We start from the raw sequence: 70,862 nt of genomic DNA, 5'->3' as shown, positions 1-70,862 counted from the left end.
GTATCAATGATATATTTAAATGTTTGACATATAGATTAAATTTTTTTTTCAATAAACAACCCGGGCATCACACGGGGCACAAAACTAGTAACTAATATATAAAGCTAAACTTTTAGCCAGGTCACGATGTTGCGACACTTGGCATTCCAACTTTTCACCAAGTGTCGCGTATAGATTTAAATAGACTTCATAAGATAAAAAAAAAGGTTAATTTAGAATTCTATTTGGATAGAATTTTAGGATAAAATTTTAAGTTTATAATTTTATTTTCAATAAATTACCGAGATATGAATTATAATTTTATTCAAAAAATTTATTAGATTATAATTCTAAAAAATTATCATATAAATTTATTTTTTATGTCATAATATTTTTTTTGGAGTGAAGGAATTAGTTTAAAGCGTAAAACATCTATTTATAATATATACTAATCGATTAAAATAATATACTTCACAACTAATTGAATTTTATTACTACATAGACCTGTCAATTAGGGTCGGATCATGAGTCATATCGGATTGGGTCACTTTAGGTTACGAGTCAAGAAATGTTCAACCCTTGCCCAAAGTTTTGGATTCGGGTCAACCCAACGGGCTTTAAACATTTATCTTATTTAATATATAATTTGTTTTTTTTAATGTATTAAATCGAACATTTCCGCCAACATTAGTATTAATCATTACATGCCTACTAGATAGCAAATCGTCACAAAAGCACATTAATAAACGTATCAATAATATATTTTAAATTTGACATATAAATTAAAAATTTATCTTTAAATTCAATAAACAACCCGGGCATCGCACAGACACAAAACTAGTAGAATACAATTTCTAAGATATTTACTTATGAAAAATTAAAGTTATTGGTTGATAAAATTTTACATTGGCACAGAGGAAGTATACTCTTGGAGTTGTGAGGATACCAAACCTTGATAGTATGAGCGGCATAGTAAGTGTTGACCGTCTTTGACATGATATGACAACACAAAACAAATTCAACTCAAGTTACTTAGAGAAATCTGAACCAGGTATGAGCATGAATGTAAATCAAACTAACCTGATCAAATTATATAATTGTCACTTAATACATTTTTATGTACCTTTTGATGTATGATTAAACTATTCGAAATTGATATAGAACAGTACTCGAACCGAACTTGTTTACCGGATTTGCTAGCTCGAGTTGTAAGTTCTCGTAACTATGCATGTCACATAATTGCAGAAATCTCGACATCTATAGGAGATTGAAATTTACTACATATCGTAATGAGAGCTCAAATAATATATGTATGGTTAGTTAGAATCAACTAGGTCACTACCATTATGAAAAATTTTAAACCCATAAAGGAGAAACAACTTGTGTTTTGGAAGTGCTTTCTTCACTCAATTATACATAGATTAACTAATTAATAGACAAAAAATAACACTCACGTTTCTAGTATCAACCAACAATATACTAGCAATCAACCATTGGCCTTTTATTTCTTGACATAATTCCGCTTTGATTTCAATAATAACCATTTAGTGCTTGAGAGTATTGTTCCCCCCCACCCCCCGGCGGGTGTACAGATTTACACGAGTTAGGTCAGAAAGGCTTGTTGCCACGTGCTGACAGTTTTCCCAATATCTTGGCACAACAAGTCCCATATGAGGCAATCTTCCTATGACTGTGTGCCAAACTGATGCATGTGTTTGTGGTGCAAGTTAGTGTTATTGTGTGTTGTTTCCTCTATATTTTAGCTTGTTGCCCTACGCTAATGGGGAAGGCTGGCCTGGATCATACCACGGGAATCAGACATCGCACAGGCAATCTATGCTCGTCAGTGACATTGTGCTCCAATAGGCATGCCTAAAAACATGTATCGTGTTGATCTTCCATCAAAGGGGGTCAATGTACTATATGATTCACGTGTCAATACTCAATAAGGTTGAATGTTGTGCTATCAGATCACTTAGGAAAAAAAATAAAATTGACCTTACGTGGTTATAATTCTTATAAATACTTTTTTTTTGTAGATCTTACATCTTGATAATTAGAGCTTGTTCTCTTCATCTTAATTTCATTTCAATATGTTCCGTTTAATTCCTAATTTTTTCTCTAATAAATAATTCAGTAAATTTACTATTCCTCCCTCTAATCCTAAATTTTTGCAAATCACTTGTTTCATCCTTTTGTAGGATTTCACATTCACTCAAGACACTTGTTACACTCACCTATGACAATTAAATACTAGTAGTTAAATCTACTCTCTTTCCAAAAAAAAAAAAAAAAAAAAAAAAAAATCCCTTCTACTCCGTAACTGTGTCATTTGATTTCGGAGCAAATAAATCAAGACAGAAAAGCCATCATAGATTCAAAGAGGTTTCGGTAATTTATAGGAAGCCCTCAAATTTAAATTTGCAAATTATTCACAAATCTGAGTGTCATTTGCATAGGGTATTCAATTGTTCATCCAGGTTTGTTCTCTTGTTTCTCCCTCTTTCTTCAAGCATTGGATATAAAAATTAACCTCGCTATTTGGGTTTGATTTTCGTTATTTGGATATTAGTTTGTTCAACTAGTTTACTATGATTAGTTTTACAAGATTCAACCTTTTGGGATTTGCCTTGTTGATTTTGTAGTTGATTTTTGTTTTACAACCTGATTATGATATTGGAATTGTAGAGTAATATGCTGATTTCTAAATGTGATGTTTAATACTTAAAAAATTCAGCACATCTTTCCTTTATTATTTTTATGTGGGTAATTTGCATTTTTGGACAATTCTTTTGTGAATTAAAGGGGAAAGTGATTTACCCTTTGGCTTTGTAGTTTATGTTGGTCCTTTAACAGTTGTGGGTGGAAGAAATGGTTGATCACTTGATCCCATGAAGTAACATATAGAGTATAGGTGCACTGTGGAATTTAAATTCTGTTGCAATTGTTAGATGGGCTCGTTTTCGAGCAACGTTGGACATTTCGTGTTATTACTACCTCTGTTTCATATTATTTGCAACGATTTGGCATAAAGAAGAGAGTAAAAATGTCTGATCGTTGTAAATAATATGAAACGGAGGTAGTATTTATTTGTTGATTGTTGTAGCCGAACCTTTTTGTTCTGCAGAAATTGCTGAAAAGGTATTGTTGATGAAACCCTTTGTAACTAATTGACAATGTGAATGGAGTTTCAATTGAAAGTCCCCGCTATTGTTTATAATGGGATAGTTGTGGATATGATTAGCTGAAATTTGCAGGCCAAGCTTTATATAAGTGGATGTGTGGTTTGATGTTGATGATAGAGGCATGAACTTCAAAACTATTTTTTTTTAAGGGTGACGTTATCCTAGCATCCTAGATCATTTATACTCCCTATGTCATGATAGTTGTCACATTGTCCCAATCCCTCATGATTTAAGATATGGCATAATTTCATAGAAATATCCTTTACATTAGTTGAGGCGCTTCTAACAATTCATTATCATCTAATTTATAAGTTGTGGCCTTTTGGGATATTTGTTGATAAACCAATACCATATATTAGGAATGACAAGAACCTTTTCCTAACATCCTCAAATTAGTACCATAACTACTAAATTCTCAACGGAGTGGGTAGGTTTAATTGCTTAGGTCGAAAGAAGCAAAGCAGCTTATTTCTCTACATGTATTCTTGGATGGATCTTCCAAGATGTTAAAGTCAATCACCTTCACTCTTGTGTTAAGATCTCTCCAATCCTTAATTTTCAAGGATCTTGACCTCTTTGGTAGCTTGTGTGCATTCGTGTCAAAAACAGTGAATGCGAATGGGTTGGTTTCCAGAAAGGGTGTTACATATTGCATGAGCTTTAAGTTGATTGATCTGTTTGAGCTGTTAAGAGTTCGCTTATTTGTAGGATATCACAATCTGGGTGTTTTAGGATGGATGCTATCATATATTGGTGATTTTATTTTTACGTCATATGTTTGAGCTGTAAAGAGTTTGCTTAAATTGAATGAATGGTGAAGCCAAATATGCTGCATTCTTATAGAAAATAGGGAAACCAAAGTATTTGCATATATTAAGAAATAGTAATTCCGGGTTTTAGAATTTGTATCACAATCTTAAATTCAGGATTTTGCATCATTTGAGTACTATTTGGATTGATAAAAAATGAAGTTTAGGTAATAGAAATATTGATTTTAGGAATAGCTCTCTAATTTCTTCATGCTTCATATGTGCTTTATGGCATATCTTGTTCAGTTAAGTGTTATCACATCACTGAACTGGATTTATGTGTTGCATTTAAAGTTGCGTATCTCGTTTATCTATACTTAGCTACCTTAGTCCATAGTAATACTACTGTTATAAATACTTTTGTACACGAGATAGTAATTGATTAACCACAGTAACACGCCTAAATACCCTGTTTTACCCTTCCAAAATGAGTCTTTAATGGTGTTGTGATAATCTTGTCATATTAATGCAGGCACAACTATGAAGCCTATTATATCAAACTGAGCAATGTGGCTGATCTGATCAAGTCCCTTAGCTAATGTAAATGAAAGATAGAATTGTAGACATTGTTATTACGAGCTTAGGGTAGCGTATATTTAAAAGTGTGAAATTGGAGCTCAGCGAAATTCTATATCCAGGGATTTTAAGTATAGGGATTACAATAGCTCTAATGCTATCGCATTACATAAGTTTTGTTTAATATTTCTATTTGAAGTTATCAAACTGTGTGAGTGTCTGTTGAATGCCCTTCTATTGTGTTACTTGCCTAATAAAGGCATCATGATTTGAAACAATTTTGCACTTATCAATGTTTTATTTGTTCTGGCATCTATGGGAGGCTGCGTACTTTCTTATCATAAGATTTCTGCCTTGTGAATTTATGTGTCTTTCCCCGTGGATATGGGTCATTCTAATTTAGATAGCAATCCGATAGTTATTCCTTCACTGTCTGGATTCCATATAGCATGTCACATTATATTGGACAGCCAGATCTATTCTGACACTTATTTCTCCTCATTGACAGATTTAAAGATGACGTTCAAGTTAGGGTTCTGTGTTCAGCAAGACATATTGTATATGTTAGCTTGCTTTATAGGAAGCAAGACATGGATATGTTACATAATACTGCTGGCAGACAGCTAACACAAATGTTTTTAGCAATTTGCTTCTTTCACACTTCTGAATATATTCTCGCCATCACTATTCATGGGAAAAGGAACGTGACCCTCAAATCTCTCTTAATAAGCAAGCATTACATACTGGCTATGCTTTTCTCACTGCTAGAATACTTGGTCGAATATTTATTCTTTCCTGGGTTAAAGGAGTTTTGGTGGTTAAGGGTCTTGTGTTGGTTTTAATAGGTGAAATCATACGTAAAATGGCAATACTGACAGCTGGAAGGTCCTTCAAACACCTCATCAAAATACAGCATGAAGACCATCATAAACTGATAACTCATGGTATCTATCGTATTGTACGCCATCCAGGATATACTGGCTTTCTTATTTGGTCAGTTGGTACTCAAATTATCCTCATTAACCCCATATCTACCATAGCATTTGCCTTAGTAGTTTGGCATTTCTTTTCTGGACGGATACCGTATGAAGAGAATTATTTGAGGCGCTTTTTTGGAAATAATTATGGACAATATGCACAGAGGGTACCTTCAGGCATACCGTTTGTGAAATAGTCTACAGTGGTTGTTGGCATAACAATCATTCCCGAGCTGATGTGCAGCATGCTGACATTTGAGCGGGCTTGACATGCTTCAAGGATGGTAATTTGAGCTTTAGACTTGATTCATTTTGGCACCTCCTGTTTGAACGGTTTAAAAGCATGGTCTTACTACTCAAGCCAAGGGTACATTCAGAATGTCACATACGAGCATGCTGTAAAAACTGATGAAGGTGGCGACGGTAGGATAGATAGTGTAGTTGCATTTGTAATCTGACTGTAGTCATTATTTTTACTCTAGCTGTGTTGATTTAGTACTGTCTTGAAGCTGAAGTTGCATTTGCTGCTGTAAGAATCTTCATATCCAGCTTTATGTTAACAATTAATACAGTGTGTTAGTGATAACTGAAGCAGAAAGCAGTCTCTGCATCTGTTTGTGTTGGTCTGCTGTTCATCTGTTGTGGTACTAAGATAGATTAATTACATTTATTTGATTCTTATTTCACTGATTTTGGGTGGTTAACTGCTTTTTCATAATTGCTAATTCGAGTGAAACAAACTAAAGAACCCATGGCAATTAACACATTCTAATCTACCCCTTATGCGATCCTTGTTTTCTCTGCAGGCGTTCTCATCTGTTTGCTCTCCATTTCCAGGGAGAAAAAATGGCGTGAAAAAAATAAAAATGCTGTTCCAAAAGTACGACACCTGCTGAAAGCCTGAAATTGTAAGAATATCAATTTTGAATGTACGGAACAACTACTAACTGTGAGGTGAGCTAGATACATTTGAATCAACAAAAATGCTAATAAAGCTGATGTAAGTCTATCACTGTATAGAATCGCTAATCTAAAGCTATGCATCACTATCTGCTTGGCAGCAGAGGTAAGTTCTATATCGCCTAGAATTACTAAATTGAGAGTACTTTTCGACAGAATTCTACAAACATTTAGGAGTCTAGAATTGCATCATCAGAGGCTGAGGATGCCTCTGCTCCTTGTTCGCCTTCATCAGAGTTTTGCAATAAAGGTGCTGCCTTTCCGGTGACCCGCCCTCTTCTACTTTCTGAAACATTCATTTACACATGTTATCAGAAACATACAGTATATGACTTAAAAGTAGAAAAAGAAAGAACAACCAACTTTAAGGCCCAAATCATATTGAAGATTGTTACTTTTGTTACTTATAGCACTGCGTGTCATTGCCAAAAATTCGGACCACTTTAGCTTTCTAAGTTGTTGCTTCTCTTCTTCTGCGAGCTCGAAATTGGGCTCTCTCCCACACATAAATGCAGCTCTGCACAGAGACAAAGATGCCTTGGTCTTTAAAATTGACACTATAAAAGAAATTTCGTTGACACCCCAATTCATAAAGATGTTAGCACCAGTAGTATTTACATGGTAGTTAAGGCAACATGAAAGATAATGTAGGAAATAAGTAGCCGTTAATCACCCAACAATTCAAGTGGCAATTAATATATTGCAAGTCCAATGAAGGTATACTTGTAAAAATAAATCATCAAAAATGGAATAAAATGATGCTCAGTCTACACATCACAAAATCCATATCTAAAAGACATGCATACTAGTGCTTCTTTTGTACACCAACCATTCCAATCATCCCATTATATACATTGCTTAAGATATCAATACACTTATTACTTGAAAATTAATAAGATTGCACAACCTTTTGAGGTGAAGAAATCGATTAATGAACTATTCGTCATCATCATTGATACGACAAGTTCGACCTAAATTGAGTGAGCATGTATTTTCATTCATTTCTATTCCAATATAGATATCAAAATGGAAGTTTGTGGAAGCTTGTAGACAATATTGTACCATTTAGAGATCTAAAAAGCCACTTGTTTATATGATTATACTCCCTCCGTTTTTAAATATTTGCTCTACTTTTCTTGGACACGCATGCCGATGTTAATCTTTGATCACAAATATCTTTAATTATCAATAAGTATAAATTCTAACAATTGAAAATTAATAATCAATTCATTAAGATAATTCCAACAATTACCCACAAGACTATATTGCTGCTTAAAAACGGAGGAAGTATATAAATATGCACAAACCTGTCATATAAATGGGCAGCTTCTTCTTGTGAGCTAACAGTTCCTAGATGAATTTGTATCTTGTCAACCTTTATTGCTGCTTGCCACTTCTTATTCTTAAAGTAAACCCCTGTCATAGCACATTGTTCTTCACTATGTATTCGCCTTCTGCGATGCTGCTTTCGTCGTTTCACTTCTATCTCTAGAAAACAGAATGAATTACATACTCATTAGTCACTGCAGCTTGTAGAAAATCACTCTAACTAATCTGTCTTCTTCTCAAGTACATGTATCGAATGTTATACTAATGCAAACAAACCTACAGTACGTTGAGTATCCAGCTCTTTTGACAAAGTAGAACTGACAATACTTGGTTGAATATGCTTATCTTTGGAAGAGCCGGAATCATTAATTGTTACCGGCTCCATTATTTCTTCCAATGGATCACTCCCCTGATAAAAAATTTGCAACATACATATATTACACACAGTTTAGGTTGATTGTATTTTACAAGTTCTTTTCCTACTTGTTAGACTAAGTTCTTTTTCCTATTTGTTAGATTATGATCAAATAAACGAGTTTGTTGGATGTCATTGTATAACTTACCTCCTCTGCGCGTAAATTCAGATCATTGAAAGTAATGGGATACACACTGGCAGAGTTTGAGCTGTATGTAGCATTTTCAGAGGCATTTTCGTCTGTGCTGCTGCCTGCACCAATGTCACACAATTTAGAATTGGTGTTAGTTGAAAGGCAACACAAATCAACTTATCAACACTTGAAATGTACATGTTGAAAATCTGAAACCACATAAGTTCTACACAATCATACCATTACAAAGTCCCAAAAGCCTGCGCCTTCGTAAGCTCACCATAGTTTCTCTGTGTAAAGTATGGTAGCAATATAAGTGAGAGAATTACCTTCAACAATATAACAGGAATACACTATTAATTCATTTAGAACATTATCAGAATTCAAGGCACAAAACAACACAAATAGATACCAAATTCAAAGCCATATTACGGTTTGGAACCTTTACACAAAGAATGACAGTCAAACGTATAGAGTATATAGTAGTGCCTTTTCTTTTTATCACTTTTTTGTTTTTTCAAACAAAATCAGTTAGTTAATCAGCATGATATGTAAACCATAAGAACAATTTTCTAGCGAATTCGAATTAAAGAATGATTTAACATATGAACCTTTAACAATACAGTATTACAGGACCTCATTCATTCTCCCACAAAATAGGCAAAGCTAGTACATTGCTACCAAGAAAAGAACTCGAGAATCAGAATTGATGTAAAGTAAATAAACCATCAAAATCGAGTCCGAAACGACGAAAACAAGAAGCTTCCTATAGGTTTATTTTCCATGAACATAGATATTTCCACCTAAACAAGAAAAAGTGGATTTCAAAGAAAAAGACATAACCCCTTTTTTTGATTTTATTCTAAGTCTTCCCCAAGTCAAGCTAGGCTAACCTACCACCTTTGTTACAATGAAAAAACAGAGGAATTAATCAAAAAATTAATCCCCAAAAACACAATCAAATGCAGAGTAAATGATCAAATTACACATAAACTAAGCAATTCGTTGATTACCCATTAAATTAATTAATCTAGTACTACAATAATGAACCAAAAAAAAAAAAAAAAAAATTAGCAAATACTATAGTATATAATCCAAGAATTCTTAACGCAAAATTCAATCACATTAATCATCATATATAATAAGCAAAAATCACGTATACAATAAACTAATTTACTCCATACCAGTCAAAGGATTATAAAGGGTTTGAACTTTGAAGGGTTGTGAAATTTGGGTTGTGTAATATATTTTCTAAATAAGCGAATTAGGGAAAAAAAATTGTGGAAGGTGGTAAAAGGGCAATAAAGAGAGAAAAAATAAGTTGTTGAGGGGTCGATCATGCAATCTACCACCTTCCACCCTCTCTGCTAAAGAAGATTTATCCTTATCGTCGCGACATTCGGGTTTATACTCTGTTTAAGGAGAGAAGGAGGAGGGTGGTTCGGCGGTGATGGTTGATCGAGGAGGCGGGGAGAGAAAGAGGAGGCGCGCGCAAACACACGCACACAAACAATGTGAGAGAAAAGAGTGTGGTGTTGTGTTTGTGTGGTGAGGTGCGGTGGGACTCTTTATTTTTATGGAGAGGTTGATGAATGAGAGAATAATAAGGTTGAACGTATGTATGTTAGTAGTATGTATGATTCTATAATCCCACAATAAAATAATAATAATAAAAAAAAAATAGTGTATTTTAAGGTTGATTTTTATTTTAATGACCAATTTTACCCTTGAAATTGTTATGTAATTACTAATTACCTATTATGGAAGATTTGAGGGCCAAATTAAAGGGGAGTTTTTGGTATATTTGCCATGCAAATTTATTTATTGCCCATATCTTATGGTATTGTATCATCTTGCTATTGGTTATCTTGTATATTAAAGGACTTACCAAATTTAATATGGGAATATTTAATGGGAAGGATGGGATTCCTATTGCACTTTTTGTGTGGTTTCCAAATTTTGACAAGTATCCAAATTATTCAATCATGATCAAGTTCAATTTTCTTTGATGAGAGGCAATATTTTTGGTAGAACGTAGGATACAACTTTTCTATATATGGAAAGTAGGTCTTGTTGAGGGTGGATCGGTGGCCTGGTGGGTGTTATTGCTAATACCCCGAATTTGTTTATTTTCAGAGTAGTTTACGCGATAAACTTTTATTGAATAACATTTTTTAAAAAAAAAAAATTATGTGTGTATTTTAACACATTTATTAACATAACCACTTCGTATTTACTCACAAGTCGATGATAACTACAATATTGAGTATATTGGACATGAAAATCTTGGAATTATCATACAAACACTTAAAAATTCACCAATACTCCCTTAACTATCCTTCATGCTGTCACAACCTAGGATTAAAATTTGTATGGTGACTATGATATTCAAGGTTAGCTAGCTTTAGCTATCACTCATTACTCATTTGTTTGCACAATTAATATATTAAGTTGTTGGCTAATGTTGCCTGATGTTTGTCTCTTATAAACCTTTTTGTAATTACTTGTATTCAACCATTTGAACTTATTAATTGTCAGCTTAATTAGTTTATGTAAGGATAATGCAAGAAATAAACAAAGTCTTTAATCATTATTCAAAAGACTTTCAACAATTACAATTGTCAAAATAATTGTTAACTTCGAGAGAAAGGATGCATATCTTATGTATAGAGACCGAAATACGCATATATAATGACACATGACTGTTATTGACTAAGACTTCCTCCATATAATAGAAATACAATTATAAATCAACCATAACCTTATGAGTTAAATTTTATTAAGATTTAATATAACCTTAAATAAAACAAATAACATTAACCAATTAAGATAAGGCATACATTACAAAACCCCATGAAGAGATATATAGGACAATGTAGTCATTTTATTAACAAAAGATAAATACAAAGTTTGTTGGAGATAAAATACAATAATATGTATAACTAATAATGTAACCAATAACATTTATCAATATAGTACAATAACATTATCCATATAGGTGGGTAGTTACAAACATAAAAATAATACCAATATTAAAAAAAAAAAATTAAAATATGAACATAATATATGAACTTTGAAATACAATAATAGAAAGGAGAGCACGGCCACCGACGGGAATAGATGAATATGATTGGGTGTGTGTTCTGCCATACAAGCGTGTGGAGATAACGCCTCCCACCTCAAACCCAGCTCTTTGCCACCTTTGGCCTTATATATTTATTATGACTATTCCTTTAGTTTGCATTGAAATTTCTTACTTATACATATGTCACATTTATTTTGTGCATACCAATTGCATAATCTGATTATCCGTTTCATTATTATTGCAACATAAGGGTCGGTCAGAATATTCACAAATTTTTTTAACTAGTGAGAAAAAAAATTGAGTTAAAAGAGGATTTACCAATCTGTAATCTGTTTATATGATTGCAAATATAAATAAAATAAATAAATAAAAATATCAAAAATTGTTAATATGGAAAATATTGTTGTATACACCCGGGTGTATGGTGCATCTAAAGATATTGTTTGCTCATCTTAATGATTATTGCTCATTTAATCATTAATTGAGCAAAAAAATACCCTTTATTGCATGCATCATACACCCGGATGTGTATAACTATTATTGTTGTAAACTTGTAATATTTGTTAAAATTTCTAAAGAGGTAAAAGTTGTAATATTAAAGGAGCATAGAAAGTGTAAATTATAACCTAACTCACTTTGTCACCTTATTACACTATATGCCCTAACTTTATAGTGTTTTCAATTTAGTTGTTCCCATTTTATAAAAAAAGATTTTCTCATTACTTATCTAATTATTTTTTCTTCCCCAATTTTTTTAATTGCATAAAAGTGTTCGATATAAATAATTAGTGCCTAAAGAATTGTTTTGTTGCCCTTTTACTATCAGTCAACTACTCTTATTCTAAAAAAAGAGTACATATTTTCTTCCTATATTATTACGTCCTTCTGATCTCTAGTCTTATGCCTTTTCTGAGACGTACACTTTCTATGAAGAGTTGACAAGTGTTTGTGTGTATGTGCAGAAGTAAATGGTAAGGATTTGTTTAATTTCTTTGTCAATGGAAAAATGAAACTAGTGAGAATTGAAGGAGGTGTTAACAAAAGTGAGTCAATGAGGTAAAGAACTTAGATGTGGAAAATGATGAGGCGCATATAGACAATACTATGTTTAGTAATTGGCGTTTTTTTTCGCTTTTTCTATTAGGGATTCTTTTTTTTTTTTTTTTTTTCATTCGAGTTTTAATTTAACTATAACTATATGCATGAGTTTAACTCAATATATTTTAAATTACTCTGCAATCATACGAGTTTGCAATGACTCCATTTTATTTGTATATTAAACTTGGAATGCCCTCTTCACCCCACCTTCTTGCAACCTACCTTTTCTTTTGGCATTAATTAATTGTTGAACTGACCTTATCAAAACTTGTTGAATGTTAATTGAACACATTCATCTTGAAATAAAGTTCTGTTCTTTTTAGCTTAAGTTCAGTTCGGCTCCAATCAATTTAGTGCAGTTCAATTCAGTTCTTAGTTTCTTTTTTCATAAAATCAGAATAGGCCCTAAGTGATAAAAAATAAAAATAAATAAAAAAAATTAAAAAAAACATAGTTGATGAGATACTTTCCAGAAATTTTTAAAAGTTAGCTTCAAATGGAACACAATAGGTGAAATGGGCTAGTTGTTAATAAAGCCCAACTCTTGTGAATTAGGCCTAATTAAAATAACCCGACTAGCTTAACCGACTTCAAAGCTCACAATATAAAAACCACCTCGTCGTCAACTAACCGCAAAATTGTCGAATTTTCCAGAAAAAAATTCACAGGAGAGAGAAAATCGCATTTTAGGGTTTCTGAACATCATCTTTACAAATCAAACACCATGATTTACGACGTTAACTCTCATCTCTTCCGTTCCTTCCTCAGCCAGAAGGGTGGTGCTGCTGATAAGAGGTACTCTTTTCTCACTCCTTGATTTTGTTTTTCGATTTTTGGGATTTTTTTTGTCTCTTGTAATCATGTGTTAATCTTTGAGAAATGTAGGTTATAATGGTTTTTGATTGATTGTTATGTTTAAATATGTGGAAGAATTTGATTGAAATGGTGAAATTAGGGTTTTGTTTTCGTTGTAGAAGGATTTAGGTTTTGTAAGGTGTTATAAATGGTGAGGTTATTGATAGTTCATTGAAATGCTAGCTGGTAATCATTCTGTTGAGTAATCTGGGCACCAATGGTTTGTTATAAGAATCACAGGAAATTAGGAGATTGTGTCTTTTTAAGCTGGAAATGTTATTAGGACTTGATGAAAGTGTAGAATTTCGACACGGTGTAGCTGTGTAAATTGACTAATGGTAGACTTGGTGGTGGTCATGCTACTACTAGTGTGAATTCGTCTAACAATGAGATTACATTTTGCTCGTTATCGCGTTCAAATTCGCAAGAAACCAATCATTACTCATATATTGTGAGGAGGAGGCAAGCTGTAATGGTTGTTGGAAATTGTTGAACTTGCTAATAGTTAAATTAAATTTTGATTTGACTCTATTTTTCTAAGGGTTAGATTAGAAATGGATGCTGCGTAAATTTAAATTACGCCTTTTCTGTGAGAGAGTCTGGGAGACAATAGGAGAAATTTCTGACTCTATCATCTTCCCTAGAATTTGATCACATTGTTGCCCATAAAGGTATTAAGGTATCAGGACATACCATTATGCTGAGTTATTTCCACCCTTATACTCAGAATTTCCTTGCTTAAGAATCCCAAGTGCTGTTTTACACTTTAACAATTCTTTATTGACGTGGTCACCCACGCTTTGTTTAATCGTTTCCTGGCTAGGTATCCAGCTAGCTGTTTGTTAAGATTGTGTGATATGACTAATATCTGAGTTACTTCAGGCATGCATACTTTTGGGCATGATGCTTGAAGCCTGCTTTGCGCTTTATAATGTTTAATGTAATTATACAAAGCTGACCTGCTTTGAACATATTGGAGTTGTGTGCTTTTTGTATTGTTTAGTTACTCATGTTTAATCAGTATCACTATCGTTTAGAGCAGAAACTGCTTGCTTTCAACTTTAACTCTGAGAACCTTTTTGTAGTACTGTCATATTGTGTTTTGGTTTGAGGATTTATGAGACATTTGTAGGTATCGTATTGCTTGTCAGTTTCTCAGGTATCCAGTAGTCCTGAAGTTTCTTTTCATGCGTCATGCCTCTGCTTGGGAACTCTATGAGAATATGAGACATTTTTGAAGTTGTATCGTTTTATAAGGCATGAGGTCTAAGAAGGGTTCAAGTGGTTTTTGTATCATGTGGTTCCCCCTTCACAATTTTTTGCAAAACAGAAACCTGGGTTGGTCATTGGTGTTGATCAGCATGCTTTTAGTGTAATATTTGAGATCTCTTCATGCCCAATTATCCATTAGGAAAAGCCTGATATGTTGTGTGAGAGATCGAAATAGGAAGCTGTTCAGTGTAGGTTGACTAGTTTGTTCTGTCGTCTGAAAGATGACATCTTAAATATCTATCAGCCCCTCACTGTTTCTCGTGCTATTTCCTTTTAGTTGTATGCTGAATCCTGAATGCACCTATTGCACACCAATGGTCTATCCGGTCTTCGTCTGGTTGGTTGGGCTAGATTATACTATGTTAATAATGGCTTCATAGCTGATGGGATAGAATTTAAAGGATGATTTATTATTGGGGCTGGTTGCCTGGTTCACCTTTACCAGTGGAAGACATTTCAGGGGTTGGATATGATTTCATTTGCGAGTTTGTGGCTATGTCTTATATCTTCCTTATATTTGATTAATCATTTGTAACTTAGTATAGAGGGAACCAAAGAGTAGTGATTTTTAGGGATATAGAACTTTGGGTTCAGGGATCATTGCTGAATTATTTACTCTGTAGTCTTTAGTCTACTTTCGAGTTGACTGTATTGAGTAATCCGTATTCTATTTCTGGTTAACCCCTACTTTTGTACTCTAATAATACTAAATTTTAACCATGAGTTTTACTTGGACTTGCAGGAAAACAGAGGATAAGCCAAAGGAGCAGAGGCCAAAAGCTAGTGAGAACAAGCCTGTGATGAATGAGTAATTTTTGAGCTGATTGGCGGACAATTGTTTGATGTTAGCATGTAATAGCTGTAGTGACATGAATTGTTCCTTTGTGTAGCAGCTTATAATTTGAAATGGGATAAGAACTTTTAGCTTGTTATTATGTGAGAAAAAGTTCTTGTGAGTTTGTTGATTTTGAAGCTTTTGAATATCTGGTTATTTCTTTCTGTTCTAACTTCTAAGACCCTGCCTCATATAGTCTTATACAATTGAAAAGAGAAATGGTGCAATTATTTAGTAACGGAGAAGGTAAATGATATTTTTAATAGTCATTTTGTTTAACTTTTTAAGTTTAAACCAAAACACTCCAAATCCTTAGCACTGTAATTCTACAAACTTTTCTTTGAAATCAAATAAAAACTTACACCAATATCTACCTATTTATTGCTTGCAAAGTGGTACTTTGTCAGTTGGTTGACAATTAATTATCATTTAACTCTAGTTAAATTTATAAAAGTTTGATAATATATGGAGTATAGATATATATTTTTTAGTGAAGCCGAGTGGCAATCCCCAAAAGAAAGGAGAAATTACAAGGTAATAAATAATAATAATAATAATAATAATAATAATAATAATAATAATAATAAATGACTAACAAAAACAATCATCATATAACTAATATATAAAGCTAAATTTTTAGCCAGGTTACAAGGCAGCGACACTTGAAGTGTCATACCACATTGGATATATTTAAATAGACAAATTGTTAGTTTAGAGTTTTATTTTTGATAAAATACCAATGTTTCAAATATACAAATTGAATTATAATTTTATTTACAAAAATTATTAGATTATTATTTTAAGAAGTTATCATATAAATTTATATCATAATATTTTTTGGAGCGAAGGAAGTAGTTTAAAGTGTAAAACATACCTTTATAATTCATACTAATCAGTTAAAATAAAATACTTCACAATCTAATAAAATTTTATCACTGTGTAGACCTGTCAATTAGGGTCGGGTCATGAGTCTTCTCGGTTGGATCACTTTACGTTACGAGTCAAGAAATGTTCAACCCTTGCCCAAAGTTTTGGATTTGGGAACCCAACGGGTTTTGAACATTTATTTTATTTAATGTATTTTTTTTCTATTTTTTTTATTTTTTTAATGTATTAAATCGAATATTTACACCAATATTATTATTAGTCATTACATGCCTACTAGATAACAAATCGTTTTGTATCAATGATATATTTAAAATTTGATATATAGATTATAAATTTATCTTAAAATTCAATAAATAACCGAGCATCGAAATAAAAAAAGGCGCAATCTTGACCTCCTAAAAAATCCTCCAATAAAAGCTTGACAGTATGAAAGTTACGGAGTAATACAATTTTAATAAGATAATACAGTAAGTCAATTGTATGGACAGTTGTTGTGTTGAAAGGCAAACATATTTATACTTAAAAATACCGTAAAACTATTAACTTGTAATTAGTTGAAACAGGGGGTCATAGGGGTTGATCCCACAAAAAATGTGCTAGCAAGTAACTAAGAATGAGATTCAAAAATCAAAACAATAAAAGAAATGATTGGGGGTAGTTTAAGAAGCAGGAACTAACTCGAACTAGAACTAACAAGAACAAGGATTAGAAATAGTAAAGGAATTTGATATACTCGAAGATTATATATAGAAATCCATCATACATTAGTATAATCCCAAACCTATTACTTAAACCTTTAAAATAGCTTGACTCGTGGAATAATTTCTTTTGTTTCCCTTATTAATACTTAAATCAGATACAACCTTTAATAATTCTAACCAACAAGTAACCTTAATTATTTTCAATTTCTTTTGACTATGAGGGAGAATTTGAATATACATATTTGGCTTTCGAGATCCAAGGCGTTAATCCTTACCTTCTCTAAGGGAACTGGACTCTAATGTACACCTCTTGAGTTACATATTCTCAAGGTTGTCCACATATATCCCAAGGGGCAAAAGCCACATGAATTGAAATACAACGATTATTTTGGAATCCTTACACCTGACAGCAGCCTATCTTTTTGATAGGAAAATTTAGAAAATATATTATTTTAAATTACATATTAATATAATCGAAGTTTATAATATAGTTTCTTTGGATAAATTATAATTACTTTGTGCTACTGTTTCAAATTCAATTGTTTAATTTATCAACTTAACCAATACTTGTAAGTTTACATTATTATTTTAGGTGGTGAAAAATTGGAATCCTACTCCAAATATGAATCCTACTCCTGCCTCCAAACCTACACTAACTAGATTTGTCATAGGATAGGTGTTCATGTCTGTTGTTCTAGGGTAAGCAAGTCATTATTATTGTCGTCTTCAACTCTTGTGTTTGTATTACAATTGATATCTTATTCATTCTACAATTATAATAATTTATTGAATAATAATCATCATCATAATAATAATAATAATAATAATAATAATAATAATTCAGGTAATAGGTCAAGTTTAGGTCACAAGTCAGGCAATTCGAGTTGGGTAATCAGGTACAAGTCTGGATTGACAAGTGCACTTAGTGCACGAAGAACAATGAGAATTAACAAATTACCCCTTCTAGAGCTTATGATTGTGTTGTGAGGCTAATTTCTCATTTGCCCCCATTGAGTAAACCATGCATGTCAAATTGTCAATGATGTCGTATGTTTAAATACATATTACTCCATTAGAGTTAGACAATACAACAATTGATTCGGAATGAAATGACTTAATTAGAGTCGATTCTTGAACCAAGGTTGACTACTTCGAATATGTTATTGAATAAAACTAGGAGTTCATTCGGTAAGGAAAACATCAAAGTAATAGATACAATTTTTTTACGAAATACTTGCGTGACACTGTCTCCCATAATATTATTATTATCAGTTATTCACTTGTTATGTTGCATGCTCGGACATCTGCATGCTCTCTGTTGGAACAACAAGTGTGTAGTGTGTAGTGTGTGAATTTTGTGAAAAACTCAAAGTCCCACATTGGTGGGAAATGAGAGTTTTACTCTCTTTATAATATAGAGAGTGGGCTAAAGGGGTGTGGCCCTTGGGCTACCCACATTTTGTGGAGAGGGAGGACCTATATGGTAAACCATCTATCACACACACGCGCGCCGAACCGGGCCGGGCCGGGTTGGGTTGGGTCGGGTTTATTAAATAAACTTATTTTTTGGACAAGGCTAATTGCGTGATTAGTTCCTTGATTTTTGCTAAACGTTTTTGACTGATTGCATTTGACCGTTTTTATTCAAAACTGATTAATGGAGCGAACTTATGACCGTTTTAATTGCGTGATTAGTGCCTAATTAAACAGCAGCAGTTACGTTGCAATTTTTCCTATAAAAGGCGTGTTGATTTCCTGTTTTTGATACACAAAAAATACGAACAGCAATCTTCTTCTCCTCTCTATTTTTCCTCACAAAAACAAAACCCTCGAGCAGTTTCTTTTCTTTTTGGGTGTTTTGTTGCCCGGTGGTTTTGTGCAGTTCCACCGGTATAATTTCAATAGAGAAAGGCTGTTTTATCCTGGGGAACATCCGGTTTAGTACGAACTGCTTGCACCATTTCAGGGCAGTGCCGTGAATGTTCTAAAGAAAGCGACATAGTCCGCGACTCAGTCTATTTTTCGGTAACTTTGTTCTTACTGTTTTTGTTCCCGCAGTTCCGTTTATAACAATTTTAGAACATCTTTTTATTTTCTTGTTATTCACTTGTTATGTTGCATGCTCGGACATCTGCATGCTCTCTCACTGCATATTCTACTATATACATATTGAAAAAAGGGAATTTAGAAAAGCATTGAGTGCATGGATATCATGTATCCCATTGTCCCTTAAAGCTTACAAAATGAAATAGAGGGTAAATATATATCTTTAGATTTTCGAAGATAATAACTAATACAAAGTAATAAGTTGAGACTTTAGAGATAAATATACTCGTGGCAATGTATTTATTCATTTTTTTGCATTTGGATGACTCAAATTGAGTAATGCAAAACCCAAATGAACAACGAAGTATAAAAATAAACTTGAGTGTAATTTAAAACTTTAGATGTACTCGAAAACATAATGAATATTTACAATAGACATTTGTACATGGGGTAAGAACTTTAAAGAGAAAGTGAGGTAAGTGGTAGTTGGTGCTTATTCATTCATTAGTCAAAAGAGAGTATAACCAGATGAAGGTGCCAATTTTCCAGCTTCAATGACTCAATGGTGAAGTTGCTTTAGGAAGAGCATTTTTATCACTGTGGACATCCACAACAATGATGAATGCTAATGCTGTTATCCAAATTTTGCAGTGGTAACTTTGGTAAGTGAGTGGGCCATTGAGTGGGTGGTTTTCTCAAGCCATTTTGCTTTGAATCTCATGGATTTTTTTACCCTTCTAATTAATTATCATGCCCTAATTTCAACTAATTATTAGATGGCCATGAAAAGAAGTGTTTATCAGCAAAATTTTGGACTTTTAATTCTGGTTTAATTTATTTCATATATAATTATTTGACTTGTAATGATTTGAATTGTCGGATGCCAAGTAATTTGTACAAGATGATGAGATAAGAAAAAACATTTCTTCGAAATGATCTACCATCTCTTTTCTCTTACTAATGACCCGTTTGATTAAATTTATTTTGATTCTTTTCAAATGATAGAAGATTGATAAAATAAATTTAAAAGATTATTGTCCTAAAAACAAATATTGACTCATTTGTTACTATTGACAAGAATTTATACTTTATATCTAATAATCTAAGTATTCATTTGTAACGTTACAACATCAAGCAATATGATATGATAGTAAATTGGTAATCGAAGAGTGAACAAGGCTCTACTAGATTTGCATACATCTAATACATTTTTTCCTAAAGACCATATATCTCATATAACACAAGAATATTTATTAACATATACTTCGTATAACTCAACAAGTAATAAAGTGTGGATAGTTAATAGGGTGGTTACCTCTCCACGCATCTTCAATGTTAAGAAAAATTTAATTATTCGGGTATTATTTATTACATATATGCTTCATTGACAGAACTTCTATGAAAGTTAATCATTTATGATTCTAGATCAACATAATATTGGATTTTATCAAGGTATCATTGATTAGTTGATAGAGAAATATCACAAATTTATCATTGAAGGTAATATTCCTTTTGGTAAAACAAATTAAAAATACTTGTAATTTTCTTGCACCATAAAATATTTCCATTGAGAAAAGTTAAAAGAACAACCCTAAAAAGAAAGGATAAGAAATAAAAGGTAGAAATTAGTCAAACTGAAGAGGACAAATGTCCCATAAGAGAAGGAAACAAAGAAAAACATAGATTTTTACTAATGAGTAAACCACCTCATGGACCAACTAAAAATGGAGGTAAATTAAACAAACATTTGGGACCCTTTTAAAATTAAGAATTAAGAGGTTAGAAACAAAGAGAGCAAAAAAATTAAAAAATAATTAGAAAAAAATAAAATAAATTGGCAAAGCATAAAATGAAATCAAGTATAGCATGCACTAGAGTCGTTACTCATTATTATTGATATTCCATGTGCTAGTGCTACCTTCTTCTTATCAACTTTACCAAACACTTTTTAGCATCAAATCCTTCCATCATTTTCATCCACTCTCTACTCTATTAATAACCCTAAAGTTGTTTGTTAGTCATCTCATCTTTGTAACTCTTCTTTTATGATGATCTATCTTTACTTTATTTCCTTTAGCTTTCAATAAGTTTAGCTATTAATGCAAGTGCATTCTTGGGTACGGTTTTATTTTGGGGCGTAAGTTGTGTAACACATACAAATTAAGTGTTTTAAGTGGTAATTAGTTAGTTAGACAACAAATTGCAAATTATTATTCTTGCTACAACAAACAAGAAAAAGGTAATTTTATTACAAGGTTTTTTATCAGCTAAATGTTAAGTGTATAGCTTGACTCTTACCGAAAAAATTTAGATTATTCTTATGTGACTCTGATTAATCTATAATTAGCACGAAACTATACACCAAAACTTTGAATAAATAAACATTTATGAGACAATATGATTTACAATTTTATATAGCATATGGTATGTAAGAGATTAGTTGATCACCCCTTATATATAAGTTCTTAATTAATCTAGTTGGATCTTCTTATATTATTCCATAGTGCTGAACCATCATTAAGTGACACAAGTATCGAATTATAAGATTAAAGATGATCTCAAACAATATTAAGTTTATTATTAATCATAATAATGGATTAATACACAACTATCCCAACTTCTTGTTGTCATATAATCACTATTTTTTGTTGTTGTGATTAAGGATATGGGATTTTATGTCTCACAATAACTAGAGTACATTATTTTGAACATTATAACTTGTTTCAAATTTGATCATCCTTCTTATTTATTCAAATCATTTGCAAATACTACTAAGGTAAATGTGGTATAGAAAATAGAGTACACTTTGATTTGCATCTTGTCGGACATGACTCCTTTTATATGAATGAAAATATGAAACGAAGCATTAGACAACTCAACGACCTCCATGATTAAGTTACTTTTAGGCAGGATGTGAATTGAAGTGGTTGCAGAATTTTTAGTTTCTTTACATAAGAATTGGGCATTTTTGGGCCTAATAAATTTTTTTAATAAGAAATCATTACGCCAAAGCTTTATTGATTTATTTGTTTGGTTTTTACATACTCAATTAAGATTTTCGTAATTCATAGTCCATTTACCACATCCATACATAAAATAATCAAACAATTTCATTATACGTCATATATGATAATGGGCTTGTTTGGCAAATGGCTGTTGGCGGTTGGCTATTGGCTGGTTCACTTGGCTTGTTTGACCAACTGGAATGTTTTGTTGTTTATAATGGCTTTTGAAATTGGTTGTTAAGCTGAGTGTTTATAAAAGTGTTTGGTAAATTAATTGTTGGATGTTTATTAGATAATTTGTAGGCCAATAAGCCAAAAGCCAACAAAAAAATTAAAGCTACTCAAAGCAACTTATTCATTTTGGCTTAAAAGCCAGTTTTTTTACTGACTTAAAAGCCAATTACCAAACATGGCCAATATGATATAGAGTATGACAATATGTAGTGTATTATAGAGCTGTCAAAATCTGACCCAACCCGAAATACCGACCCAAAGCCGATTATTAACCGACCCATCTAAACCAGAAAAATGGCGACCCAAACCCGAATTGACCCGATCTGAAACCAACCCTAGACCCGAGTTGACTAGAGTATGTGAGACTCGAACCCGAACATGACCTGACTTGGAGATGACCCAACCCGAATGTAACCCATCAATTATTGACCTGAACCGAACCTGACTTGAACCGAAAATGACCCAAACCCGTTTTAACCCGTCAAAACCCAAATTTAACCCGACCTGTTACAATCCCGACTTGTTATTGACCTGACCCAAATCAACCCGACTTGTTATTGACCCTACCTATTACTACCCGACCCAAAAATTCAACCTGATTTGTTACTAACCCGAACCGAAATCAACACGATTTGTTATTGACCGGACCTAAATTCAAAACAAATTGTTCTTGAACCGATTTCAAATCCCCTTAAATTCAATTTAGACCACCTTATTATTGTTAATCAAAGCATTTTTTCTAAGGAGACCAAGTCGGTCCAAGCCAACAAAAGAAAGGAGCATCATTCCCAAATTTAAGAGTTAAATATAGTATATATTTGTTGTATGGTCAAAGGAGATAATTATCTTCTTAATTTATAGACTATAGTTCCCTAGTATGTTTCCAAACATATTATAGTCAAAGAAAATAATTAGCTTGATAAAAATGATAATAATCTATTTAAAATAGTTAGCTGAACCCGAATTTGACCCGACTTGGAAATAACCCGACCAGATTATAACCCGCAAATTATTGACTTGAACATAACCCGATTTGAACCCGAGGATGACCCGACCTGGAAATGACCCAACCTGATTATAACCCGCAAATTATTGACTTAAACCGAACCCGAGAATGACCTGACTTGAAAATGACCCGACCTAATTATAACCCGCAAATTATTAACTTGAACCGAACTCGACTAAAACCCGAGAATGACTCGACCTGATTCTAACCCTCAAATTATTGACTTGAACCGAACCCGAATCAAACCCGAGAATTACCATAACCCGTTTTAACACGTTAAAACCCGAATTAAACCCGACCTATTGTTCACCTAACCCAAATGTAACTTGACCTGTTATTAACCCGACCTAAACCTGACCCAATCAACCCAAAAAGATGTATGACCCGACGTGACCCAACTCAAGCATGACCCAACCCGAATCCGACCCGCATAGGTTACGGCATTAACCCGACCCGAGTTGACCCGACCCACTGTTACTCGACCTAAATCCGACCCGTCAAATTGACAGCTCTATATAGTTCTAAACGACATTATATAAACCCGAGATGTATCCCCTAAAATCTAAAGGCTTTTCGACCCCGAGCATTGAAACCTCCAAAATTTATCAAAAAACGTGGATAATTAGCCTTCAATTTTGGAATTTTTTTACTTTTTTTAACCCGGAAATAAAAATTGTCGAAATGTTTACCATGGTCCCTAATACTCTCTGAGAGTCCAATTGGGTGGGTGGAACCATCCTATTTGCCTTTAAACGACCAATTTACCGGTTTACAACTTGCACCGATTTAATGAACTTAAGCCTACTAAGAACATTTACGACAACTTATAATGATCATATATGGTTCCAAACAACATTATTTGACCCCGAGATGTATCCACTAAAATCTCAAGGCTTTTCGACAAAGGGCTCCGAAACCTCCAAAATTTCATTAAAAAGCATGGATATTACCTTCAATTTTGGAATTTTTTTGACATTTTTTTACCTGGAAATAAAAATTGCCGAAATGTTTACCATGTTTCCTAATACCCTCCGGAAGTCTAATTGGGTGGGTGGAACCATCCAATTTGCCTTTAAACGACCAATTTACCAGTCTACAACTTGCACCGATTTCATTAACTTAAGCCTACCACAAACATTTATGACAACAAATAATGATCATTTATGGTTCCAAACGGCATTATATGACCCCGAGATATAACCCCTAGAATTTCAATATTTTTCGACAACGGGCCCCAAAACCTCCTAAATTTCTCAAAAAGTGTGGATATTAGCCTTCAATTTTGAAATTTTTGACTTTTTTTTTCGCCTGAAAATAAAATTTGTCGAAATGTTTACCATGGTCCTTAATACCCTTCGGAAGTCTATTGGGTGGATGGAACCATCCAATTTGCCTTTAAACGACCAATTTACCGATTTACAACTTCCATCGATTTCATTAATTCAAGCCTATCACGAACATTTATGACAACATATAATGATCATATATGGTTCAAAACAACTTTGTATGACCCCGAGAAGTATCCCCAAAAATCTCAAACCTTTTCGATACCGGGCCCTGAAACCTCCAAAATTTCTCAAAAACCGTGGATATTAGCCTTCATTTTTGGAATTTTTTTGACTCTTTTTCGCACGAAAATAAAAATTGTTGAAATGTTTACCATGTTCCCTAATACCCCAAGGGAGTCCAATTGGGTTGATGGAACCATCCAATTTGTCTTTAAACGATCAATTTAACGTTTTACAACTTGCACCGATTTCATTAACTCAAGCCTACCACGAATATTTATGACAACAAATAATGATCATATATGGTTGCAAACGACATTATTATATGACCCCGAGATGTATTCCCTAGAATTTCAAGACTTTTAAACACCGAGCCCCGAAAACTCCAAAATTTCTCAAAAACCGTGGATATTAGCCTTCAATTTTTGAATTTTTTGCCCAGAATTAAAAATTGCCGAAATATTTACCATAGTCCCTAATACCCTCCGGGATTCCAATTGAGTAGGCGGAATCATCCAATTTGCCTTTAAACGACCAATTTACCGATCTACATTTCTCACCGATTTCATTAATTCAAGCCTACCACGAATATTTATGAAAACATATAATGATCAAATATGGTTCCAAACGGCATTATATGACCCCGAGATGTATCCCCTAAAATCTCAAGACTTTTCGTCAACGGGCCCCGAAACCTCCAAAATTTCTCAAATAGCATGGTTATTAGCCTTTTTTTTTGGAATTTTTTTTTTACTTTTTTCGCCCGTAAATAAAAATTGCTGAAATGTTTACATGGTCCCTAATATCCTCCGGGAGTCCCATTGGGTTGGTGGAACCATCCGTTTTGCCTTTAAATGACAAATTTATTAATTTACAACTTGCATCGATTTCATTAACTCAAGCCTACCACGAACATTTATGACAACATATAATGATCATATACAGTAACAAACGGCATTATATGACCGCAAGATGCATTCCCTAGAATTTCAATACTTTTCGACACCGAGCCCTGAAACCTTCAAAATTTCGCAAAATGCGTTAATATTAGTCTTCAATTTTGGAATTTTTTGACTTTTTTTCGCCCGAAAATAAAAATTGCCGAAATGTTTACCATTGTCCCTAATACCCTCCGAGAGTCCAATTGAGTGGGTGGAACCATCCAATTAGCCTTTAAACGACCAATTTACCGGTTTACAACCTCATCAATTTCATTAACTCAAGCCTACCACGAACATTTATGAAAACTTATAATGATCATATATAGTTCTAAACGGCATTATATGACCCCGAGCATGTATCCCCTAACATCTCAAGAATTTTATACAACAAGCCCCGAAACCTCCCAAAATTCTCAAAAATCGTGGATATTATTAGCCTTCAATTTTGGAATTTTTTGACTTTTTTTCGCCCAAAAATAAAAAATTTCTAAATGCTTACCGTGGTCCTTAATACCCTCCGATAGTCCAATTGGGTGGGTGGAACCATCCAATTTGCCTTTAAACGACCAATTTACCGGTTTACAACTCGCACCGATTTCATTAACTCAAGCCTATCACGAACATTTATGACAATAAATAATGATCATATATGGTTTCAAACGACATTATAGGACCCCGAGATGTAATCCCTAGAATTTCTAGACTTTTCGACATCGGGCCCTAAAACCTCCAAAATTTCGTAAAATGCGTGGATATATTAGACTTCAGTTATGCAATTTTTTGACTTTTTTCGCCCATAAATAAAAATTGCCGTAATGTTTCCAATGGTTCCTAATACCCTTCTGGAGTGCACCTGGCTGGGTGCAACCATCCAATTTGCCTTTAAACAACCGATTTATCGGTTTAAAACTTGCACCGATTTCATTAATTCAAGTCTACCACGAACATTATAGCAACAAATAATGATCATATATGTTTCCAAACGACATTATATGACCCCAAAATGTATTCCATAAAATTACAAGACTTTTCGACACCAGGCCTCGAAACCTCCAAAATTTCTTAAAAGGCGTGGTTATTAGACTTCAATTTTGGATTTTTTTTAACTTTTTTTCGATCGGAAAGTAAAATTGCCAAAATTTTTACCTTGGTCACTAATAACCTCCAGGATTCCAATTGGGTGGGTGGAACCATCCAATTTACCTTTAAACGACCAATTTATCGATTTACAACTTGCACCGATTTCATTAACTCAAGTCTACCACTGACATTTATGACAACATATAAAGATCATTTATGGTTCTAAACGGCATTATATGACCCATAGATTTATTCCCTAAAATCTCAAGGCTTTTCGACACTGTGCCCTAAAACCTCTAAAATTTTTCACAAGGTGTGGATAGCCTTCAATTTTGGAATTTTTTTGACTTTTTTTCGCACGGAAATAACAATTGCCGAAATTTTTACCATGGACCCTAATACCCTCCGGGTGTCCAATTAGGTAGGTGTATCCATCCAATTTGCCTTTAAACGACCAATTACCGGTTTACAACTTGCACCGATTTCATTAAATCAAGCGTACCACGAACATTTATGACAACATATAATGATCATAAATGGTTCCAAACGACATTATATGACCCCTAGATATATCCCCTAAAATTTCAAGGTTTTTGACACCGGGCCTCGAAACCTCCATGATTTCTCAAAAAACGTAGATCTTAGCCTTTAATTTTGGTATTTTTTGACTTTTTATTGCCTGAAAATAAAAATAGCTGAAATGTTTACCATGATCCATAATACCCTCCGGGAGTCCAATTGGGTGGGTGTAATGATAGGCCGTCGTCGAGCCTACCAAAGATAATAATTCCTATCTTAGTCTCACTAACAATAGTAAGGGTAATAAAGGGTCGAACCCAAGAGAGGCGTTGAATCAACCACCGAGTACTACCGTTTAAATAAGCTAAATGAACTCTAAATTGGGTTGGTTATAAGTAACTTCTTCTAATTCAATTCAACTAAGCTAAGAGGAGGTTAACAATATTTAGAGGAATCTAGGGCTTGGGTTATACCACTCAATTTCATCACAAATCACAATTAGCATGCAACAATCAAGGTAAATTAATGGGATAAATTAGGGGAAGTCATCTAAAGCACCCAACTACTCTCTCAAGCTAGAGGGATTACTTGAATCATGAATACAACCTACTCTCGTGGTTACATAGCATAAAACAAGTGTTAAAGCATAATCACGATGACATAAACATTCCCTTGACCGGTAATCCCTATTCTCATGGCATTTCGGGTCAATCAAGCATAAGGGAGCTAACTCAAGTTCATCTCTCGATCCTTCGTTGAGAAAGCTTGGATAAATAGTTCTAGCAATGGCCATATACAAGAACTAAGCAATTAAACCACTTAAGCTCAACTAATTAACATCCCACAACAACCAAATTAGCACATGCAACAAGTAATTAGTGACTACATTGAGGGTTTTGCCCAAACCCTAGAATTTAGAATACTCACAATCCATGGGGGTTAAAACAATTAAAGATTTCAAGCAATTCATGAACAAGTTCAAACTAAGGATTAAGCTAATTAACAATCCAAAACATGCAAGAACTAGCAAATAATTAACAACAAAGTAAAGAGAAGTAGAAAAGATGAGTAAGAAATGGTTACTATGAAGCTTCAAAGTGAGCAACAATGGTGGATTTTGTCTTCCACAATGATTGAATTTGAATGTTTCCAAGCTAATAATTGAGAACTAACTAATGATTTGAGAATTTAATGTTCTAAGACTACAAACTAAGAGGAAAGCTCTAAAAAACTGCCTCTCCTCCGTACAAATGAGCTCAAAGGGGGTATTTATAAGACCCCCAAATAAAAAGGACGGAGAAAACAAGAATCGGGCTTGACTGCAGGTCCGCACGGACGTGCCAGATTCGGCACGGACGTGCAAGCATAAGCACGGTCGTGCCAGATTCGGCACGGACGTGCAGAGGGGGCAGAATTGAGGCAGAACGTACTGCTAAGAATCGAGCAGCTCCGCACGGACGTGCAGATATTGGCACGGACGTGCAGCTACATCTGCACGGACGTGCTTAATTTGGCACGTCCGTGCAGGCCTTGGCAGAATGTTCTAAGTTTCTGGAGCACTCCTACAAGGACGTGCAAGGTCTGACACGGCCGTGCAGCCTCTTCTGCACGGACGTGCCAAATTAAGCACGGTCGTGCAGGCCTTGGCAGCTTGCTGAAACTTTTTGGAACCTCCTGCACGGCCGTGCCAGACCTGGCACGGCCGTGCAGGGTCTTCTAAGCCCTTTTTTCATCTTTTCTTCTATATTGCTCCTTTCCTTGGCTCCTTTCAACCATCATCTTGCTTCTAACCTCGGCTTTGTATCCATGGGCTCCATTTGGTCGTTCTTTTGAACCTAGAATCTCAACAAAAACACCAACAACCCGTGAAGCATAGGATACACAAAAATTGCATAATAATAGAGTAAAAATGAACCAAAACGCAATTTTTATCAAGTAAACTAGGTTCAAAACACCCTAAAATCATATCAAATAGCAAGTTATCATGTAACCATCCAATTTTCCTTTAAACGATCAATTACAGGTTTACAACTTGCACTGATTTCATTAACTCAAGCCTTATATATGTTTCCAATCGACAGTATATGACTCCAGATGTATTCCCTAAAATCTAAAGACTTTGAAACAGTAGGCCCTAAACCTCCAAAATTTCTCAAAAAGCGTGGACATTAGCCTTCAATTTTGGAAAACTTTGACTTTTTTCGCCCGGAATAAAAATTACCGAAATATTTATCGTGGTCCCTAATACCCTCTGAGAGTCCAATTGGGTGGGTGGAACCATTCAATTTTCCATTATAATTACTGGTTTACAACTTGCACTGATTTACCGGTTTACAACGACCAATTTAATTAACTTGCACCGAACCCGACTTGAACCGAAATTGACCCAAACCCGTTTTAACTCGTCAAAACTCGTATTTAAACTGACTTGTTACTAACCTTACCTGAATTCAACCCAACCCGTTCCTAATCCGACCCGAATTTAACCCAACCTGTTACAAACCCGACCCGAAATCAACTCGACTTGTTGTTGACCTGACCCAAATTAAACCAGACTTTTTATTGATCCAACCAGAATTTTACCAGACCTATTACTTACCCGACCCAAAATTTCAACGTTATATGTTACTAACTTGACTCGAAATTAACACGACTTGTTATTGACCCGACCTAAATTCAACCCAAATTATTCCTTACCCGATTTCAAGTCACCTTAAATGCAATTTAGACCACCTTATTATTGTTTATCAAGGTATTTTGTCTAGGGAGACCAAGTCGGTCCACGCCAGTAAAAGAAAGGAGCATCATCCTCAAATTTAAGAGTTAAATATAGTATATTTTTGTTGTATAGTTAATTATCTTCCTCCTTTCTTTTATTATTGCACCACTTGCCTTTTTAGGAAGTTTCACAAATATTGCGCCATTTCCTCTTTAGGAAAAAACTTATTTGTGTTCACACTATAAATACCCAACATACCCTTACTTTTTCACACTTACTTTTTAATTTATCAATATGTCACATGGGTAATTTTGTATTTTTACCTTTCTCTCTCTTACTTTTTTCCACTACCAAAATATTTGTCCCCAACCCCTATGGTACAATAATAAAAAAACGGAGGAAGTATATTGAATTGTCATATATATTATAGTCTAAGGAAATAATTAGCTTGATATAAATGATAATTATCTATTTATAGTTAGTTGAACCCAAATATAACCTGACTTGGAAATGACCCAACCTGATTGTAACCTGCAAACTATTGACTTGAACATAACCCGACTTGAATCCGAGAATGACCCTGTTTGGAAATGACCCAACCTGATTATAACCCGCAAATTATTGACTTGAACCGAACCCGACTTGAACCCGAGAATGACCCGACCTGATTATAATCCTCAAATTATTGACTTGAACCGAACCCGACTCAAACCTGAGAATGACTCAACCTGATTCTAACCTGCAAATTATTGACTTGAACCAAACCTGAATCGAACCCGAGAATTACCCTAACCTGTTTTAACGCGTGAAAACCTGAATGAAACCCGACATATTATTCACCCGACCCGAATGTAACCCGACCTGTTATTAACCCGATCTAAATCCGACCCAAACCCGATAAGAAGTATGACCTGATGTGACCCGACTCGAGCATGACCCAACCCAAACCCGTCCCGCATAGATTATGGAATAATCCGAATTGACCCGACCCGAGTTGACCTGACCCACTCTTACCCGACCCATTTATCCGAATTGACAACTCTAGTGTCTTAATAAAATGTTCTACAAGTATTAACTTTATTTTAAAGTAGTTTTATATGTGTGCTTGGGGATTCTTTTCTCCCTTCTCTGCTCTTTAGAATTGACCTATGAAGTAGCGTTATTTAATTATAAGAAATAAGTATTTAGTAGGTTTTTCTCCTTATTAAAGAAAAAGAAAATACTAAAAATTTATTAGAATTTTCTGAACTTCTTTGAACTTGAAAATGGTCTTATTATTCGTTTTAATCACATTATTACATATTACCCCTTATTTGAACTCATTTGAATTTCATTGTACAATTTATAATCTTATACAAGGAGTAGTAAGTAATACTTGTTTCGGGTATTTTTTGGATTTCCTGGGATACTGGTCACGCTCTCCTGGCAACGAGACGGTCCAACCTGCAAAACAACGAATATTCCGATCAACGAAATATTCGCCTCCGACGATCAAGTCAGTGATCAGAACGGAAAAGGCTAGAGAGAGAAAGTAGAGAGAAGTTGGAGCTATTTAATGCTCTGTTGTTTGTAAATGTCTTAATCCCCTTCCCATCATAAATGATTGGGGTATTTATAGGGGTGGGACTCGTGCCCCTTTCTAGGGTTTGTACCCTAGATTTGCGTGGCGTGATTGGCTGCGCAATCAGTGAATGCCACGTGCTACTCTAGGGCGCCGTTTTGCGGCTTTCGTTGATATCTCTCGAGATTTGGGCCCTGACGTTGTTAGGGCCTTCTGGCGTGCTGATTAAGGAGGGAACACATGCCCTAAACACGTGGTATCTTCTCATGACGACACGTGTCACCCTCTGACTAGGCCACGTGTCGCTACGAGATTGACCTGAGACCTTAAGGGCTTTGAATTGCGTGGCATCTTCCCGTGGTGACACGTGTCATCCTATAACTAGGCCACGTGTCACTATGGGATTGGTCCACGTAGACGAGGTGTTTTTACCCTCAACAATACTATTATGTAAATTTTTTTAAAAAAAATGTGTCGACAAGTAAATGATTACTAAATTCATGTGGATTCACTATTTAAAAACTAAAACCCCGATGGCAAGCGCTTAGATGGTGGTTGATTGGTATAAAGTCATGATTATTACCCCTAATTGTGGCATTTCGGTAACCACCATATGATTTACCACATATTCTTTTCATCTTAAAATTACAAATTAAGGCTATGTTCAATTGAATAGTTCAACCTAGCTAAAACTATAATTACTAGCATACAATAATTTCAATGAGTTAGAATTAGTTTTTTTTTTTGAAACCTAGAATTAGTTTAAAACATATTCAATTAATTTTATTCAGTAAAAACCTACATAAGAAGAGATCAGAATATCATTAGTAATTTTACAGATTTGATGGCAAGACCTTATTTAAGTTTTATTCAGTAAAAACCTACTACCTCCGTTACATATTATTTGCAACGATTAGACATTTTTCCTCTCTACTTTATGTCAAATCGTTGCAAATAATATGTAACGGAGGTAGTACATAAGAAGGAGGCTTTCCAAACGGAGGGTTGAGAGACATATAAAAGTGTCTCATAGGGGCATGTTGGTCATTTTATGTGGAATTTAAATTTTGCCTTTATAGATTCGGTGTTACAAAATACACTCCCAGTGGTACAAAATAAAATTTCTACGGTATATCAAAAATGGTTCAAATGTCTCATTAGACTGTTAAATAATATCATTAGAGATTCACTGGTACAAAATACACTCTCAGTGATACACAATACAATTTCAGTGGTACCTACAAAAATGCTCAGTGGTACAAAATATGATATCAATAGTTGTGGTCCCAATTGTTTTTTGTATTTTTTTGTACGTGAAACCTTTCTGATAAAAAGGTGGGCCCCCTTCCACCCTTTTTTTCACTCTCTCTATCTCTCTCTTCCTTTCTCACTCTTCCTAGTTATAATTTTGTATGTTGTGAGACAATAACACTACATTTATACTTCCTCCATAAGAAGAGATCAGAATATCATTAGTAATTTTATTGATTTGATGGCAAGATGTGACCTCATTTATAGGAGTAATTTTTTCTCCTGCCTAGCTAAAACTAGGGGTGCTGATTAGATTGATTAGCTTGCGAGCAACTCAAACTCGACTCGATCAAAACTAGACTCGAGATGTAAATGAGCACGCATCTCTAACTCGACTCGATAAGCTCGTAAGTAACTCGATAATATGTTTTATTAATATAGAATTTACAAAAAAAAAAAAAAATTATCATTTAAACAAATTTGACACTTTATAAGTGCTAATTTATATCTTCAAAAAGAAAGAGTAAATCTTTATAATAAAGATATATAAAAAAGAAAACAATATAAGTGAACGAAAAAATAAAGGTATATAATTATTTTAAGGGCCAAAACTTTAACGAGTAGACAGTAAGCTACTCGACTCGAAACTTTAATGAGCATAAATTGAGCACATCTATAAATTTTTCGAGTCGAGTCGAGTACCCCTCATCTCGTGATCGACTCGCTCGATTAGCACCTCTGACTAAAATACAAGCAACAAGAAAATCAAAGCCAAAGTACTAATTTGAACATAGTAAATTAGTAATATACTCTAATCCGTAGAATAACTATCTCTATTTTTTATTATTGTGCAAAAAGAAATATTTTTTTCCTTATAATAATACCCTTTTATTGTGCATAATAAGAGTATCTCTTTATTGGAGACACACACAATTGGAGACACACACAAAAAAATAAAAATAAAATAAAATAAAATAAAAATAGAAAAAAATAAAATAAAATAAAAATAGAAAAAAATAAAATAAAATAAGCAGTATAAGAATAAATCTGTTTGGTATTAGAATATGATGCATGGAGGATTGGAGGTGTTATTTACCAAGTGCTACGTACGAAGTATATCTTATGCATGCCCAAGAAGTGTAAGAAAGTTTATTGTTTTGAGTTATCACTCATGGGTAGTTATGTAGCTTATGTTGTTACTCAAGTTAGAACATGTGGTCGAGCAGCTGGTGCTCAGGCTATATTATGATGAAAGCGCCAGGTATTGATTTTGATCCAAAGTAAATCATGTCCTAGTTTCAATTTCCGTTTTTGAGTTTATTATAACGGACTATTATTGGTTTATTAAATGAGATAAGTATTATACTAATATGATACGGAGTATAATTTCTCCAACTCGAGGACTTAGGGCCTGTTCTCATACGTTTATTTTCAGTTCAGTTCAGTTCAGCTCAATTCAATTCAGTCGAGTCCAGCTCCTAATTTCCTTCTCTTATAAAATATTCATTTCAATTCATTTCAGCTGAATTCAGTCAATGAGAACAGACCCTTATCCGTCTCTTTCATAAAGAAAAAAAAAATGAATTCATCATCTCAATCACCAAGATAATATATACTCCGTATTTAACTTTTCATTCCTGGTTATAAAATGACCTAAACGAAGAGGGATAAGATTATGTGTACAATTAAGTCTATCATCAATACTTCTACTCGGATAATATCAATTAAGTCTATCATCAACTCAATCACCTAGATACTTCTACTCGGAGATGAAGAACGATAAAGGCCACTATTTAACTACTCCATAGCTCAACCTCAAGTATACGAGGCGCAATTATGTGCATTATAGGCCATAAAATTGGAGGTCACATTGGCGCCCTTAATACAAGAAGAGATCAAAATGATATATAGGATGAAGGTTTAATCACCTTTGAATTACAATATGAATTTTTAAGGGACTAACTAGTGAATAACACATATTTTTCTTTTATACATTAGATGACAAAAACATTACCTCGATGATGATGCTAACATAACCTTTCACACATTTCTTTTTTATTAACCTTTTCACCAACTATTGTTTTATTTATTTATTTTCACTTATCTAGATCATCACACAATAATCTTTCCAAAGATTCCAGCTACAAGAAGAGACGAGTTGCCAAAACAAAGAAGAAAAAAAAATTGAAATAATCCGGTAATTACAAATAAAAACAAATCAAAATTAGTAGCTATTCCGTAATAAATATTTAATAAGTGCATTATCTGGATTCAGTTACTTAAGCATATGTTCGTAATCCAACAATATTTTATACTTGTATTATGATTAGTACGGAGTATAATAGACGAAATATATATATAAAAATATAAATAATAATAAAAAAAATCAAGTTAAGCCGATACTCTTGTATAAAATAATGCACAAAGCTAATACTCTTGTACTACCTCTGGATTAGGGATGGCAATGGATCTGGACCCGACCCGGATCCGTGGATTCAGATCCGTTTTTCACGGATCTGGGTCTTCAAATTTTGGACTCGACGGAGGTCGGATTCGGGTCCTGCTGACAAAAACGGATCTGGGTTTGGGCCCTAGAGCTGGATTCAGATCCGTGGACCCGTTTTTTTATTTTTCCTATTAAAAAAAAATAAAATTGTTTGTTTTTTTATTAAAAATGTTGATAATGTTAGTAGTGATAAAGATTAACCTTTTCAAGAGATGAATTTTGGATGCTCATATTATATACATCATCGTTGTTTTTTCACTAGCTTATATGTAACATCATATTTTTTAATAGCCAACAACGTAAGTTTAAAATAAATTTTTTTGACCCGAACATTACATTTATTGCAAAAAATTATGCAAAATATATTAGACCCGTTTTGGACCCGGATCCGTTGGACCCAACGGATTCGGATCAGGGTCGGATCTGGATCCTATATACAAAAAGGGATCTGGATCCGGGTCCATCCAGACCCGGTCCAGATCCGACCCGTTGCCATCCCTACTCTGGATCATGTTAAAATATTGTAATATTACATATAATATATTATATGCAACTTTAGGATATTATTTGTGAAATACTGTATAAAATATTGTAAAAATACATATAATACGATCATGAGGGATTACATGTTATATTTCACTTATACTCAGTGTCTCAGTCAATCAGTGATTTATAAAATGGATAAAGTAATCCAGTGACTGAGTATAACAATCATCCACTTTTTCCAATCAGTTAGTTAGCTTCACTCTCTCTCCACTCCCTCTCCTTTATTCACGCCAACAATTCTCACTTCTCTTTCAACTCCTACCATCATCTTCTTCTTCTTCTCTCAATGACCATTCCATCAAAACACAGTCACAACTAAACAAAAAATCAATCAAAACCTTCATTTTCACCATATTTTTCAACTCCTCTGTTTTCCAAACATTCTCCAAATTCAACAACAATGACAGAACTTTGCTTTCAAAGCACCAAATCTACCACAAAAACCAAGAAGAATTCCTCTAAATTCACTAACATTTGCTCTTTTATTCTATCTCACCCACTCTATTTCTCTTACTTAATCTTCTTCTCCCCTTACCTCATCAAACTCCTATCTTTTCTCTCTCCTCTGTTCTTCACCACTTCTCTTCTTCTTCTTTCTCTATTTACCACTATCATTCCACTCAAATCCATCATCAATTCCAAAGAGGGTTTACTTCTTACAGCTTACAATTCAATTTCAGAGAATTTACGGCCAAATTCAGAGGATGAAGATGAGAATTCAACCCACATTGAAGAGTTTGAAGTTTACAAGGTTGTCTTCGATATTCCCACAATTGAAGAAAACCCAGTTGAGATTGAACAAATTCAACAAACCCCAGAAAAAATTGAGAAGATTCAAGAATACCCAGTTGAATTTTTCGAGGAAAATGCTTCAACTGTGGGAAAAGGAACAGGGGATTTGTGTGAAAGTTTGACTATGGAGACAGAAAAAGTTGGCACAAACCCCAAAAAGGTTAAAAAAGAAGAAGAATTGAAAAAAGTTGAGTCAAAAATAGGATCCGAGGCAAATAAAACACCAAAAAGCAGGTCATTTAAGGTTGATGATGAGAAAAAATTCACTGAGACATTTTCACAAACACTTGGCGGGCAACCTTATATGGGGAGTTTTGGGTCAATGAGGAAAGAAAAAGAATGGAGAAGAACTTTGGCATGTAAGATTTTTGAAGAAAGGCATAATGGGAGCAATAATCAAGCAGCTATTAATGGAGGAGGAGGTGAAGAAGGTATGGATTTGTTATGGGAAACTTATGAAACAGAGTTGTTAAACAAGATTAATAAGCCTAAGAAGGTTGAAGAGGTTACTAAAAAAGGAAAGAAGAAGGAAGAAAAAATGGAGGATTTAATGATGATTAATGAAGATGAAGATGATTATTATGAAGATAATGGTAAATTTTGTTGTTTACAAGCTTTGAAGTTGTCTGCTGGGAAGATGAATCTAAGTATGGGGATGAAATTTTCTAAGGCTTTTAAGGGGATTGGATTTTTACAAAATCATGTTAGAAAGCAAGCGAAAAAAGGGTACAAGTAATTTTTTTTTTTTTTTTTTTTTTTTTTTTGGGAATTTTTTGTTTTAATGTTTTTATATTTCTTTGTATGATTATTGGTTAATTTGGTAATGTATACGAAGCAGTAAATAAATGTTTTAATTTGAGAAATTAATAAAATCATCCACTGAAAAAAATAATAAAAAAATGAGTAAATATGTTTTGTTCTTGTGAATAAGGTTTGTAGTTTTGTACATCATGTTAAGGTTTGTAAAATCATCCATTAAGGATTGTACACCAAATCATCCACTAGATTTTGGGTTGGTTGTTATTTTGTTAATCAGATTATTGCTTTGCTATCAATAAAAGTTCGTATGGCATTGGCCCTCCTTCCATCCCGAGTGGTTCAATTCTCACCCCAAATAAGTAACATCTCCATCGATCTTATTTGTAAGAAAACGAGTAAGATCTCCATCGATCTTATTTGTAAGAAAACTCTCCTTACCCAAATACGGAGTAAAATACTTGTAATAAGAGAAATTATGGATTGTGTTTCGCCTTTGATATGACAAAGATAATCATACATCAGAAGAATTATGATGTCCCCTTAGTTTTACCTGAAAAAAGCCTACTTTAAAACTTTCATCAGGAAACATACACATTGATAATCGATTTTGTTGTTGCAAGCTTATGCAACATACTGTATAAGTTGTGGTACCAAGAATTGTTCAGCCAAGGTAACTTGATCTAGCCTAGTACGATGTACATAGTATGGAGTACAAAGTATAGGTCTTCGTGATTTTCATGTATACAAGTTAAATTGTGTACTAAACTCTTAAATTATCGACGAAAATTATGAGAAAGTGTGTAAAAGACAAATGCAAGAGATATATAAGCATAGAAAAGATCTTCATTGTTTAACCTTTCAAAATATAAAACACTATTGTTTGAACTTAAAACAAAAACACTAAAACTAGTCTTATTCATGAGCAAATTATTATTTAAAATAGAATTTCGATCAATTTCCTTGTTTGATCAGCTCAAGTGCAGCAGGTAAACTTGGGAGTCCGGGGATGGCACCCTTCTGGGTTGTGCAAAGAGCTCCACAAGCGTTCGCCAGGGTTAACGCCTCCTTTAGCTTATCTTCATCCTGTTTTATATTGTTGTATAAATTAATTAATTGACAACATAAAAATAGAACCAAAAGATCTAAACAAAAGGACTAAAGTATGTTATTTAAAGAACATTAGAGCAATGTATGTAATAGGACGAATTGAGGATTGAAAATGGTTAGTTTTACCTTCAAAATTGAAGAATCCTTAGCAAGTGAATAGAGAAAAGAACCAACAAATGCATCTCCTGCTCCTGTGGTATCAACAGTGTTTACTGAATAACCCTTCAATGATCCTTTATAATCCTGAAAAATTATTCAAATTTCATCCAATAATCAATTTTCTTTTCCAAAAGTTTTAATTATACTTTTATTTATGCAAGAGTATAACAACATATAAACAAGTATAACAAACCTTGGTGTAGTATCTACAACCCTTCTCTCCGTATGTAACAAGGAGGAGCTTGAGGCCGTCGAACCACAATTTGTTCACCACTTCGTCATCACTAGCATCTCCACCGGTTAAGAATTCAACCTCTTCATCACTCACCTAATTCAATCAAAGCAATATAGATTTTAATTATAACAATCAATGTTAAGACTAGAATTAAAATTAAGATTATCATTATGTTAAAGAGCACAAACGAACCTTAATGATATCAGCCTCATTCCAAATACTCATAATACCCAGATTAGCAGCCTGAGGGGAAGGCCAAAGAAGTAGTCTCAAATTAGGGTCATAAGAAAGGAGAACCCCGGCCTCTTTAGCAGTTTTCATAGCCGCGATATGAGCTGACCTACAAGGCTCAGTGATCAAGCTTATCGAGCCATAGTGAAACACTTTAGCTTGCTTGATTAGGTCAAGAGGTAACTCCGATGATTCTAAGAGCATATCTGCACTAGGGTTCCTGTAAAACATGAATTCCCTTTCACCGTTTTTCTTCAATGTAACAAATGCTAGGGCAGTCCTAGCTACCTTGTCGAAACACACTCCTTCGGTGTTTACACCATTTTTATCGAGTATGTCCACGAGCATCTTACCAAACTCGTCATCCCCAACCTATAACACAATTAGGTAAATTTAAACATGAAATCAATTTATTAGAAAATTTCACGAATTTAGTGAATTTAAAAGTTAGAAGTACACATACTATTAGGGTTTTTCATTGATCAAGCAAATCAACACGATATTTTAATAACATATAATCAATTAATCAAAATATTGATAATCTTTAAATTGAACCTTAATTTAAATCATCAAATCAAAACAAATAAGAAATTAAAAAATTGGGTAACTATACAATAATCTATCAGCATTCTTGATTAAAAAAAAAAAAAAAAAAAAAGGTTCTCGTTTCAAAAATATTTACGAATCAACTAATTCGATTTAAATTAATGGTTGATAAATAACTTGTTTATTGTGTTACTAGCAATCATACTAATTCAATTCGGAATAATAATGTTATCGCTAATTTTACCTTTTCTTTTAAGGGTATAAAAAAGGAAAAGATTAGGATCCCCTTCTCACAAGGGGCGAATAATATTTCGCTAATAAGGTTGCAAAAAAATTTACGAGTATTATATTGTGATACAAAGATAAAAGGGTAATGGAATAATATTACCTTTCCTACGAAGGCGGAGGTGCCACCGAGCTTAGTGATGGCGCATGCAACGTTAGCGGGTGCACCACCAGGAGCCTTGATGAATCCACGAGATTCAGCCAACGAAACACCGGCTTCATCCGGTACAAAATCGATCAACATCTCTCCAAAAGACACGATTGAAGGTGTTTTTGCCATTGTTTAGCTATGAATGATGAACTATGAACTAGTCTTGAAATTTGGAGTTTTTAGGCTAAAAGAAGGAATTGAAAATTAGGGTGAGGATTGATGAATGTATGGAGGGGTATTTATAATAAGCAATTAAGTGATATTCAATCCTAATCCGTTTTGATTTAGGATTTGGTTGATGTAAAAATATCCATAAATTTATTTTGATTATCTTCTACTATATAAAAGTTTTCAATTTCTTGTACCATAATTAATTGATAATTAATCCAATAAAAGCCTCTTTAATCAGTTTAAGAAAGTAATTATTATACCTAATAAATTTTTAATTTAATTTAAGAAAGTTATTATTATATTTAGTAATACGTATGGTTTATTTTATTTAATTAGGAATGTACTTCGTATATTGTTTTTGGGGTAATAGTATATTGTGTTCCACTAATCACTATGGTATTTATTAATTTTTCCATAAAGCTATTTTAATAATTCAGTTATCTATAATATATTATCATTTAGATAAAACTTCCTGTTCGTTCCCCTTATTAGCTTTATCTTGTACTTGCAGATTTTATTGGATTGAATTTTGATCAACAATCAAATTAGAAAAGATATTACAATACTAATACTCCCTCCGTTTCTATATGATAGTCCATAAGGAATCAATCACATAAAATAAGAAAAAAAAATATTTAGAATCTAGCTAAAAAGCAATTCATGAATAGTTTTGCCTTATTAATTATTATTATTATTTTTTTAAGGAAAGCATTAGTCATAATTGCATAAATCAAGAGAGTAATTTCTTTAGTTAGAGTCATGTCATTAATTCACAATCAATTAATCTAACCAATCAGAATTTAATATGTATAAATTAAAATAGGAAATAAAAACTAATTTAAAAGTGGAATACATTTAATATGGGTAAATCTTTTTAAAACGCCCAAAATAGTATATGGGACTAACAGATTGAAACGGATGGAGTATTAACCATTATCCATAAAATTAGTACAATTTTATAAACTACGGTTCTAGTCCATGATAAAGTCAGTGTTAAATTTCGGGCATGTTCACTTCACTTAATTTCACTTTAGTTTAATTTAGTTAGCTCCAATCAGTTCAATTCCTATTAAAAAAAAAATCAGTTCAATTCAGTTTAACTTCAATCAGTTCAGTTCAATATAATTCAGCTCCAATCAATTCAGATCATCATAGCTTGTGCCTAATATTTGGTTTCTTAAGATGGCTTTACCGATATCACTTCCTTTGGCTTTTCTTGAGCTAATAAATCAGTATTTCTTGTGTCTTAGATCGGTAATAAGGGCCAAAATGGAATACTAACATAACATGATTAGGAATTCGTTCGGTGAAATTTTTGTTTAGTTCGGCACAACCATTAACACAAGAAAGTAACGAAGAACTAGAAGGTTGGTGATTGCTTGAAGTGAGTTCTTTTTTTTTTCCTTTTTTTTTTTTTTTTTTTTTTTGGGCATGTGCCATAAGTTGTCTGTGGATAGGTGTTATCAGTTGCCTATCACAAACTCATCAAAGATTTGCAAGAATATTAGTTTGGTGTTTTTGTTAGATTAAATTATGTCCAATTTCATAATGTACGTACAATCATAAATTGTTAGAGCTTGTTTTTTTTTCAGCTTATTTTCAGTTCAGTTCAGTTCAGCTCTAATCAATTCAGTTCAATTCATTTTCTAATTTCTTTTTCGCATAAAATATTCAGTTCCGTTTAGCTTATTTTAATAAATCAGAACAGGCCTTTAGTTTATCTTTTGGGTATCATAACTTATTAACTTATATTCTGAATTGTGAGAGATGTAGAATCCATAACAGTTTATTGTGGAATATACCATTTGCTGCTTATATTGGGCAATTTGCTAAGAAGCCTCTGTTTGGATTTTTATTTAATTTAGTGTTACCATGTTGGCTTATAAAGTAGTCTTTTTAGTCTTGCATCGGCCAAAAATATAGTTGAAGATTGTGGAGTTCTTCCTATTATGTCTGTGAAACGTGAATTATTTGATATGTACATTGTATAAACTATAAAACATGATTCAGTAATAGACCTATAGTCATTTCAATAATGAAAATTGACATGTATGAAATCGATAAATAGACGTCATTATTAAATCCAATTTTTGCCCTTCCCTTGATGTATTTTTGTCTTTCCTACTTTGTTATCAGGGTATGAAAATGTAATCGGATTTTCACTTTTTTTTTTTTAAAAAAATATTATAGTTTTGTGGTAGTAATTTATTTTAGTTGGTTGTAGTCCTTGTAGATAAAGAATTAAGAATTGAATTCTTCTAGTTCCCATTAACAAACCAATTTATATGAGTAAAAATTACAAATACGTAAAATCCCTAATTTTGACTTCATTTGTTAGAGTCAAAGTTAATAAAACAAGGGTGAAACACTTGGAAAAAGAGAAATACGGAGTACTTATAATGAAATCAATCACACAATGAATGTAATGCACATGACATGAGACATGATCCATGACTCCATATCTGTCAGTAATCAACATCAACTTTATTTTTTTTTTTTTAAAAACATCAACTTTATTTAATTTAACTACCCACTACTCTTAATAGAAAACTGAAGCCTAATAAGTTACATTTCTTAACCGTTCTCTAATTCTCTCATGTCATCTTCTTACCTCAATTGTAGATTATACTCTAGTTAGGCCAACAACATGATGCCCATTATTCCCTCTAAAAAAAATACTTCTTCATATCCATATAATACTTCAACAATTTGACAATTATATTTATCGATCCACAACTTAAATCATACCAGTACTTCATATTATTAATATCTATGGTTACATATTAGTAAAAAAAAATTAAAATTTATGGCTTGTTCATATTTATGAACTGAGTTGAACTAATTAGAGCTGAAGTGAGCTAAACTAACCTGAAATGTATATTTTATGAGAGAGGGAAATTAGGATCGGAGCCGAACTGAACTGAACTGAATTGATTGGAGCTGAACTGAATTGAAATTAAGTAAATGTGAACAAACCCTTAATATGGTGAAAACACACAAATAAAGTCAATATTTTTTTCCTGATAATATTTTCTTGTGATAGATTAGTAAAAACTACTTGGTAAATAATTCAATAACTATTACGGAATACAACAAAGTAAGCACTAATTCACTATATGTAATTCTATGAATAAAGATCGATCATATCATTGTATATTTGTATGTACTAGAACTGTAGTTTATAAAATTGTACTAATCCAACCTTTCACCCATCCTCCCAAAATAATAATCCAACCTTTCACGCATTATCCCCAAATGATAATCCAATCTTTCACCCATTCTCTCAAAATAATAATCCAACCTTACAGTTTATAAACGCGTTTTTCGAGATCAGGAGATATAAACCGTCATTATTACTTCGTATAATAAAACCATTATTAAATGCCATCTAACAACCCATCAATCAAATCCAATACCTTTAAAAAAAAAAAAAAAATAAACTCACTTCACTAGTTCACTCTACCCTCTCACTCACTTAGCTGTAGGCAAAGAAAGCCACCCTTTTCTTCCTTTCTTTGTTCACCCGCGCTCATTCCCTTCCCACCACCGACGAAAAACTATCAATCCCTTTTTCTTTCCATTTTTCATTTTCTCTCTCCTCCGCAAAAACCCTTCCTTTCTCTCTCATCTAAATGTAAACACCTTTTTTCTGGAAACGCAATCACTTTCTCTTTCTACAATCTGGGTTCAACAACAAGGTGGAAATTACGAAGAAGCTTCAACAATGGCGAAGCATGGAGTGTCGGTGATTACCTATAAACTCCTCGCTTCGTCGATTGCCGTTGCTCTTACTCTTTTATTTTCTCTCTCTTCCTTCGTCTTCACTCATAATTCCGATTTCTCCGATGTTGCTACTTCTGTAAGTTTGATTTAGATCTGTTTTCTGCATTTTTTGTTATTAAACTTGATCAAATTTCTTAGATCGATCATTGTTTGTTGCTAATTTTAGTGTTAAATCGATCTGAACTGTGCTGTTGTTTATTTTAATGCCGCATTTGCTTCATTTATTCGTGTTAATTTGCACTTAATTGTTATTATTATTTAATGTTCTAGGTTGATATTTATTGAGAAATTATAATTATAATTACAGCGCTTGTCCTTTTTTATCGAATATTTTGCTAAATTGTTTTGCTGTGAATTTAATTCGAAAGATTTGGCGAGGAAATTGTGGAGTGCGATTGATTTGTTTTGATGTGAAGTTGATTGCTGCAGGCTATAATTTCTTTGTTAATTTGGAAAAATAAGTATGTTTTTGTTGATAGATTGATTATCTGTTGTGAAATTAGGGTTATAATGCTCAGTGGATTAGTGGTGGATCAATTCGGAGATCGGTGCTGGCACTGAAATCTGATCCGTTAAAGCCTCGTGTTGATCAAATTAAAAAGCAAGCTGATGATCACCGGAATCTCGTCTTGGCATATGCATCATATGCCAGGAAGCTTAAACTTGAGAACTCTAAGATGTTGAGGATCTTTGCTGATCTTTCACGAAACTACACGGATCTTTTAAGTAAGCCTGTTTATCGTGCTCTATTTGAGTCCGATGCTCTCTCTATCGATGAGTATCAGTTGCGCCAATTTGAGAAGGAGGTTAAGGAGCGGATCAAGGTCACTAGGCAATTGATTGCTGAAGCCAAGGAGTCTTTTGATCATCAGCTTAAGATTCAGAAGCTGAAGGACACAATTTTCGGGTTGAATGAGCAGTTAACCAAGGCAAAGAAGCAAGGAGCATTTTCAAGCTTGATTGCTGCAAAGTCTATACCTAAAAGCTTGCACTGCTTGTCCATGAGGTTGATGGAAGAGCGAATTGCACAGCCAGAGAAGTATTCTGATGAGGGCAAAGCTCCTATGCCTGCATTGGAGGATCCTAACTTATATCATTATGCCATATTTTCGGATAATGTTATTGCGGCTTCCGTGGTGGTAAATTCAGCGGTGAAGAATGCAAAAGACCCCACTAAACACGTGTTCCATGTTGTGACAGACAGAATGAATCTAGGGGCAATGCAGGTTATGATGAAAATGAAGGATTATAGTGGAGCTCACATTGAGGTGAAGGCATACGAGGATTACACTTTCTTAAATTCATCTTATGTGCCAGTTCTTAAGCAACTTGAGTCTGCAAATTTGCAGAAATTTTACTTTGAGAACAAAATTGAGAATGCTACGAAGGATACTACCAATATGAAGTTTAGGAACCCCAAGTACTTGTCCATGTTAAACCATTTAAGGTTCTATCTGCCTGAGATGTATCCTAAATTACATAGAATTCTGTTTTTGGATGATGATATTGTTGTGCAGAAAGATTTGACTGGGTTATGGGAGATAGATATGGATGGGAAAGTAAATGGAGCAGTTGAAACATGCTTCGGTTCATTTCACAGATATGCTCAATACATGAACTTCTCACATCCCCTGATCAAGGAGAAGTTTAATCCGAAAGCATGTGCATGGGCATATGGTATGAATTTCTTTGATCTGGATGCTTGGAGAAAGGAAGGTTCAACCGAGCAATACCACTACTGGCAAAACATGGTAAGATTCCTTTGTTGATTGCGGACATTATGTTATGAATGCCTTTATCTATATTTGAGTTGTATATGTCTTTCAGCTTATGTTCTCTTGGTTGATGGTAACACATGTATAAATAGTTACAATTATGGTGAAGTACTCTAGGAGGTGATTCCAACCCCAGTTACTATAACTAAATAGTTTAGTAATGTGTTAGGAAATACAAGTCTACACTCTACAATTCCTGTCATACAGTTGTCTCGTGATTTTGAGTGTGCGAGTGTATGTGTATGCGGTTGTGTGTTCATAATTTGATACTTGGGTGTAGAAGAAATTTTTTTGGCAATTTGAAGTCAGATGAATAGTATATCTGAATATGTTACTAGTCCTTCAAGTATCTTAAATTAGTTAGATCGCATTTTCAGTCTTCGTCTTAGGTTAGATACTGCCAAAGTTTAGTGAGTGGCTTGAGGAACCATGTTCTGTATCCTCTTGACAGTGCTCTAAAACTGCGGGCTTTTTTTAATGTGGATCCATTCATTAACTGATAAGGGTGTTTTTGAAAAGTGTAGTCTTTCTGTTTGTTTGCTTGCTTGGTGAAATTTGGTTAAAGAGTATTATTGTGCAATTTATTGACAACAATAATTTCATATTGATGCAGAATGAAAATCGTACATTGTGGAAACTTGGGACCCTGCCCCCAGGTCTGATCACATTCTATTCGACAACCAAGCCACTTGACAAATCATGGCATGTTCTTGGACTTGGTTATAATCCAGCCATTAGCTGGGATGAGATCCGCAATGCTGCAGTTGTGCACTTCAATGGAAATATGAAGCCGTGGCTTGATATTGCCATGGGCCAATTCAAACCACTTTGGACAAAGTATGTTGACACTGAAAACGAGTATGTTCAGGGTTGCAATTTCTCTCTTTAGTTGCTTTTCTTTGGAAATATTCACTGAATATTTGCTAGATAAAGGCGGTCAAGTTCGTAAGCTTCTCATCATCACTTTCCACTCACTTGAAAATCTAGTTACTTTCCATCTGCTATGTAGGAAATTTTTGGTCAATTGTAGAATTCGTTCATGCCATATGATTTAGCACTCAAGCTCGGGTTTTTTTATTAGCTGTGATTTCCAATCGAGGCAACTTGATAATTTGTTCATGTAAAATTTGACAGGACTATAGTTCAGAATTCATGTTACACAACTAAATGTATATTTTGCTCATAAATATATTGTTGCTCTTATAAATTACTGGCTCTAATTCATCATGTTATTTTTGGCAAAAGAGTTTTATGCGTTACACATGTTGCCTTTCATAGAAATTATTTTCCTTGAGAGTAATGGCTCAGAGCAGATGATCTGATTCTTTGGTGGATTACTTGCTCTAGTGTTCACTTAACTTTGTAAAACTGTGTCATCAGTCTCGCAAATACTAATGTACTATTATTCATATTAAAGAAACAGGTATAAAAATTACTTGCTACTCGTAAATTTGAGTACAGGTCCATTTATTACAGAGGAATTTTTTTTTTTTTTTTTTTTTTTTTTTTGTACTTTGTATCATAATCTAGATTTGATTTAGTCCTTTCGGGATAAAAGATATCTAAAGTGGCTGGCAATGCTTCATTGCTTCCATCGATTTATGATGCCATTGATAAAGACTTCACATTTTGTTTGGAGAAAAAACTTGAGTGTGTGTTCACCTAAAACCCTCAACTTGTGTATGATGGAGAAATTTGCAGGTTCTACATATTCCAAAGGCGAAGGTACGAGGTATAGAAACTCAACGGTGTGCAGTACCAAACAGGGCAAACACGGTATTAAGATTCAAGTTTTAAACTCAGGTTGACCTAATCTTATTTCTAATTTATAACTCATGCTAACTTGTGAACCATACTCAGAGCCTCAAATTCATATTGTACAATCCTTAACTTTAAAGATGATTGCGATGACATTCTACAGCAACGGCAGCAAACTTTGTATCAGTTGGCGAATATCTGTAGGACTGACTTAACGTAATCATGGCTAACTAGTAACTAATCATCAGCCATTGCACCTATTAGTTAAGCCAAATGACATGTCGACGCCATTGTTCTAGTGGTATTTTGATGAAATACATACTGCACTTTAATCACAAGGACTCCCTGCAGTTCATAAAATATGGATCTTTGATGAAATACATACTACGCTTTTTTTCAGGACTTCCTACCACTCAACGCCAAACAAGAATCGATAGTAAAATGAACAATGCTCCTTAAAAGAGTAACGTATAAGATCCACATTTTTTAAACAAGTCATAACTAAAAGAGGAAAAAAACATGTAAACAAAAGAAGGTGCAAAATAATCAATTCAAAGTCAATTCATTTTAAATACCAGTAATATCCTACTATACCACAATTTCAACCAAGATAGTAGCAAGACTCTTAAATACTTGCTAGATATACCAACTGAAGTTAGATCTTACATCACCCCTACAATGCACATTAAAAGGGTACTCTACTCAAAAACATTCTTATACTATCTAGTGTATCTCCAAAAGGCAGAGCGGCCAAAATTTAGAATCGGAGGAATAAAGAAGTAAAATATTCCTGTCAAAAGAAGTGACAAAAAAATCAAGCAGAAACTGCTCCCCTGAATAAACTACCCAATCTAATAGATAACTCACTTAAACTCCAGGTGTAAATTGTGCTCTCGAACTTTTGACACCCGAACCTCCACCGCGACTCATCCGCCCAGCTCCATTGCCATTTTGATCATTCCTTTGAAACCCTTCACTACGGTTATGGTAACCTCGGCCACCTCCCCTGTTTCCAAAATCATTCCTGTTACCCTCCCCTCGGCCATATCCTCTTCCTCCCCCATAACCTCCATGCCCTCTACCTCCCTCACCTTTGAATCCACCACCACCTCTTCCTGAGGGGAACCTTCCTCGGATGGGTCCTGCAGATAAAATCACTTTAGCAGATTAGTAAGCCTTCAGAACAACAGATATAATGTAGAACATTTTGAGCTGGGATCAGAATGATCCACTAATGGAGGTGCACAATCCATCAACTCCATAGATCCCCTCCACCATTTTTCAACCATCCTTTTCCCTAATATTTCTTCATTTCATCTCCTTTTTTTTTTCCCAGGGTGGGAGAGAGAGTTGCAGGGAATGAGACACAGTGGATCGAGCCAACAGACATATATGACCAATTAAAAATATTACACTGAAACCAAACTTACCTCGGGAACCAGTGGACTTCTTTTCCTCAATCAAAACTTCACGTCCAGCAATTGTAATGGGTGAAGCCTGCAACAGTAAAATAACAAAGCAGATAAAACTCAAGGGGAATAAAAGAATAAAAAATAAATAAAAAATCATCAAGCTAACAAGGGAAGCTCAACGCTATAATTCAGACTAGCAGAATTTCTGCTCATTCCATTATTCACTAGATAACCAATTAATATAAATATTACCAGAAATTTCAGAATATTATGCTCTTCTGACAACCATTCAGCTCCAAAATTTCTTCAGCACAAAGCAATGACATTTTAATAATAATTATTTAAAAAGCAACCTCGTACTAACTAAAGTTAAAAACAATTTTTGAACATCTATTTTAGAAATCAGAGCAAAACATCATAACAGAAAGCTAAATATGTTTTGCTGTCAAAGTTCCAATACAGAAAACAAAAGTGTGCAGTTCTGCAGACTAAAAATTAATCTTAAAGAAAAATCACAAAATAAAAAATTAATTCAGGCAACTTCAACCCATGCTAGGAGTTATAGAATACATTAAGAAAAGGCATAACATCAACTTCTAGATGGTGAAAAGGCATACCTCAATGGCACTTCGTGCAGCACCAGCCACTTCAAATTCCACAAACCCAAAACTGAAAGTCTAATCCACATAAGCTCATAGTTCAGTAATTAATAAAGGGCAAAAAATCTATTCAACTAAACCAAAACCAAGGACTTCAAACCTACATTATTTTTTCGAATTTGGATGCCACCACTCTTAATTGGGCCAAAAGCTTTGAACGCTTCCTCAACCACGAGATACGGTACATTAAAAGGCAGATTCTTCATGTAGATTGAGTGACCGTAGATTGAGTGACCCTCACCTGCCAAAAAGCAGTGTGAAGGAAGTAGCAGTAAGTATTAACAGTAACTGACTGTCTTCAGAGAAAAGTTCATAACATCAGAATAACGTATAAGTAAGCTACCTTCTGGCTCATGATTATTGCCATCATCAACCACATCAGCACTGGGAGGTAAGTTTGCTGCCACAGGAGCTGCTTTCACAGGTATTTGTTGCTCTTGAGACTTTGGCGCAGATTTTGGAAGGTTCGGAGTTGGTGCAGTAACAGGAGTGTCTTTCATAACCTTTAACACCACAAAACCAAGTTATCAAGAAAAAAATGAAATACTGAGCGGGGGGGGGGGGGAGGGGGTATCCAAAATGTTCTGTACTAAATATACTTCACAAGCAAACAGCTAAAGTAGTCATAATAATCAAAACAATAGCACACACTAATTCCAATAGGATGATACATTATGATTTATTAAGAGCAAAATTTGGGCTTGAAACTTAAACATGAAGTACTACAAACCTATATTAATGCAGCCTTCTTAACTTCTTGCAAAATTGACAAATAAGTATCTATTAACTTTATACTGGTTTTTTTCTGTTACCCTCCACATCCAGACAAAACAATTTTTTTAGCACATGGAGTAAGAATGTAAACTGTATCACGGTGTAATATTTAGAGAGATTATCAGTTACTACTTACAATAGAAGCATACGACTTTTTAGGGGCCTGTGATTCATTTGGAAGTTCATCAGGAACTTTGACATTTGATTCAACCTCAACTTTGGATTCAACTGCAACCTGTAGGTCAGTTGGAACTTCATCAACCACCTCGGCCACAGGTTCTTCTTCCTCTACCTCAACTTGAAGTACACCATTCTCATGAGGATTATACACTTCACCATTGGACTCTTCAATAATGTGATTCTCTTGGACTGGTGGCGTCTCTTTAACAAAAAATAAAGTCAAGGCAAGAAATTTCAGAACAGGAAGCATAACTCCTACATAAAGCTGATAGCAAATAGAAACAGAAACAATTGATTACCATGAATCGGAGCAGTTGGTGCTATACTACCATTTTGCCCCCCATTTTGATGAGGAACATCTTCAACAAATCTTAAAATGTCATTCAAAACAAAAAACCCTTTATCCTGAGGAGCCAGAAAAAAGGTCTGAAAGAAATCCCGCTTCGTGTCATCAGCATAAATCAAAGTTCCAGTCACAAGAACAATCACTCCCCCATTATAGGATTCTTGTGCATCAACAAACTTGATATCTGCCTTTAAACTTCCGTATGACAGTATCTTCGCATTGATAGCCTAGATAGTTGCAAACAATAGATATCTCATATGAGCAAATATCAAACAGTAACCACTTTCCAAATAATTACAAGAACTATTTACTGAAAAGAAGATTCGATAATTACATATTAAAATCAGTAAAATACAAGACTTCAATGATACTTATGCTGATCGTAACACCCAGTCGCAGAAGACCCGTATGGACCATATCCAATCAAAAGACTATAGAAGACCAAATACAGTGTAAAACTGTAAAATCAAATTACAGTTAACTCGAAGAAAAACAACGGAATCCAATCCTAAAGTCACACAGATTATTCATCAGCAGGGCACACACAACCAACAATTTAATTACAAACAAAAAAAAGCTAACAATTCTACTACCCACAAATTTGCATTGATAATTTAACAATATAAACAAACATCATTTATCCCACATAGATCTAGACTACAATTACGTGGAAACTAATCACAACATACTGATATATATATATATATAAACAGCTTTTCAAGTACACATTATTAAAATCTGCTATATATATTATTATAACAAGAAATAATAAATGACCCACAAAAACAAAATCAAAAACAATAAAAAAACAGAGAAAAAACAGAAGCTTACATCCATGGTAGAAGTAAACCCCATAACACCATCATCTCCAGGACGACTAAGCTTACTGATATCCTGATAAAATCGGTAAACAAGTGAAGGAGATTGCTGAAGTATTGTATAATACTGCCTTGCGAACGCATTTCCCACCTAAATCACAACCAAAAAAAAAATAAAAAATAAATAAATATAATTTCCCAAAAAAAATCACAAAATACAAATAATAAAGAAGAAAATTAATGGAGTTACAACCTCATCAGGCGGAATGTAGGAAGTAGGAGGTTGAGATTGAACTGTAGGTGCTGCCATACTTTCGAAAACCCTAGAATGTAGAAAAAATCACAACAACAAAAAAAATCGAAAAAATAAATAAGAAATATTAGGTTAATGAAGATCACAAAAAAAGGCGCGATTTCGAGAGAAGAAGTAAAGCATTACCTGAGGATTGTGAATTAGGGTGGATTGATCGAAGGAAATTGGGGAAGCGAGGAGAGAGAGAATTGTAAATTAGGGTTTGAGAAAGGGATATTCTCTCTCCTCGCCGAGAAGAAGGTGGTGGTTAGGGTTTAGAGGTGGTGGAGGAAGGAGGAAGTTGCGGCGGCGGAGAGAGAGAAAGAGAGAGAGGGGAATTAAAAATAGGGTGAAAATAATAATAATAATAATAATAATAATAATAATAATAATAAATAAAGAAATAAAAAGGAGGGGAGAATAATTGTGTTGGTTTGTTATGAGAATGAGAGGGACTGACGAGTGGGAGAGGAGAGTGAGTGTGAGTGGGTACTGCTAATCCACTGTCACGAGGGGTGTGACTGGGTATTGGGTTGTCATTCTCTCTCCTATTTTTGCTATTTAAAGAAATTTTCCAAATGAGGTTATAGCTGTATTTTTAAATTAAAAATGAATTTTGTATGTGGCTTGCAATACGGTGTGAGTGTGTGACGGAATTTACATTGAACTACATCCAGATCCGACTTGTGTAGTACTCTTGGCTTATGATGGGTGAGTCTCACAACAAGATTTTCTGCATACGGCAATGCTCGAATCCAAAACCTTCTTTAAGGGATATTAAGTTGCTTATTACTTGAACCAACTTTTGTAAGTTGTTACTTCTATACTCCTTAGTTAATTTACATTGAACCATTTTAAATAGAAAATTAGTACGACTACTCCCTTTATTCCTTTTTAATTTTTATGGATTATTCTTTACGCTTTAATTATCACGATCTCTATCAACCAAATTGTAAATTAAAAAAAATGTTTAATTTTTAATTTCAATATGATAATTTTTTTTATTCAATTTGATATGTTGCGCTCATTTTAAGAAATTTAAATGAACTAAAAAACTACTCTACTATATAGTGTTTCGGGTGATTTTTGGATTTCCTCGGATACTGGTCACGCTCTTCTGCCAACAAGACTGAGACACATGCAAAAGAACGAATATTCCTTTACCGGAATATTCGCCTCCGACGATCAAGTTAATGATCAGAAACAGAAAAGGCTAGGAAGAGAAAGTAAAGAGAAGTTGGAGCTATTTAATGCTCTTGCTTGTAACGTCGTAATCCACCCCTCCCATCATAAATGATTGGGGTATTTATAAGGGTGGGAATTTGTGCCCCTTTAGGGTTTTTACCCTAGAATTACGTGACGTGATTGGCTGCGCAATCACGCAATGCCACGTGTAACATGGGGCGCCGTTTGCGCTCGGGATTTGGGCCATGATGGAATAAGGCCCCTTTTTAATGCTGATTTCAAGGGTTTTATGCGCCCTAAACTCGTGGCATCTTCCCATAGTGACACGTGTCACCCTTCATTGGGCCACGTGTCGCTACGGGACTGGTCCATGTATATGGGTATTTTTACCCTGAACATATGGTACCTCTATGTACACCTGGTGTATAAATAAATCTCTATTAAAAGCCCACCCTCACACCGCCTAATCTCATCTTCAATAATGTTCATGTATTTTTGACTCTTTGTCAATAATGGTCGTGCTCATTTGGGTGTAGAATAACATCAAATTAGTTGAAGACAAAGGGAAGGAACTCTTTTCTGTTTTTATTTGACACAAAAAGGGGAGGAACTCATTAACTCAAAGGAAGTATGATGTTGCTTACTTTTTCAAATTTATGTGAAAATAATATGGTGTATTTCACTAATTCACTCCACTTTTCTCTCTTGTTTCTTTGTTCTCGACCATTATTTCTTTGGTTTGTATGTTTTTGTTCAACCCCACCACCCCCATTATTCTACTACCCAACCATTGAGATTCTAGTGACTTAGTGAGTATTTTTAAGTTGCATATCAAATCAAATTCAAAAGGTGCATCATCGTTGAGTTTGTTCAAGACCTGATCATAGGAAGGAAAACTGTGGCCCATTTTAGGTCAAAGCTTTTCACTGGGCTTAAGTCAGGCCAAAAAAAATGTGCCCAAAATCAACTATTTCAGGCCATTTTTCTGGCCTAGACAAAATTAGGATGACCAAACCCAAAAAAAATTAAAAAATATTGGGCCAGCCTTAGCCCAAAATACGGGCCCAAAAATCTGCCTTAACCTCGACAATTTTTGGGTCAAGTTGTTGATATTGCACCACTATTTTTAACTTAAACTTTTTATTATAATGAATGTATGTATTATGTAATATACTTTGTATAGCTTACAATATCTATTTTCTTAATAAATTTTTCATATAATTTTACTAATTGGCAATTAAAGAGATTAATAGTTAAACTTATTTCCCAGCAAATGTTCTACAGTTTTAATCAAAGTAATGCATATACTCGTATCAAAATAGTAATAAAGTATGTTAATTTGAAATGCGTACTCCATAGTAATCATTGAAATTTAAGGTTAGGCTCATGACCTATTGGTTAAGAGTATTAAGACTTGAGAGCCTGTGTAAAATAGGTCACATTTCAATTCTTCCACCTTCATTTGTAATTTGTAATTCGTATTGCTCTTGTGGAACATTTAGTGCCTAGCTATCTAGTATATTCAAGCATTGACTACTAAAACCAACCTTGGCAACGATGGTGAATTATTAAATTGGGAAACTTGTTCATGCTATCAATCCATATTATGAATCACAAATGATTATAGGAATGAAAACACACATGACTAAAGGAATGAAAACAAAAAAAGAAGCGATAAACATGCTGTTTGTTTGTAGGGATTAATGGTGGGATAGGGATTAATAAATAATAATCCCATGTATGTTGTAATTCTTGTTTGTTTAACAGGATTCCATATTAAAGGGATGGGAATAAAAACAAATAGAGTTTATCTCTCTAATAGTTTTGTGCCATTTGCGATGCCCGGATTATTTATTGAATTTTAAGATATATTTTTAATTCGAGATCATTCATGACCCGACTCTAATTGACATACATAGTAATAAAATTCTATTAGGTTGTGAAGTATATATATTATTTTAACCGATTAGTATATATTACAAATTGATGTTTTACGCTTTGAACTACTTTATTTGTTCCAAAAAAATTATGATATAAAAAAATCACAAAGTTTCATATATGACTGGCCAGTCACAATATTATTTTTTTTTAAAAAAAAAATCTCTCTCCTTTCTCTCTCCTCTTCATTTTCTCGAGAAAAAATGTGCAGCAAATTCCAATTTCCTCAAAAAAATGAAAAATCAAGCAAATTTCAATCGTTACTTGGTCGTTGACGATAATCAAACAAATTCCAATCATCATTGTTGGAGATAATCAATGCTTTAATTACCATTTTCAATTGAAGGCATCATTGTGGGTTGGTGGGCGTGGTATTGTTGGAGATAATCAAAGCTTTGATTACCATTTTCAATTGAAGGCGTCATTGTTTGAGATAATCGCCGATCTACGTCTTCATCGTCTTCGTGGGAGGTTCATTCGTCGTCTGTGGTGTTAGTTTTTGGTGGTTTCGAGGGTGGTGTGGGTTGTTGGGCTAAGTGTGGTTTGCTGGGCTTGGTTGGTATGGGTGGTTTTGCTTGGGATCGGAGTTGCTGGTGGTTAGGGTGGGTTTTGGGATCAGATCAAGTTGGTGTGGGTTGGTGGGCGTGGTTTGGTGGGGGTTGCTGGTGGTGGCGTGGGGCAGTGGGTAACACAGTTGGTACGAAAATTGGTGGTCAGGTGGTGGCGTCACTAGTAGAAAAATGCAAATGCCCACAGGTTCAAAACCCCCCTATGCCACCGGTTTTGAACCGGTGGGCATTTGAGGGGTGGCAATACTACCTTGAAAAGCCACCGGTTTTGCCGGTGGCAATAACCCATTCCCGCTTTTTTTAAGGGGTTTTTGGCATCGGTTCTATTCAAAACCGGTGCCAAAAATGGCCCAGAAAAATAAATAATTTTTTTTTTTTTGCATTTTTTCCACTTAAATTGATATATAAACACTAACATATATATAAACTTACATATTTTCATTAAAAAAAGGCTGTAATATTACAATTTTGGTCCAAAAAAAAAAAAAAAAAAAATACAAGTCACACCAAATCACCAATGTAACACCTGGCGAGGCAGCATCAGCGAGCCGAGGCAGCAGCAGCCTTGCGTATGTATAGATAACATCTTCCGACAGCCACCTGCATCAACAAACAAAGATAAGAGATCTCGAAGTGTTTATTAATCAAAGACAACAAGCAGAGCAATACTACCTTAAATTCAACCATATATACATGCAATAAGGAAGATTGAGAAGAAAAGCCTTGGCAAAATATATTTTCACATTCTAAAAGATTCTTAACACGGACAAAGGACCAACCTTATTTTTTATTCAGCTTCTCCCCCTCTTCCCTCCATTACTTCGCTTTCCTTAAAGGTTATAGATTAATAATTAAGCAAAATAAGCAGCCTCGGCAGAGTAGTAGCAGTTGCAGCCTTGCTAGGGATGCTGCAACAGCAGCCTTGGCAGGACAGCAGCAGCTGCAACCTTGCCAGGCCAGCTGCAGCAGCAGGCTCGGCAGGGCAACAGTAGTTAAGTCAGCAAATTCACCCAATGAGTTACATATAGCAAATTCAGCAAAATAATTTTTATTTTTTTTTTACCAAAAACTGAAGTAGCAGAATTAGCATTTTATCTCAAATTACACTAATTTCTACAAAACTTAATAGAAAAAATCAACAGAGCTAACAGAATTTCAAAATGCATCATTAACACATGTTAATAACAATAAGATGATAACCCAAATTGAATGTGATATTGGCATTTACTCAACTCAAATTATACCAAAGCATAACCAATTCAATTTCAAGAGAGCCAAATTACACCAAGCATAACAATTCAATGTGATACTGGCTCCCTTTCTACTCAAATTACCACCCCCAAACAATATAATCAAAACCTATTTCAAAATCCACTTTGAAATTAGTTCCTTTCTACTCAAATTACACCAAAGCAAATCAATCCCACTTCAACACAATTATAGAATTAATAACCCAACAATCATACAATTAACACCAAAGCAAAGCAATACAGCAAGCTAAGCCCAATCGACAAATCCGCAACATCATCAATCAAAACAACAGGGGTATTTGTAACCTTAATTCCTCTTTCTTTAAAAATAGAATTAATAATCCTAACATAAAGAAAAGAAGGAGCAGGAGCAGTAACATGGAAGCAGAAGCAGGAGCAGCAGCAACATGGAAGCAGCAGCAGGAGCAGTAACATGGAAGCAGAAGCAGCACATAAGAAGTTCCCTGCATCATATATAACACTTTTCTATCACTTACACTCAAACAACATAAACAAGATAGCAAAATCGATTAGCAAAGACTCTTATAGCAAAAACAAGATAGTCACCATACAAAACAAGATAGTCACCATAAGCAATTACCAAAGACTCTCATAAGCAAAAACAAGATAGCAAAAAGAAGATGGTCTTTTATACTTTATAGTTCACTTAGCTTTTAGCAAACTATTATTCCCATATCCACACTATTTGACACAAGATAAACCCCAAATTGCGTATCAAATGCACACACTACTCAGGGGATAAGCAATACGATTCTCATCAAATCCTACCACTTAAAGAAAATTTTAACCTCATAAGAATGCCAATTACTTTTTTCTACATATCCATGTCCATTAGACAACCATTCAAACATAAGGTTCACAACTTCACATATAAAACCCCAAGACAACACTACACGTTTACAATCAATAGGACTTAATAAAATCTAGAAAATTTACATGTTTGTAATTAGTGATTAAAGACCATTCCTCCTATAGGATATAAGATACTTACCAATAGTCCAATACCATCATTTGCGCTGAGTAAAAGTTTGAGCAGAAATACCATACACGTGTATCATGATGGATCTTTTCTCTCCTGACCTGATACTGATGATGCATCTGACTGGGCTCGGCCATAAACAGACCTGTTTTTTCAAATTATTACAATGCAAAAAGCAAATAACAGAAAAGCAATCAGACATGTAAAGGAAGATCAATACAGGAATGTGACACCAAGATCTGAGAATGTCTCAAGAAAGTAAATGTTACATCTTTTTTACTACTGCCTAATAAATAAACCAAATGACAAGTCCAATGGAAGGTATGGTAGTTCTCTAAATAACTAGATGGCAAGTTCAAAGGAAGGTAAACGAGTTTAACAATTAACTATATTGGGTTAGGGTAGGGTCATCATTCTTTGGGATTAGGATGAGGGTAGGGGTCATCATTCTTTGGGATTAGGAGTTTCACATCAATTGATCAAAGAAGAGTCGTAGATTATATTTAATGTGTCTTTCTTTGGGATTAAGATGAGGGTAGGGTCATCATTCTAGCTAGCTTGAAATTGGTGCAATGACTAGTTCTCTTCACCTTAAAATAATCTTTATTCATTAAATATCAATTTTGATCCTAAGAATCAGAAATTTCATATAATACCAGTGAATCAATTAACATGTTTTAATCGGTAAAAATCAGTTTTATCATTAAAGGTTAATCCAGTTCAGTACACTAGATAAGATAAACAACAAGAACATCCACCAGAATATAAATACACAAGCTTCAGCTTCACTCTATCTACAAACATGATTAACCAGGCTAGAAACATTTAACTAGAATATGGATCCAAGTATAGGAATAAGAAGCTTTTCTGAAAATTTGCATGTTTCTCATCTAAATTGGAATGTACTAGTGTCCATAGCTATAAAATGAAAATCCATGTCAAATAGCATGCATAGTGGCATGATAAGTTTTAGTAACCTCCCACATTTTATATCAAATTCCAATCAAACATCCAACTATACTAAAAAAAGCAATTTTCTCCTAATTAATCAAATCTGACAAAAACCCATCAAATATTAAGAATACATATCAAAACCCATAAACAAAATTTGCTAAAAATAACTATTAGTTAATACCAGAAATTACCGAGTATCAGGCCAAGCAGACCTGTGAAGTCGTTTGATGGCGATCCAATGGCCATCATTGAGCTTCCCACGATACACAATATTAGGAGCTTTCTCACCATGTTAAGAAACAATGTTCTCTGAAGAAACCCAATAACTCGTCCAATTTGAACTCTAGTGAAACTCGGTTGAGACTCACTTTCATCTTTCCCCGTTTACTACAATCACCCAGATATCAAAAACATATAAGCATCAAAACCCATCAAAGATGAAACTACAAACAACATCCACAAACCCAATCTTCGATCTCAAAACATAATAGACCATTACTCCTCCTGGATCAGATTCCAGCAACTAAAACAAAATCAGACCCATAATCCCCTTTAATCCCGATTCCAATTTAATCTCATTCATGTAACTTACCATTATTAGCTAACAAGAGGGACAAAATCGAACTCAAAATCAAAAATCACATACAAACTCAAACCCAAACACAAACACAGCAACCACATCACAAAATCCAAAATCATAACCCTAAAACTCAACGAAATCGAAATCAAAACTCGTATTATCAGCTAAAAATACCCCAAAAAACCCACTAAACACTAAATAACACCCAGAAAAATGCCATAAAAAACCTCCCAAAAAAATTCGAGATCTGAAATTATAATTCTTAACCAAAACAAAGGCAATTTAACATGAATAATTGAACCAAACGCAAAGCTAAAGGACCCAGAAACACTAACCTCAAATTTCCGATTATCGACGGAGGGCAGCGGTGGTTCGTTTATGCATGCATGGTTCGAATAATTGACCCGACGACGCTTGCAAGGGAGGAGGAACGACGACGCTTGCGAAGGAGGACAAACGACGACACTTGATTAACGAACCCTGGCTTAAATGGAGAGATAACGGATCTACGCTTCAATGGAGAGAGAAGGGAATTCGAGGGAGAAGAAAGGGGCTTAGGGTTTTGGCTGAGGAGAGAGAAGGGAACGGCGAGGAAGAAGAAAGGGGCTTAGGGTTTTGGTTGAGTAGAGAGAGAGGAGAGAGAGAGAGACGTATGAGGACAGTCAGGAGATAGAAAGAAAATGAAAGAGAAAGAATAGGGGAAAGAAATTACAGGCCGGTTTTTTAATGCCACCGGTTTGAACCGGTACCCTTTAAGGAATTTGGCACCGGTTTGGTGTGAACCGGTGGCCTTTCTATTAAACTAAACCCCGCCCATTTTTTTCCCCACCGGTTTTTAAAAACCGAAGCCCATTACTCGGTGCCAATTTGATATTTTCTACTAGTGCGTGGTTGTTGGCGGCGTGGGGCAGTGGGTACCACAGTTGGTACGAAAATTGGTGGTCAGGTGGTGGCGTGGTTGTTGGCGGCGTGGGGTAGTTGGTATGGGAGTGAATGTGCAACTAGTGGTGTCGGTTGGTCGGGGGTTACTTGGTCGGTCAGGGGTTACTAGGTCGGAGTTACTTGGTCGGTCAAGGGTTACTAGGTCGGGGGTTACTAGGTCGGTTAGGGGTTACTTGGGAATACTATGGGTTACTAGGTCGGGGGTTACTAGGTCGGTTAGGGGTTACTTGGGGTTACTAGGGGTTACTAGGACATGGGTTACTTGGTTAGCCAGGGGTTACTTGGGGTTACTAGGGGTTACTAGGACATGGGTTACTTGGTTAGCCAGGGGTTACTTGGGGTTACTAGGTCGGTTAGGGGCTACTTAGGGCTACTAGGTCGGGGGTTACTAGGTCGGTTTGGGGTTACTAGGTCGGTTAAGGGTTACTTGGGATTACTAGGTCGGGGGTTACTAGGTCGGTTAGGGGTTACTTGGGGTTACCAGGACAGGGGTTACTTGGTCAGCCAGGGGTTACTTGGTTAAGGGTTACTAAGTCAATCAAGAGTTACTTTTGTCTGGGGGTTAATTTGTCTGGGGGTTACTTTATCATTTGCTGATTTGGCACCCTGCCGCATGGTGCAGCCTGCCGCACCAGAAACGCGCTGTAAAAAAATAAATTTATTTGATAATTTTTTAGAATTATAATCTAATAATTTTTTTTTATAAAATTATAATTCAATTTACATCTGAAATATTGGTATATTATCGAAAATTAAACTCTAAAATAACAATTTAATCCGAAAATTATATCCAAATAGAATTTTTAAATTAACTTTTTTATCTTATGAAATTTATTTAAATCTATCCACCATGGCACGACACTTGGCGAAAAGTTGAAACACCAAGTGTTGCTGCCTCGTAACATGGCTAAAAGTTTAGCTTTATAGAAAGTACTAGTTTTGTGCCCGAGCGATGCCTGGGTTGTTTAATGGATTTTAAGATATATTTTTAATCTATATGTCAAATTTTAAAACATATCATTGATACAAAATTACTTAGGAATTGATGTGTTTTTGTGACGATTTAAACTTGTACACATGTAATGACTAATAACAATAATATTGGTGAAAAACATTTCTTGACCCGTAAATTGAAATAATGACCTTGTCTGAAATGACTCGTGACCCGACCTGATTGACAGGTCTACACACAGTAATAAAATTATATTAGATTGTGAAGTATAATTTTAATTTATTAGAATATATTATAAACAATGGATGTGGTACATTTTGAACTAATTCCTTCGCTCCAAAAAAATATTATGATACAAAAAATAAATTTATATGATAATTTATGAGAGTTATAATCTAATTATTTTTTGAATAAAATTATAATTCAATTTGTACATATGAAATATTGGTACTTTATCAAAAATAAAACTCTAAATTAACAATTTTTATCCTAAAATTCTATCCAAATTTGATTGAAAATAAAATTCTGAACTAACTTTTTTTATCCTACAAATTGAATTCTATATAACTTTATCATACGTGGCACGACACTTGGCGAAAAGTTGGAACGCCAAGTGTTGTTGCCTCATCGTCTGGATAAAAGTTTAGCTTTATATATTAGTTATATATGATTAGTAATATATGATTCTTATAACAAGGGGGCATGTATAAGGTTTGGGAATTAAATTAACAAGTAAAAGACAATTTTACCTTTAATAAAAAAGGAAGGAAGAGGAAGGAGGACGGGAGGAGAAAGGTTACTAAGGATAGTTAAGTAATTTTACCTACTTATTTCAATTTAATTCTCAAATCATATCAAACAATGGATAATCCACCTGCTAATGCCTATTCTTATCCTCATTATCCTATCCTGAAAAGTTAATGATTAAATTTATATAGAAATCAGCAGAAATAAACTTGTTCACAGAATCAAAATTCAACCAAATTTAGTTGAGATTTGAGGAAAATCCATTCTTTCCTCTCATACTCTTTTTAGAAAACAAAACATTCTTTCAAACCCACATTAATGCCAAATATCATACATGTTCTTCATCGGCTGCCTATAACATGACCTATAAAAGGAACTTAAAATGATAATCGGGTGGGTGTAAATAATCAAAAGATCTTTGATTTTCATCGAAGACAATTACTACTTCCTCCGTTCCTCAGCCTAAAAATAAATGTCACACATAATTTAAGGGGAAAAAAAAACTTTAATTTTAGATATATGTACTCCATGTTTACCAAATTTTATTTATTAATGAGGACGGAACTACCAAATAAAAAACACCATGTGGCAATTAAAAAGACATCATAATGTTCTTCTAAATATAGCAGTTTATATGCTTTTTAGATGTTTCAGTGTTCCTGAAGCTGATGCCTTTTTCTTTCTTTTGCGTGCATTGCTTGAACTTGTACACGGCAAAGCTTTATAGGGAATTTAACTTTGTAGTTTGTACAAATAAATCTATGGACGGTGGCAAAAATGTGCATGCATGTATTTTAATTCAGAAGAATATTGACCAAACTTCAAACTCCCACGGTAAGAGAACCCCACCTCCAACTCCAAGTACCTTTAAGATAGGACGCTTTACCACGTGAGTCAAGTCTTGCTCGAGCTCATACTCTATGTAATACAAAGAATAGATCCATGTTCATCATGTGACCTTCATAAAATAGAACTCGTGCTTGCTTTCACCTTGATTACCTATAGGTTCTCTATTACATAGTTGCAACATGTCACGTTCGATATGTTTTTTTTACAGTATTAGATCCATTTTAACAAAGTGTGCAAGGATGATTTAAGAATCTTAAGCTTTAAATAGGATAATTAGGCAAGCTTAATTGAATTCATAATAAACATTACAGAAAAGTATAATATTATAATTAACATCCAATGTACTAATTCAGTTAGATAAAAAAAGTTCAACCTTCAGAACAAAGAATTTCCTATCTATACCCTGTAATGCTACAAAAAGAAAGGTTGCCTGTACTACTTAAAAAAACTAACAGAAGGAGTCTTACGATCTCGATCTTACTTCAATTTAGCAACACTCAACAGCTCATTAGGTTAGCTCAGGGTGTCAACCAAGGGCAAAAGGAACCACTCTAATATGCTTGAGAGGGTATTCTACATCTACACCTCCAGCATGCTCCACGAAACCAGCTGGGGAGAATGATGCTCCATGGCAAACACATATAATGCTCACCTCAGCCTTTGAATATTTATACAAAAACCCAGTTAATGTCTTTCCATTGGGTCCATTTCCGGTGGTTGAAACACAAGGCATTTGAGAAAACATCAGTTTCTGCTGGTCTATTACCCCAACGGGCTTTGGAGGCTTCCCAATTTCACCTTTGGCTTCTTTGGGAATTGTGGTTCGAGTTGTTTTGTTATTATCATCTGACAATGTATCATCAATGTTAGGTTGCGCTTCATTTTGTTGGCAAATCATATTCAGTTTTTCTTGTGACTTAGAGAGTTGTCTTGAGCCCGTAACGAGTTCAATCTTGTTCGAGTATGAGCTGCACAATGGGGGTTTTGAGACGTTTGAATTAGAACAGTTAATTTGAAGTTCTGGTTGTGATGAACAAGGTTGTAGTTGCGCAGTAGTACTAGTTGCCGGAGCATTTGTTGGGGCCAATGGCGAGTGAGGATGGCTTGAATGACTGCCAGCGTCACTGCTATTTCCACCTACATTAACAAAAGGTCAGCTCAAATAGATACCGCATATGGAAACAGAGTTCATCACAAACATTGGATAAACATCACAATCATTTTTGCCAAAAACTAGAGAGCTAAAAGACTGATAACCAGAATATGGAGATGAGAAGAACACAAAAAATTATGTGTTTACAGGGATACTCCATATTTAGTATAAGGATTTATTAGAAAATGTTTCTACAGGTTAAAACTCCTAAAGTAATCAACTATGTCGTCACTATATCCTCCTCTCAGACTCCGATTGTGTCAATTCTTCCAATATGAAACCGTCCAAGGATTAAGGCCAACAATTGACCTTCTTATATTCAAGTCTAAAGAATATAAACACTGCAAACTCCACTCTCTACCCATTTTCTGAGAGATTAATTTGGACCTTCGCCAACTTATGTGATTAAATAGACTCCAAATAAGTTGATTACAATATTATCCAGGTTAAACAGAAAATAAACATCCTTTGTCAGCATGATTGCACTTTGCAGGTTATCACAAAACAACCCAATGTTGATTAACAATATTAAATCTTCCAAAGAATATGTAATTACGTACAATATTTAATGTTATCTCCATGGTAGAACAACTCGAATAATGACTTCAACAATCAGGTAATACTAGATTACTAGAAACCGTCACTCGTGATGTCACAATAAAAGAGTAAACTTCAACCCAAATTTGCACTGCATTCCCCTTATGTTGCATTATTGCATACATTAATATTTACTTCGTACAATCTAAGAATTGATCATTAATCACAAATCAAATCTTAAGTTATCATCTTCCAAATCAATCTACAGAGCCAACTCTATTAGAGGAAAACAATCAAAACCGAAGACTAATCTGCATCATTACTCGTAGTATTCCAATGTTTCTTTTATTAACACATGGAATCTAACCCCAATTCAGCAATGCATTCCCCTTAATTGCATACATTAATATTTATAATCTGTGCGTTAATCATAATCACACAAATTCAATCTCATGTTATCGTCTACCATTCTACCAAATCAATCTAAAACCAAAAACTAATCTATATCATCCATAAGAACATCCTCAACCTAAAATATTACTCGTCGTACTCCTAAGTTTCTTTTATTAATCCATCAAAATCAGATGATCGATTAATATCATTATTCATTACATAATAGTCATTGATTAGGAACACCAACACCGTCACCGTCCACAATTATAAATTAAGCCAATGTGTACAACTAGGTGTTCTTTGGCACAATTTAAGAATTACAACTTGATTAATGACTTTGCACCCCCAAATTAAGAAATCAATACAACTTGCAAATTGCAATCAGTGACTCAGTGTCATATCATATCATCCTAAAGCAACAATGTCATTCATACCCTCTTAATTTATTTAAAAACAACCCCAATTACACATTCTTTAATATATGTAATTAACTATAATATCGGGATTACCCTTTCTTAATCCTATGATTATTAAAAATATTATCTTTCTCCACCAATTGGATCATTTTTTATTTGATAAAACAACATTTGATTACTAACCTCATGTGGCTTTTTTATTCTAGGATTATAATCAAATTTATAATATTAGCAACTTGTAACAACATTAAAATCAAATTAAAAAGACAGATCTTCCTTGAAAATGACTTTGTAGAATAAAATCCATTCAACTTGCAATTAATTTAAAATCAATTCTATATTAAATCATTAAATAGAAAACCTGATTAAATAAACAAATTAATTAATCAATTAAATTCAAAATTAAGAAGAAATTACCTGTGCCAGAAATACACTGGTAATTATCAGAAATTCCAGAAGAGCTACCGCTAGACATAGAACCGCCGGCGCCGGAACCGGCACCGTCATTCTGAGAAGCGAAATTACCGTTTTGCCCTTGATAAACACCAGCATTCCACCCTAACCACGGCGGCGTCGCTCCTTGAAACCCTAAATTCAGAAGTTTCCGACGACGTTCCTCCAGAAAATCCTCCTGTTGATGATTACCAACAACGACGTCGTTTTTAGCGGAGGACTTACGTTTCAAGTCACGCTTTAGCTTGGCTTCATGGCGGCGGAGAGCTTGCGCGTCACGCTTGGAGAGGATCTGAGCGTTGGGGGCGGAAACAAAGGAAGGTTCGAGAACATTCTTAGGAAGGAGAGATGAAGGTGGAGAAGAAGAGGAGTAATTGAGAGGGCGAAGAGAGAGGCTAAGCTCTAAGTCATCTTCATCAATGGCGGTTGTTTTTGTGTTTGTGGTGGGGGGTTCGTCGGTTGGTGGGTTATCGTCCGCCATTGACGAAGGTTAAGGAAGGAGGGAGTTTCTCTCTCTAAAAAAAGATGAAGAGTTTCTCTCTCTAAAAAAAGATGAAGAGTTTCTCTCTCTAAAAAAAGATGAAGAGTTTCTCTCTCTAAAAAGCATGGGAGAATATATAACAATGGAGGGAGGGAAAGGAAGGAAGGAGAAAAGCGTTTTTGTGTTTTGGGTTGTTTTAAAGGGGGTAGAAGAAGAAGGGGTTTAAAAATAATGTGACCTTTTTTTTATTATTTTTTTTATTTTAGGGTGAGATGACACGTGGTGGGACGAGAGAGGAAGGGAGAGATGGCTGCTAACACGTAAGAAGTCACTAGTGGAAAAAATCTTATTTGTAACAAGCTATTCGTAACGGACATATGATTTTTCGTTACAATTAAGTCATTCGTAACGGGCAAATTCAATGTCCGTTACAAAAAAGTTGTGAATTGGGCAGAAAAAGGATTATTCGTTACGAATAAGTTGTTATTTGTAACAGGCATTATTCTGCCCGTTACGATTAACTAACTAATCGTAACCAACAAATATTGCCGGTTACAAATAGAAAAGTCAACAGAATTTTGACCTTATTATTTGTAACTAACATGGGGGTGTCCGTTACGAATAAGGTTTTAAAGTAAGCCCTAAATTTTTACTTTCCCCTTTCTCACTACCCTCTGTCAAAAAATTTCCACTTTCTCTCTCCAATATTGAAGCAGCTCCCGCGCGCAAGGTCGTCGTCCTCACCTCCCTCAACTCCATTGAAGGAGCTCCAAGCTCAGTTCAATCTTTTGCTCCTCTCATTCTCACTCTTCTCCTCCATTGAAGCGCACTTTGAGTTCTCCATTATTGAAGCGCACTCCGAGTTCTCCATTAATGAAGCGCACTCCGAGTTCTCCATTGAAGGGCTTTTTGAGTTCTCCATTGAAGCGCTATCTGAGTTCTCCATTGAAGCGCTCATAGTTCTCCATTAAAGCGTACTCTTTCTCTCTCCTCCCCCAATTTCGTAACCCTTGTTTCAGTTTGCTTAATTGCAATTACTTAATTATAGGTTTTATTTTTTTTTTCCCCAAATTAATTGATTGATTTTACTATTTTCCATTTGCTTAATTGCAATTACTTAATTATAGGTTTTATTTTTTTCCCCAAATTATGCTTCTCTGATTGGTGGGTGGTGTTTGCGTGGGTTTGGTTGGAGGTGAGGTGGTGAATTGGTTGATGATTGTTGTTGTTGCGAGTGGAAACAGGGGAAGGGCGTGGTTCAGGTGGTTGCGGTTTTGTGTGGTGGTGGTAGAACAGGGGAGAATTGCGGTTATTGGTGTTGGTGGGCTGATTGGAGTTGCGGCTGGCAGTTGGTGAATTGGGGGAAAGCAGTGGTGGACTGGTGGTTTGCGTGGTGGTGGTAGTGGCTTCTGTTAAAGGTGGCTGAAGGTGGAGGTTGGTGATTTGAGTGGCTGAAGGTGGTGGTTGGTGATTTGAGTGGCTGAAGGTGGTGGTTTGCGGCTGTTGTGGTTGAGTGTGGTGGAGATGGAAGCAGGGGAGATGTGTTTTGGTTGTGTTGGTGTGTAGGGTAAGGTGAAGTGTGGTGAAGGTTTAGGGGCAGCAGCTTGTAAGACATTTTGTTGAACTTGATTGACTCGGGTCCCGAACTTCCAATGCATACCATTTGACTTTGAAACATAAGGTTCTGGATGGGTGGTAAGTTTCAGTCTTAGAAACCTTTAGTTGACCTTTCTTCTTTTACCCCTTCTTAACTGTGTGATAATCTGAATTCATTGGAGCAGTGGCTCGGACTTGACACACAGTCGAAGAAGCTTCTTGTTGAAACCACTCCAAATCAGGTGAATGCCCAGAGGCCCCAGATTGTTTTCTTTAATTAATAGGAGCAAAGATTGAAATTTCTTGTGTTTCTAACGTGATGTTCTTAGAAGGAAATTCCTTTGTACTCAAATTAAGACAGAGTTATACTGTGATAGTATCCTCTTTCATTTGCATGTTGGCTGTTGGGTTTTCTAGTCTGTATGGTTGTGAATTTGTGATCACATTTTCTTAACTAGTGATGATTTATGAGTGTGTTATCATTTCCGCGTATGTAGGTTTAAAGGAAGTTGTTCAAACAGACAAGGCTCCTGCGGCATTGGGACCATATTCTCAAGCCATTAAAGCAAACAACATGCTCTTTGTATCTGGTGTTCTGGGTCTTGTGCCTGAGGTTTGAGTTTCAAATCTGATTATTTCCAGCTAATTTTGTCAGTTTGTGCTCTTGTAATTGTTCTTGCTTACTAATGTAAACAATACCTGTTTGAATGCAGACGGGAAATTTTGTATCAGAAAATGTGGAGGAACAAACTGAGCAGGTAATGAAAATTTTTGCAAACTGACACGGTAACTTAAAGATTTGTTATAGCTCTACTATTAGGAAATCATTCTTTTGTACAAGTATGCTGGGGGTCTAAAAGTCTTGTAATTGTGAAGGACCCGTGATGACTCAATCACTGGACAGTAGATGGACGGAATGACGGATTTATAAGTGTAATTATATATTTATATACATTTAATAAAGGAAGTTTTGCCTTGACGAGCTTGTTAATGCATCTCCTTTTTCGCTGCTAACTACTCTACTTGTGCAGCATTCTTTTGGTTAGGATGGGAGACTGGGAGCTGGGGTACTGTTTGCCAAAGAAAAGTTCTTTAAACTATCTTGTGCTGATAATATATGCTTAGTAAAGGCATATCTCAATGCTCTACAACGGGTCATTTGCTTATTCCTATTAATCAATATTAGCTAAGACAAATATGATGCTCAATGAGTCAAACTGTCAAAGTGCCCATATTAAATTCGCTTCAGTGGCTGAGTAGTATCAATTTATCAAATGCTTGTCACTTGTCTGCATTGTAAACCCAAATTTTGTTTTTCTGTGCTCAATGAAATGCCTAAAACTGTAGCAAACTGCTGGTTCAAAAATACTGCTTTTGATGTGAATAAGTTGGTCGGCTTTCATTTGCCATGAAGATAAACATGTTCCTTTTACAAACTGTAGTTTGATGTATGCAAGTGAGCTATTTGCAAATTGCCAATTATTTGCCAAACATGCATTTAGATTATCATTTTGAATGAACTTTTAGGCATTCTACAATTATTGTAGACCTCTAGTGTTCTTGCTTCCAGCACAGTATCGAGGTAGGGGCAGTATATGGTTCGTGAGTTTGGCATATCTAGACTTTCAACTTTTATTTCAATTAGTTCTTTTAAAAAAAATCTCATATTTTGGGCCCTAAAGTGATAGAGGTGTTAATAATTCAAGTCATCTTACATTTCAGGTTCTCAAAAACATGGGTGAAATTTTGAAAGCTAGTGGGGCAAGCTACTCTTCTGTAGTCAAAACAACCATCATGTAAGTGCATTTGCTTCTCAAATTTCCTCCTTGAAACGCGTATTTGTATCCCTTTACTTGAAGTGCAAAGGTGTCTTAGAAGAGGTTAGTAATTTTTTTTTTGCAAATTTTGAAACCTTTTTAGCTCTATACGCCCCCAAGAGTAAGATAATGGTCAATTATTATTGATTTCAATTCATAAAAAACAAAATATAAGGTAATTAAGGATGTTTAGTGTTATATTGTGTTAATTTGAACCAATACATGAAAGATAGGAAAGGTAGAAGTCCCTTAGGCAATTTTGAAGCCTTTTTGGCTCTATACGCGCCTAAAAGTGAGTAAATGGTCAATTTTCATTGATTTCAATTCATAGAAACCAAAATATAAGGGTTCGTTTGGCATTGTTGCGGTTTTCAGTTTTTTGGTTTTTTGTATTTTAAAAGTGTATGATATATGTCATATAATGAATAAAAATTTAGTCAAACTTATTAAAATCATGCTAATTTTGATAACTGACAACAGAAAAGTGAAAACACCTTTTTCTTGTTTTTGGTTTTTTGTTTTAAACAAAACTCAAAACTCAAAACAAAAAACAATGCCAAACAAGCCCTAAGGTAATTAAGGATGTTTAGTATTATATTGTGTTAATTTGAACAAATACTTGAAAGATGGGATAGGTAGAAGTCCCTTAGACAATTTAGAAGCGTTTTTGGCTCTATATGCTCCCAAGAGTGAGATAGTGGCCAATTTTCATTGATTTCAATTCATAAAAACCAAAATATAAGGTAATTAAGGATGTTATGTGTTTTATTGTGTTAATTTGAACAAATACTTGAAAGATGGGATAGGTAGAAGTCCCTTAGGCAATTTTGAAGCGTTTTTGGCTCTATACGCTCCCAA

The 70,862-nt window shown here is 34.4% G+C and overlaps 8 protein-coding genes and 1 pseudogene across 10 annotated transcripts; 4 read left to right on the top strand and 5 right to left on the bottom strand.

Annotated features, from left to right (window-relative positions):
- Nucleotides 1-1,852: 1,852 nt before the first annotated feature.
- Nucleotides 1,853-6,152, top strand: LOC110703443 (annotated as a pseudogene).
- Nucleotides 6,150-10,036, bottom strand: LOC110703442 (ethylene-responsive transcription factor-like protein At4g13040). Its single transcript, XM_021881252.1, has 7 exons — nt 9,488-10,036; nt 8,544-8,593; nt 8,319-8,422; nt 8,032-8,164; nt 7,734-7,914; nt 6,822-6,943; nt 6,150-6,712 (listed from the first exon to the last, which is right to left on the bottom strand). Exons 2-7 carry the CDS (start codon nt 8,584-8,586, stop codon nt 6,597-6,599), a joined length of 699 nt encoding a protein of 232 aa, XP_021736944.1. The 5' UTR covers nt 8,587-8,593; nt 9,488-10,036; the 3' UTR covers nt 6,150-6,596.
- A 3,069-nt stretch (nt 10,037-13,105) lies between these two features.
- On the top strand, nt 13,106-15,609 carry LOC110703441 (wound-induced basic protein-like). Its single transcript, XM_021881251.1, has 2 exons — nt 13,106-13,281; nt 15,356-15,609. The coding sequence occupies exons 1-2, from the start codon at nt 13,211-13,213 to the stop codon at nt 15,423-15,425; spliced, it is 141 nt and encodes a 46-aa protein (XP_021736943.1). The 5' UTR covers nt 13,106-13,210; the 3' UTR covers nt 15,426-15,609.
- A 20,750-nt stretch (nt 15,610-36,359) lies between these two features.
- LOC110703139 lies at nt 36,360-37,487 on the top strand. The gene is made up of 2 exons (XM_021880887.1): nt 36,360-37,256; nt 37,374-37,487. The coding sequence occupies exons 1-2, from the start codon at nt 36,360-36,362 to the stop codon at nt 37,485-37,487; spliced, it is 1,011 nt and encodes a 336-aa protein (XP_021736579.1).
- An 814-nt stretch (nt 37,488-38,301) lies between these two features.
- LOC110703440 (probable fructokinase-5) lies at nt 38,302-40,512 on the bottom strand. Its single transcript, XM_021881249.1, has 5 exons — nt 40,177-40,512; nt 39,204-39,614; nt 38,970-39,104; nt 38,744-38,860; nt 38,302-38,593 (listed from the first exon to the last, which is right to left on the bottom strand). The coding sequence occupies exons 1-5, from the start codon at nt 40,351-40,353 to the stop codon at nt 38,462-38,464; spliced, it is 972 nt and encodes a 323-aa protein (XP_021736941.1). The 5' UTR covers nt 40,354-40,512; the 3' UTR covers nt 38,302-38,461.
- A 3,006-nt stretch (nt 40,513-43,518) lies between these two features.
- LOC110703438 (galacturonosyltransferase 8-like) lies at nt 43,519-47,192 on the top strand. The gene is made up of 3 exons (XM_021881247.1): nt 43,519-44,254; nt 44,682-45,929; nt 46,567-47,192. The coding sequence occupies exons 1-3, from the start codon at nt 44,120-44,122 to the stop codon at nt 46,840-46,842; spliced, it is 1,659 nt and encodes a 552-aa protein (XP_021736939.1). The 5' UTR covers nt 43,519-44,119; the 3' UTR covers nt 46,843-47,192.
- Nucleotides 47,193-48,247: 1,055 nt separating this feature from the next.
- Nucleotides 48,248-52,579, bottom strand: LOC110703439 (ras GTPase-activating protein-binding protein 1-like). Its single transcript, XM_021881248.1, has 10 exons — nt 52,340-52,579; nt 52,154-52,223; nt 51,914-52,051; nt 51,036-51,309; nt 50,693-50,937; nt 50,126-50,285; nt 49,887-50,023; nt 49,741-49,800; nt 49,142-49,208; nt 48,248-48,853 (listed from the first exon to the last, which is right to left on the bottom strand). Exons 2-10 carry the CDS (start codon nt 52,208-52,210, stop codon nt 48,579-48,581), a joined length of 1,413 nt encoding a protein of 470 aa, XP_021736940.1. The 5' UTR covers nt 52,211-52,223; nt 52,340-52,579; the 3' UTR covers nt 48,248-48,578.
- A 3,742-nt stretch (nt 52,580-56,321) lies between these two features.
- Nucleotides 56,322-60,384, bottom strand: LOC110703436. 3 transcript variants are annotated; one of them, XM_021881246.1, is made up of 5 exons: nt 60,004-60,384; nt 59,301-59,475; nt 58,147-58,279; nt 57,513-57,598; nt 56,322-56,484 (listed from the first exon to the last, which is right to left on the bottom strand). In XM_021881246.1, the coding sequence occupies exons 2-5, from the start codon at nt 59,377-59,379 to the stop codon at nt 56,396-56,398; spliced, it is 387 nt and encodes a 128-aa protein (XP_021736938.1). In that variant the 5' UTR covers nt 59,380-59,475; nt 60,004-60,384; the 3' UTR covers nt 56,322-56,395. The 3 variants fall into 3 exon arrangements, 2 of the variants coding, with proteins under 2 accessions (XP_021736938.1, XP_021736937.1); XM_021881245.1 differs by having other exon boundaries at nt 59,280-59,475; nt 60,004-60,379; XR_002507674.1 differs by lacking the exon at nt 56,322-56,484 and having other exon boundaries at nt 57,081-57,598; nt 59,270-59,475; nt 60,004-60,375.
- Nucleotides 60,385-63,441: 3,057 nt separating this feature from the next.
- On the bottom strand, nt 63,442-66,816 carry LOC110703435 (ninja-family protein AFP2-like). Its single transcript, XM_021881244.1, has 2 exons — nt 66,075-66,816; nt 63,442-64,295 (listed from the first exon to the last, which is right to left on the bottom strand). The coding sequence occupies exons 1-2, from the start codon at nt 66,589-66,591 to the stop codon at nt 63,685-63,687; spliced, it is 1,128 nt and encodes a 375-aa protein (XP_021736936.1). The 5' UTR covers nt 66,592-66,816; the 3' UTR covers nt 63,442-63,684.
- Between the last annotated feature and the right edge of the window lie 4,046 nt (nt 66,817-70,862).

The sequence above is a fragment of the Chenopodium quinoa genome, unplaced genomic scaffold (assembly GCF_001683475.1).
Source record: "Chenopodium quinoa cultivar QQ74 unplaced genomic scaffold, ASM168347v1, whole genome shotgun sequence".
Lineage (NCBI taxonomy): Eukaryota > Viridiplantae > Streptophyta > Magnoliopsida > Caryophyllales > Amaranthaceae > Chenopodium > Chenopodium quinoa.
Note: the sequence above shows the minus strand (reverse complement) of the source record. Positions and strands in the feature narration are given on the sequence as shown.

Excerpts from the sequence above, each read along its gene's own strand:
- LOC110703440 (XM_021881249.1), bottom strand. The coding sequence starts at position 40,353 with ATGGCAAAAACACCTTCAATCGTGTCTTTTGGAGAGATGTTGATCGAT. Across the intron at positions 39,105-39,203 it reads ATGAGGCTGATATCATTAAG|GTGAGTGATGAAGAGGTTGA; the intron begins GTTCGTTTGTGC and ends TGATTGAATTAG. Across the intron at positions 38,861-38,969 it reads GTTGTAGATACTACACCAAG|GATTATAAAGGATCATTGAA; the intron begins GTTTGTTATACT and ends ATAATTTTTCAG.
- LOC110703439 (XM_021881248.1), bottom strand. The coding sequence starts at position 52,210 with ATGGCAGCACCTACAGTTCAATCTCAACCTCCTACTTCCTACATTCCG. Across the intron at positions 50,286-50,692 it reads AAAAGTCGTATGCTTCTATT|GTTATGAAAGACACTCCTGT; the intron begins GTAAGTAGTAAC and ends GTGGTGTTAAAG. Across the intron at positions 49,801-49,886 it reads TCCAAATTCGAAAAAATAAT|ACTTTCAGTTTTGGGTTTGT; the intron begins GTAGGTTTGAAG and ends TATGTGGATTAG.
- LOC110703435 (XM_021881244.1), bottom strand. The coding sequence starts at position 66,591 with ATGGCGGACGATAACCCACCAACCGACGAACCCCCCACCACAAACACA. Across the intron at positions 64,296-66,074 it reads CCAGTGTATTTCTGGCACAG|GTGGAAATAGCAGTGACGCT; the intron begins GTAATTTCTTCT and ends TTGTTAATGTAG.
- LOC110703441 (XM_021881251.1), top strand. The coding sequence starts at position 13,211 with ATGATTTACGACGTTAACTCTCATCTCTTCCGTTCCTTCCTCAGCCAG. Across the intron at positions 13,282-15,355 it reads GGTGGTGCTGCTGATAAGAG|GAAAACAGAGGATAAGCCAA; the intron begins GTACTCTTTTCT and ends TTGGACTTGCAG.
- LOC110703438 (XM_021881247.1), top strand. The coding sequence starts at position 44,120 with ATGGCGAAGCATGGAGTGTCGGTGATTACCTATAAACTCCTCGCTTCG. Across the intron at positions 44,255-44,681 it reads TCTCCGATGTTGCTACTTCT|GGTTATAATGCTCAGTGGAT; the intron begins GTAAGTTTGATT and ends TTGTGAAATTAG. Across the intron at positions 45,930-46,566 it reads ACCACTACTGGCAAAACATG|AATGAAAATCGTACATTGTG; the intron begins GTAAGATTCCTT and ends ATATTGATGCAG.
- LOC110703442 (XM_021881252.1), bottom strand. The coding sequence starts at position 8,586 with ATGGTGAGCTTACGAAGGCGCAGGCTTTTGGGACTTTGTAATG. Across the intron at positions 8,423-8,543 it reads GCTTTTGGGACTTTGTAATG|GCAGCAGCACAGACGAAAAT; the intron begins GTATGATTGTGT and ends ACATTGGTGCAG. Across the intron at positions 6,944-7,733 it reads GCTGCCCATTTATATGACAG|AGCTGCATTTATGTGTGGGA; the intron begins GTTTGTGCATAT and ends GTCTCTGTGCAG.
- LOC110703436 (XM_021881245.1), bottom strand. The coding sequence starts at position 59,379 with ATGGTGAGAAAGCTCCTAATATTGTGTATCGTGGGAAGCTCAATGATG. Across the intron at positions 58,280-59,279 it reads TCTGCTTGGCCTGATACTCG|GTCTGTTTATGGCCGAGCCC; the intron begins GTAATTTCTGGT and ends TTGAAAAAACAG. Across the intron at positions 56,485-57,512 it reads GCTCCTGCTTCTGCTTCCAT|GTGGCTGTCGGAAGATGTTA; the intron begins GTTACTGCTCCT and ends TTGTTGATGCAG.
- LOC110703139 (XM_021880887.1), top strand. The coding sequence starts at position 36,360 with ATGACAGAACTTTGCTTTCAAAGCACCAAATCTACCACAAAAACCAAG. Across the intron at positions 37,257-37,373 it reads AGCCTAAGAAGGTTGAAGAG|TTGTCTGCTGGGAAGATGAA; the intron begins GTTACTAAAAAA and ends CAAGCTTTGAAG.